General features: G+C 34.4%; 1 protein-coding gene across 1 annotated transcript; it reads right to left on the reverse strand.

Moving 5' to 3' along the window:
* Positions 1–14,227: 14,227 nt before the first annotated feature.
* LOC123257904 (uncharacterized ABC transporter ATP-binding protein HI_1051-like) lies at positions 14,228–35,837 on the reverse strand. The gene is made up of 4 exons (XM_044717870.1): positions 35,821–35,837; positions 35,717–35,751; positions 18,679–19,314; positions 14,228–14,232 (listed from the first exon to the last, which is right to left on the reverse strand). The coding sequence occupies exons 1-4, from the start codon at positions 35,835–35,837 to the stop codon at positions 14,228–14,230; spliced, it is 693 nt and encodes a 230-aa protein (XP_044573805.1).
* Positions 35,838–72,089: the final 36,252 nt, after the last annotated feature.

The following is a 72,089-nucleotide window of genomic DNA, read 5'->3' on the forward strand; positions in this document are numbered from 1 at the left end:
TGTGTCGGCTACGATAGCAGAATAGATTCACCAGGTATAGAAAGAGAATTAATTAGGGGCTTAACTTTATCCGGTGCAAATGTTATACGCGTTGGACTATGCTCTTCACCTATGCTTTACGCTGCAACACAAATCACACAGGCGGATCTTGGTATCATAATAACTGCCTCTCATAACCCCAGCGAATATAATGGCTTTAAATTTTTTAGTAATAAAAAAGTCTTCTCAGATCAAGAAATGAAGGAAATTATAAGCAGTCCAATTAAAAACAGCACAAGAATTGGAAGCTTAATTAACATAAATATATATAGTGAGTACATTAGCATATTGAAAAGTGCAGTGAAGAATAATACTACACAGAAATTAAAAATAGCCTGGGATTGTGGAAATAGTCCAGCAAGTGGAATTATAAGGTATATTGAAAAGATCTTGCCTGGTCATACGCACATCGTAACCAATAACTCTATAGATGGGGCATTTCCACTGCATGATCCAGATCCCATAGAGGAAAAAAATCTTGCTCAATTAATTGACATTGTGAAGGAATATGGATGTGATCTTGGCATTGCGCTAGATGGCGATAGCGATAGGGTGCGCTTAATTGATAATAAAGGCAACGTTGTTTCCAATGACCATTTATTTATAATTTTTGCACGTGAAGTGTTGGAGGAATATCCAGAAAGCAAAGTTATTGCTAACGTAAAAATGAGTATGAAAGTGCATGATTTTGTTAGCAAGTTAGGAGGGCAAGTTATCACCTGTGCTACTGGACATTCACTAGTTAAGAAGAAGATGGTAGAGGAAGAGGCAAAGTTTGCTGGTGAATTAAGCGGGCACTTCTTCTTTTCTGAGCTAAGTTTTGATGATGGGCTATATTCTGCTGTTAAAGCAGTTGACATTTTGCTTAAGAAAAACCAAAGCCTATCTCAGGTGATTGAGGATTTACCGAAGTTATATATCACTCATGAAGTGAAGATTGTAGTGAAAGATGAGAAAAAGTTTCAAATAATTGAGTCAATAAAGAAAACACTGGAGCAGCAAAATATTGTATTTTCAGATCTTGATGGTGTTAAGGTAACCGATAATAAAGGTTGGTGGCTTCTTAGGGTATCAAATACGCAAAACTGCATTACAGCAAGATGCGAAGGAGAGACTTTAGAGGGTTTTGAACTTACTAAAAAGGTTTTGTTCCATTACATTGATGAAGCAAGGTCTTTAAATTGTAGCTACTCACAGAAATAAATTTGATTTATAAAATTGACATGAAAGTATAAAGATAAATAGGCTAAATGTACGTATCCGTTCAGGAGAGTGGTTTAAGAAACAATAGATAGGAGATTTTGGAAAGGATTGAGACCCCTTTGTTTCCAAGTTAAGTATAATGAAATTATCCGCTCAAGGAATGTATTTCCCCGCTTTGATTGTGTAAAATATGAGTTTTTGCGATAAACGACATAATGCCGAATTTGCCGTTCAGCGTGGTTATTTGTCAGCGGAATATTTTCTGGGTCATCTAAAAATTTCCACATCATTCTTTCAGATCTCAGAACATTTTTTGCAACTCGAGAGGCTCCAATTGCTTCAGGTAAACGAGATATCTCCTTCAAGTAATACTTTGTACGTTTTCTTAATTTTCTGGCACGTCTGACAAACCTCAAAACATCTATCTCACTTTTTAGTAAAGCTTTTTTTAGTGCAAATAATTCAGTGGCCACGTTTCTCAAGTAACAACCCAGAACTTTAACTTCAATATTCCAACTATGTGCTAATCTTTCAAAATCTCTTGATAAATGTGCCCAACAGATTTGCCTGTTTTTATCGGCAAAATAATTGTATGCTGCATACCTGTCAGTTATTACCAAGCTATTGCGATTGCAGAATTTACTATTTTGTAAAACTTTCATTCCTCTTGACTCTGTAAATTTTACAAAACTTGCCGTATTGCTTGCAAACATCCAACACCAAGCGAGTTTACCTTTGTTATAATGGCTCGTTTCATCAATATGTAGAACTTTACTCCTACTTATCTCTTGTTCGATCTGCTCATACATTTTTTTGCATTTTGAAGCAACTCTATGTTCACTATTTGATATGCTACCGACGCTTATGTTCAAATTGAAGATATCATTTACGACACTCGCTATTTCGCGTTTTGAATTTTTGTAGAATCCGCTGAACGCTGCAATTATTGACTTAACCCTTGGACCAAATGTATCTGGCGTAACACCTTCCGGTAACTTGCTACTTCTTCTCTTTCCGCATCTCCGACAACGGCCATGTTCTAACTGATATTCCACTACATAAGGCTTGATTTCTGGAAGATCAACTTTCTGATGAATATATGGTTTTTCACATATTGCAATTTCTCCTCCGCATTCGCAAGTATTAGGCAACTCTATCTTTACTACTTTATCTGCATCCATGTTGGCGCGAAAACTTCCTTTATGACCAACCTGGCCGCCAATATTCCTTTCGCTTTTCGGCTTATTCTTTTTTATTTTATACAACTCTTTGGAACTTGGTATTGATGAATTTTTTGAGCTTAAACCGAGTCTTTCTCTTAACTCAGCATTTTCTATCTTTAAAGCCTTATTTTCTGCTTTTAAACTTTCATTCTCTTTTTCCAATCTTTCTATTTTTGCTTCTAACCTTTCTATTTTTTGCTGTAAATTTTTGCAAAGTTCTAAAAGGTTTACCATATTATTTCACTTTTGCTCTATGATTATCTTTTTAGATCACCTTGTCTACCTTATTCTGCCACTCCGCTGAACGGATACAAATGTACTTATCATCTGGTCAGGCTGCAGCATTATTTCGTGTAACCGTTTGCGGGTCCACTTAATTCTGCAATTCTTTGATCTCACTCATGGAGAGGCCAGTAAACTTAACAATAGTGGTGACATCAACATTATTAGCTAGCATTGTTTTTGCAACTTCAATTTTTCCTTCCTTTTTAGCATCATCAAGTTTTTGTTCAAGAACAGCCCGTTCATCACGAATACGTTTTATTTCCTGTTCGTAGGCAATAAATTCTTTCTCTGACCAGTTGAATCTATTTAGTTCTTCATATGCCTTTTTAATTATTACATCACTACCTATTATCTTTTCCAATTCTTCTTCGCTAGTTTCATCTGCATATTTAAAATAATAGATCCATTTTTCAACTATACTCTCCAATTGGTCTTCTTTAGTTTTAGGAAATTTTGGTAACTCAATAAATGTAAAATAAAAATCTTTTAAATCATGTTCATAGCTATCTTTGTCTAACATTACATGATCTGACTTATACTCAGATTTATTAGGAAAGAGAATACAATCAGCAATAGCTATAAAAATGATTTCTTTAAGACCCTGATATTGATCACCTTTATCAGCTTGCCTTGAATAAGCTTTAGCAGCGTAATATTGAGCGCGTTTTTCAAAGCCTTTAGTTTTGGCAACTTGGTTAGGTAAGGAAGTAGTATTGCTACTACTCCCTCCCTTAGAAACGCAGCATGCAGGTTTCCCCACACTACGCTTGAGCCCCTTATCTAAGTCCTTCTTTTCTCGAACCGGCTTGTCCTTCATGATTCCTCAGAAAACATCATTCTTAATGGTGACACCAACAGTAGAGAACCTTCTCTTGAGAAAGAGCTTGCTAACATTTTTGTTTGTTTCACTCTTTCATCAAAATACTTTTTCCATTTTAAGTCAAGTGGATTTGCATCCGCCCTGATTTTAACATGTCGTCTGATAGGTATATCAATCAACCTAAGCAGTCTTAAATACCTTATCTCTTTCGGTTTGTTCTTGCATATGGGTGCAGCAAAGACCCATTGGCGTTGTTTCATTACCTTGAAGTAACGATTCTTTATCCAACGTAATCCTTTACGAGGATGTCTTGTATCTTGAAAAAAGCATCTAGTGTTTTTAAGCTTAAGCATTAGGTGGAGAAGGGAAGAACTCTGGAAGATTCCTTAGATATAAAATCTGTAGAAAAGAAAAGAGTTCCCTTCTCAAAAGTAGAGGCTGGACGGTATCGTAGAAAGGCCTAAATGGTTCTAATTCTGTATTCACAAGGTAAGCCTTACTTTTCATTTTTAATAGTAGTATATGGAGTTATATATGATCAACAACTTTTTAGGTATAGATGTTTCAAAAGAACGCTTTGATGTTTCTCTCTCATTCATAAGTAAAAAAGGAAAGCGTGAAACTAGGAAAAGGAAATTTAAAAATGATGATACTGGGTTTCAAGGTCTACTGAACTTTCTACAAAAACATAACGTAGAAGAAGTAAAAGCTTGCATGGAATCCACTGGTTGTTATAGCGAAGCTTTGGCTGAGTTCCTCCACAACGCTGGATATTTCGTTAGTGTTGTAAACCCAGCTTGCATAAGATTTTATGCAAAAAGTAAGCTTACACGACAAAAGAATGACCAGACTGATGCAGAGATTATTGCAGATTATTGTCAAAGACAGGAACCTTCTCGTTGGACACCACCTTCTCCTGAAAAGAAAAAATTAAAACATCTTTATCGTTGCTCAAATGCGTTAAAGGATGAGTTAACATTAGCAAATAATCATTTAGAAAAGAAAGAGAGACTGCCTAAAGAAGTTGCAAATGCTTGGGAAGACCTTGCAATGAACATAGAGCAAAAAATAGAAACAATAAAAAACTCCATACGCGAACTATTAAAACAACACAAAGAATTGTTGGAAGATTTTCAACTCCTATTAACTATTCCAGGAATAGGAGAGGAAACAGCAATAGCTATTTTAGCTGAAATTCCTGGTATAAAAGCCTTTATAAATGCTAGGCAATTGGCAGCATATGCTGGAACTATACCACAAAATATAACATCAGGCTCATCCGTACATGCCAAGCCCAGATTAAGTAAAACCGGTTCACGAACATTACGTAAAGCAATGTACTTTCCTGCTATAGCAGCTAAAAAGCATAATCCTATCATTATGGCTTCTTGCGAAAGATTAAAAGAGAAAGGCAAGCATGCTATGGCCATAGTTGGTGCTGCAATGCGTAAGTTACTTCATATAGTTTTTGGTGTTTTAAGTTCAAAAAAGGCCTTTGATCCAGATCATATCAAGAACTATAGGGCTAAAAGGTTAACTGAAGGTTTAGTACTTTAAAATCAAAAAATGCTTCTAATTCATCTTATGTAAAATGGCATCTTACACAAATTTATTGAATGTTGTTGGTTAGTGGATATGTTGATAAGTAAATTTCTGCTGTTTTATATGTAACTAATTTACTTATCAACATATCCACTAACTATAATCTGTATACTGCTACACAGTTGGAAGTATTTTTTGATTTTATTATGCAATTTGGAGAATTTTTATGACTTTTTTGTTGACTAACAAGACGGTATCTTTTCTTTGCCCATTTCCATAGAGCACACATAATTTCATGGTCTATTTTGTTAAAAGCTCTTTTCGCACACACATGGCTGTAGTAATTTCCCCATCCCCTTAATAGGGAATTGAGCAACTTGATTAGTACGGCCTGAGTGTTCGCTATGTTTGCCTTTATCAATGTACGTGCTTTATTAAGAAGTTTCTTAATACTTTCTTTTGAAGGTTTTATAATTAACTTCTTATTATACCTGCGTACATTACAACCAAGAAAGTCAAACCCTGTTGTAATAGATGTAATTTTTGTTTTCTCTTCGGAAAGGATAAGACCTCTCTCCTGAAGAAAGGACGATACTAGAGGTTTTACTTCATTTTCCAGTACTTCACGTGTGATTCCTGAAATGATAAAGTCATCTGCGTACCTGATTACATTTACTCCACTTCTGATTTTGCTTCTTCTTTTACTGCCAAGTTTACCAAATTGACTTTCCAATGATTTTTCAAGTCCATTTAGGGCTAGATTTGCTAGTATTGGAGAGATGATACTACCTTGTGGGGTACCTGCAGTTGTGGAATACAGAGTTTTTGATTCTAGGAAGCCAGCTTTTAACCAGCTATGAAGAATTTTCTTCTCCATAGGAATATGCTTCATGAGCCATTCATGGTTAATGTTATCAAAACACCCTTTAATATCACCTTCGAGTATCCATTGTAGTTGGTTACGGCTTGCCAGTAACAAGTGACAAGCCACAGTAGCGTCTGCGCAGGATCTTTTTGGTCTAAAACCATAAGAGTGACGATCACTGATCGTTTCAGCTATCGGTTCCAAAGCAAACAAGTATAATGCTTGCATGGCTCTATCTTTTATCGTAGGGATTCCAAGAGGTCTTCTTTTGCCATTAGACTTACTGATGTATATCCGTTTTAGCGGAGAAGGTTTGTATCCTCTTTGTTTTAATAGCTTTATTCCTTGAAATTTTGTGTTGCAAGTTGACCATATTTGACGATCTACACCTGCTGTGTTTTTTCCTTGGTTTTCAGTTACTCTCTTAACCGCCAAAGCTTTGCCGCTAAAAGAGCGTGTGAGAAGGTGTTGTAAAGTTTTCACCTTACCCCATCTGCCTTGTTGGACAGCCTTAACAATACGCCTCTGTAGCCTCATAACAACTTTTTGGCATTTCTTCCAGGGTAACTGGTTCCATGCTTCGGAGTTATTGGTAGGTGCACTTACAGTTGTACTTGTAATCATCTGCTTTCCTACCTTAAGTGGTTAACAAAGTTTCTTGTCATGAGGGACCAAATGGAAGTCTGCTCGTTTTCACGCGAATTAATGTTACAAATTCTATCCATTTCGTTACAAAATGGCATTCGCTTTCTCCATTATCCTTTACCTGCACATCCATCAGCATTCCTTGCGGGTTGCCTGCCATATAGGCGAAAATACAGGCTTATCCTGTTCCTTTTGTCATACAATAGTGGGTTAGGTGGCTTCTCTATACCGGTGGAATTATTATTTGCGTACATCCAGAAATGAAAAATGTAACTCATCCACATTACCTTTTGGTCGGAGCTTATCAGCATCTTTAGCTCTTTAATCGTTACGATACTTATGAAGCTTCACTTACGTTCACCATACCACTAAGCCTAGCCCTCCAACCACATGATGCTTGTAGTTTATGCTTTCTCTCACGATTGAGCATCTTCTTTATCAAGAGGAGGTTCATTGTCCGCGTCGCTCGGCACCAACTGGTTACCCAATTCGCACTGATGCGTAGACTCAGATGGCAAAACATCTGGTTCAATAAGCTTTAGAATCCTTTCAGTTTCTTTCTGAATGAATTCCTCTCCTTTTAAACAATATGACCGAAGGCTTTCAGGTCGCACCATTTCGACTATCACTTGCAGCCCATTTTTATCTCTACAAAGAACATCAACAATGCTTTGTTTTTTAGAAGCAATATCAGGATCTTGAATAGTACTTAAAAACTCTATATCCTGTATTGCATTTGTTCCAGCAAAGCCGAGAATATCATTAAGAAAGTGAATAAGGATATCTTTATTTTTTTCAGTACCAAAGATGCGCTTGAACGATATATCATTCTTGGGATCGAGAAACTTCGAAAGAGCCATAGGAAATCCACTTAAAAAGCATTAATAATTATACACAATTGTGAAGAAATATTCAACTAAAATTCAAACATAGAAAGAAGCATCCCTTTTGTATATCTTTATTTGGTAGTATTAACCTGTATAATATTTATGGCAAATATCTCGATAAGGTACAAAATAGCACAAAAAGTAAGGAGCTGGAGGTTAAAGCGAGGTTATACTCAAAAAGATTTAGCGGGAAAAATTGGCGTAACGTATCAAGTAGTACTACAATATGAAAAAGGAACACGTAAAATTTCGATTGAGAAATTGTATGCTATAGCAGAAGTGTTATCGGTTGGCATCATAGATCTTATTCCTGTATCAAGTGAAAAAATTTGCCTTAAAAACGAAGAAGAGGAAATATTAAATCTAGTAAGAAAATATAAAACGATTAATGATCAAGAGTTGCGCAAGGTGTTTTACTTGCTAACAAAATTTACCCGAGTTGGTGAGAAAAGTAGTAAAAAAGCAGAGAAGGTAAAAATTGCAAAGGGTATGGTTAAAGCAGGAATTTCTGTTGATATTGTTTCACAAGCAATTGGCCTCTCTGCTAATGAGTGTGTTGAAGAAAAAACAGGTTCTATCTACTACCAAATAGGAAAAAAGATAAAAGAATGGAGGCTAGTGAGAGAGTATACTCAAAAGGATTTGGCTGAGAAAATGGATACAACACGTGATGAAATAAGCAACTATGAGCAAGGACGTGTGGCCATTCCACTGGAAAAATTATATGCAATAGCAGAAACATTATCAATTAGCATTACAGATCTGCTCATAGAGGAAGATGAGATAGTAGAAAGTGAGCTACCTGATTTAATAAAAGAATACAAAAAAATTGAGAGTCAAGAATTACGCTATGCGCTAATAAAATCTCTGTTTGAAAGCATACAAATTTGCGAAGAAAAAGTGAAAAGAGCAGAAAAGATGAAAATTGCAAAGGATTTAGTGAAAGGAGGAATTTCTACCGATATTATTTTGCAAATAACAGGCCTCTCTTTAGGCGAAATTCAACAGATTTAAAATAAAAAATCAGTATATATTAATATCTTTACTCTTAGATGAAAAAATAAGTAAAAAAGATTGAGAAATTGATTTGACTTCACTCGAAAGCTATGGCTTTATGCCAATGCTGATAAAAAACAGCAGTAAATATCTAAAAAAAGTTTGTTGTTAGTGAAAGGTAAATTATATGAATAAAAGTAAAGAAGAAATCGAATTCAGAATATTAGAAAGCAAAGGCAAAGCACTACTTGATCGTGAAATAATGGAAACGTTTCTAAGTGCAGTACATGAAAGCCCACAGGCTCAAGAAATTGCTAAAAATTTGGTGAATACTTATACAGGAGTAGGAAGGATTTTAGGTAGAGAAATGGATGACCTGAAAGTTATAGAAGGAGTAACTGATTCTGCAGTAGCAATGATTATGTGTGTTAAGGAAACACTAGAAAGGGTACTGAAAGAAAAGCTTAAGAGTGAGCCAATCATGGACTTACAAGGGATAGTAGAGTACTTAAACGTAAGTATAGGCCACTCAGAAAGGGAATGTGTAAAAATACTGTACTTGAATAAAAGGCGTCAACTAATTGGAGAAGAATCCTATATTGGTGAAATGGAAAAAGCACCAGTATACATAAAGGAAATTACAAGAAAGGCATTAATGAAAAATGCAACATCAATAATAATGTCACATAACCATCCTGGAGGGAGCTTAGAGCCATCAGAAGAAGATCAAGCAGTAACGAAGAGCTTAGCAGCAGCATGTAGTACTGTAAGCGTAAAATTGTTTGACCATATTATCATCACAAGTGGAGGCTATTTCAGCTTTCGAGAAAATGGATTGTTATAGTAGAAAGTATTTGCAAATCTACTCATTATAATTTATAATGAGTAGTAAGATGTATAAAGTTTATTGTACGCTTAAAAAGTATTTTTAATATGAGGTTTATATGACTAGTAAAGATCGGAATAAAAAGACTAATGTTAATCACAAGAAAATATTTGGTGCTCTTGAAGGCGTTGATATAAAGCAGTCTAAATTTGTGAGTAAAATTAATAACCAGAAGGAGATAAACCGGGAGGCCTCCCCTAGCAGAAACATTCGCGAAAACAAAATCAACTACGGGAAAAGCCTTGACTATGTTTATGGCACAAAACCTTTAAATGATCAAGCAGAAGATTTAAATCCATTTGCTTCAAATTTGCAAAAAATAAAACCAAGTGCAAGCGAAAGTGAAAAGTTGAGCTGGTTTAAGAGTGCTGTAGTAGAGACAAAAAACGTAAATGCATTGCATAAAGTTATAGAGCAAGTATTAGCCTCTGGAGCAAGAGTAAATGCATGTAATGATGGGGAGTGGAGCTTCGCAGAATACATGATATTGGGCACACACTTTCACAGATTAGAAAAAAGTGATCGAAAAAAGATAATGCGTAAGCTAATGCTAAGTGGTGCAGAGTTTCATGATACTCTACTACAGAATAAACTGATAGGTGAAATCTATAATGAGCTACAACCAGAAGTTCAGCCACAGATAGATGAGAGACTAGAAGAACTAGAGAAAGCTGGCGAAAGTGCTGTGCAAGAAGGAGAATTAATAGATGTTGAGATAGATAATACAACATCGTACATAGAGTTTTCTGGGAATAGCAAGGTAGAGGTAGCCAAAATACTGAGAGAGTTAGGGAGTAACATTTTAAAAATGGGTAATAATGCAGTTGAGATCAGAAGGGAGGAAGGAGGTGCAAGAAATTACGTTGATGTATCAGATGGTAGCTCCGTTGTGTTAGAATTTCCTACAAGCCTTGGTAAGCTAAATATTGTATTGTACCAGGACGTAAAAAACTGCAGTCAGGTACAAGTAAAAGTAGCGGATAAGGAAATGTGGGCTGAATTACAAAAAAGAGGAGAAGAAATTGGAAAAAATTGCCTTTTTGGGGGAGTGAAACTTAAGAAAGTGGTAGAAAGAGGTAATTTCACTAGGTGCGGCATATGGAGTGAAAAGCAGAAGGAAGTAAGTGAAAAATTGTTTTCATGGGCAGACAAAGTACGTGAAAATAGTAAAGAAACTTGTAGGGCACTTTAATTCATCAATTTAAAGGTTCCAGAGTCTGGCTATTATATCTGGAGCCTTTGAGCTATAGTATAAAATATTATATGTATGGTTCTTTTTGTGGAAAAAAGTCTAGATTATAAAGTGGGAGAAAAATTAAAAAGTTGGAGGTTAGAGAGAGGGTATACTCAGAAAGATTTAGCAGAGAAACTTGGTGTAAAGTACTGGGTAATACTTCAATATGAAAAAGGGAATCGTAGAATTTCAATTGAAAGGTTATATGCTATAACTGAGGCACTATCAATCAGTATTACGGATCTAATTCCTATATCAAAAAGCTGTCTTGAAGATGAGGGAGAAGAAATCTTAAATCTAGTAAGAGAATATAAAAAGATTAATGACCAGGAGTTACGTAAGATGTTTTGTTTACTAACCAATTTTGTCCAAGTTAGTGAAAAAAGTAGTAAAAAAGCAGAGAAAATAAAGATTGCAAAAGGTTTGGTTAAAGCAGGAGTTTCTGTTGATATTGTTGCAAAAACAATTGGCCTCTCTGCTGATGAATGCGTTGAAGAAAAAGGAGGTTCTATTTACTGCCAAATAGGAAAGAAGATAAAAGAATGGAGGCTAGTGAGAGAGTATACTCAAAAAGATTTAGTAGAAAAAATGAGTACAACACGTGACGAAATAAGCAACTATGAGCAAGGAAGGACTGCTGTTCCACTTGATAAATTATATGAAATGGCAGAAGCATTATCGATTAATATTACGGATCTACTAATAGAGGAAGGGAGTAAAGTGAAAAATGAGCTACCTGATTTGATTAAAGAATACAAAGAAATTGAGAGCCAAGAACTACGGCATGCACTAATAAAGTCTTTGTTTGAAGGGATACGGATTTGTGAGGAGAAAGTGAGAGAGATAGAAAGGATTAAAGTTGCAAAGGATTTAGTAAAAGGGGGAATTTCTATTGATATTATTTTGCAAATAATCGGTTTATCCGTTGATCAAATTGCATGAAAATTTATTTCTAAGTAAGGTATATATGTTTGTTTCTGTAAGCGATATTAGTTCTATAAGCTACAAAATAGGACAAAAAATAGAAGATAGCAGGTTAATGCGAGGGCATACTCAAGTAGAATTGGCAAGTGAAATAGGTTTAACATACCAAGAAGTAAACAGCTATGAAAATGGGTATATTCCTATTCCAATTGAAGTACTATATGTAATAGCAAGAGTATTGTCAGTTAATGCTATAGATTTATTACCCGAACCAGTAATAGTAAGGGAAGACAGCTATGAAGACGAGGAAATACTCTATCTAACGAAAATATATGAGAATCAAAAGTTAGGCAAAATAGTACCTTCATTAGTCAGGTTTGTTCATATTAGCGAAAAAATTAATCAAGAAGAGGCAAGGTTGGAAATAGCAAAAAATCTAGTGAAAGAAGGAGTTTCAGTTGACATAATTTCCCAGGCAACCGGCTTATCTATTTACGAGTATGATAATACAGAGAGAGAAATCTGCACTGATTCTATATATTACAGAATAGGGCAAAGAATAAGAGAATGGAGGTTAATAAGAAGGTATACTCAAAAAGATTTAGCGGATAAAGTTGGCGTAACACTCAAGGAAATACATGAATATGAAAGAGGTTATACTACCATACTATTTGATAAATTATATGAAATAGCAGGAGCATTATCAGTAAATATTAAAGTCTTGCTACCTGAAACGAGAGAAAGTAAAAAGCTATTGAGTTTAATAAACGAGTACAGAGAACCGGAATCATTAGATGCGTTAGTCAAATCTCTATCTGAAGATATGAAAAGCGGCAAGGAAAAAGTTAAAAAAGCAGAGAAAATCAGGGTTGCGAAAAATCTAGCAAAGGCAGGTGTTGCAATTGATATTATTGTGCGAGCAAGTGGCCTAACTGCTGATGAGTGTGAAAATTGAATTGTGTTAAAGACGGTACTGAGAAACATTATATTAAGATATAAGTAAAGATGGTTACGTATTTAATACATCTATTCTGAAAATTTGTTTAGCTGACTCAACTGAAGCATTTTCGTAAAGTTTTGCTGCTAATTTGCTTGTTTGATAACTTTCTTTAACGTCTTCACAGCTAACACTGAAAACACATATTGCTAATGCTAGCAGAGAAGCTAGTTGGTAAAATTGCCACAGCCGTCAGTACTCCCGATTACTTTTCCTGATAATGTGATAGTATTCGCAAGTATTATCATATATTACAAAAAAATCAGTTAGCATTTCTGTTTATTAAAATTATACAATAAAGCTGCACTTTATATAATACTTCTCAAATCATTTCTACTAAATATTTATGAATATGGTTAAACAGTAGATAGAGGAAAACTTGTCTAGTATTGATCTTTTTTATAGTAAAGTTATCTCATAAAATATTAAATTGGGAGTTTTATGGATCACAGATTAAGAGCTTATTGGCTTGGAGTTACCTGGTTTATACTCAGTTTACTTAGTAGTGTAGCTAATGATACTATATCAAAATATCTAAGTTTACATCTCCAAAGTTTTGAAGTAATCTTTTTCCGCTTTTTATTTAGCACTATTACCCTTGTACCTTTTATGCTTTACTATGGAAGAGAAGCTTTTAAAACAAGTCAAATATCTATTCAGATAACTAGAGGAGTATTGTTATTTGTTGGAATAACCTTGTGGACCTATGGGTTAGCTATTTTTCCCATAGTAACTGCAACAATTATAAGTTTTTCTATACCATTATTTGTTATACTTCTTGCAATCCCTTTACTAAATGAAAATATAATTTGGCAAAGATGGTCAGTAACTGTTATTGGCTTTGTTGGTATTGCTATTACTACCAAAGCTTATAGTGAAGACTTTAATCCTAAAATTCTTATTTTTATTGTATCTACATTAATCTTTGCTATATTAGACATACTTAATAAGAAACTCGCAATAAAAGAGTCCGTAATAAGTATGTTATTTTATTCAGCTCTAACAACAACTATTTTTTCCACTGTGCCTTTGCTGTTTTATTGGCATTTGCCTTCCTTGTTAGAATTAGTATTACTACTGATTTTGGGAATTAATTCAAATCTAATTCTGTTCTTCACATTAAAAGCTTTTACTCTTGCAGATGCTACTGCACTTGCACCATATAGATACATAGAGCTAATAATTTCTGCAATAGTAACATATGTTATGTTTAATGAGTTGCCTGATAAAAGTGCTTTGTATGGTATTTTAATATTAATACCATCGACTTTGTTTATAGTTTATTCAGAAAGTAAAGTAATTAAGAAAAATAATGTATGCAACGCTAGAGTAAAAATTTATGACTCTAATTGTTAATGATGTTCTTTTTAAATGTTTAAGCAGTTGAGCTACATTAGGATATTTTTAAGGTGATGACAAGATGTATATAACCATTATAGGAATAGGGTATGTAGGTTTAGTATCTTGTGCAATGTTATCAGAGCAGGGTCATAACGTTGATTGCATTGACATAAATACTAAGAAGATTGAGTTATTGAAATTAGGAAAAATTCCTATATATGAGCCTGGATTAGCAGACTATTTAGAGAATAATATAAAGTTACAAAGGATAAGATTCTTCGATTCGTATTCTCAAATAAATCCCAACACAGAAGTAGTGTTTGTAACTGTAGATACTCCATCAGACTCCCTAGGAAATGCAAATTTACAGAATGTATATAATGCAGTAAGTGAAGTTTCTGAGAGAGTTAATCAAGATTGCTTAATAGTGATAAAGTCAACTGTTCCTCCTGGTACTGCAGAAAATATATATAATTATTTATCTAATAAGGGCTATAACTTTGATTTGGGGGTTAATCCAGAGTTTCTCAAGCAAGGCTCTGCAGTATCAGATTTTTTATACCCAGATAGGATAATAATAGGAGTAAAAACTAAGCTAGCTAGAGCAAAACTAGAAGTTATATATAGATCATTTATAGATAAGAATATTCCGTTAATAGTCACTGATACAGTTACTGCTGAAATGATTAAATATGCTTCTAATGCTTTTCTAGCAACAAAGGTTGCTTTTATCAATGAGATGGCAGGTTTATGTGAGCTATTAGGAGCAGACATTGACCTTTTAGCTAACAGTATGGGAATGGACCATAGAATAGGTAAGGAATTTCTCAAAGCTGGTCCAGGATTTGGAGGATCATGTTTTCCTAAAGATTTGTCAGCTTTAATAAGGCTTGCTGAAGATCACAATGTCAAGCTACAAATTTTAAATTCAGTTAAGGAATCTAACTATAATCATATAACAAACATTGCTAAAAAGGTAGAATATGTATTAAATGGAGTCCAAAATAAAAAAATAGCAATATGGGGGCTAACTTTTAAGTCTGGTACTGATGATGTAAGAAATAGCCCAGCTATAGATATTGCACAATTGTTAGTGAATAACAAGGCTAAAATTACTGCATATGACCCAATGGGGATGGATAATGCTAGGCAAGTTCTAAAGGATATAGAATACGCGGACAATGCTATAGGGGCTGCAAGGGACGCGGAAGCCTTGTTATTGTTAACGGAGTGGAAAGAATTTAAAAATCAAGATTTTGCAAGTTTAAAGAGTATTATGGCTGCACCTAATGTTTTTGATTTCCGTAATTTATTAGATAGCGAGCTATTAGTAAGATATGGTTACCATGTTTATTCCTTGGGTAAAAAATCTATCTACAAAGTTTAACTGTTGAGAAATTTTTTTTACACCGCTTTACTTAGTTTTTTTAGATCTTTGCTTGATAGTATGGAAAAGCAAACGAGTGCAACAACAGAGCAAATGGAAAAAAATGAAAACATAATACTGTTACCACAGTGCTTAACAAGTACTCCTAAGAGCACGCATGAAAATATTGAACTTGCAATATACCCAAATAATCCTGTTAAGCTTACAATTGCACATACATTATTTTGTGGAGCAATTTCTACAGCTATAACACCTGTCAGTACTTGCACTCCAAATATAAAGAATCCTGATAAGATTGCACAAAGGTTCATAAGAATTATGTTTTGACCAAAGTTCATTGCAATAAAAGTGAGTGCTATACCCAACATATAAAGTGATGCCAGCAAGCTTCTATTTTGAAAGAAGTACATATCACTAATTCTTCCTGTTATTAAAGTTCCAAGGATTCCACCTAAATCATATACGCCTGTTATTAGTGAGGATTGTACAAGAGAAATTTGTAATTTATTCTTTAAAATTATAGGAAACCAAAAGAAGATTCCCATTTTTATAATATAAGCACAAAAAGTAGCACAACATAGAAACCATATGGAACTTGTTACCTTGATACCTATTTGAGATTTCTGCACCTTATAATAGGTAGTAAAGTTGGCACTTTCTTTGTAATATGCCTTTAATATTATATAAATTCCAAAAAGTAAGCATAAGAAACCAGAGTACAAAAATGCACTTTTTGCATTATATATTTTAATTATACTTGGTAATACAATTAAAGTAATACAAGAACCAAGTTGCTGAGATGCGCTCATAACTCCCCATGATGATGCAATTGAAGAGATGCTAGAGTTTGTAACCATAAACTTGGTAATAGCTGGCCAACCTAACCCTTGTGTCCAAGCTAATAATATTAATGTTAACAGTAATAAAGTTAGATTATTATATGATAAAGTTATACCAATGGTTAATAATCCAGTTGCAATATTGCATAGCCCAAACATAAATAATGGATTATTTTTGGAGTCCATGATTATTCCATTAACAAATTTTGATACTCCATAAAAAAAAGAAAAGCAGGCAAAAAAATAGCTTAATTTTACATGGTCAGTATCTATTAACAGTGGTAGAGCAATTGGTATACTTTGTCTTGATAAATAAAGCAGCATATATCCACAGAAGAATAGTAAATATTGAAAGAAGACAAAGTTCACACCTATTCCCAAATAGCTCTATGCAGATGCTAGCATAATACTATATTGGTATAATATTGTGTGACAAGAAGTTTGCAAACAATTAGTGCAGAAAATTACTTAGTATCTTTCTTATAGCAGATACAGTAGTATTAATATCTTCATAGCTTATATCTCTATGTGTTATAGCTCTGATTTTACCTTTGATGTTAGCCATTCTAATTCCATAATTTGTCATTAGTACGTTTATTAATTCTTGAGTAGATATACAATTAGTACGTAATGAAAAATACGCTATATTAGTTTTATACAGGTCGATATCAATTATAACTTGATCTATGGAGTCTAGGCCTTCTATAAGGTGCTGCATTTTTTTATGATCTTCTTCTAAAGAATTTACATTATTACGTAGAGCATATAAACATGCAGCTGAAATAATGCCAGCTTGGTGCATACCTCCGCCAATTTGAAACTTATAGTACCAAGCTTTTTCAATAAAATCTTCACTTCCAAGCAATATTGCACCCATTGGAGCACCTAATCCTTTACTAAAATCAATGAATACCGAATCAAAATAACTTGCATACTCCTTTGGAGATATTTTAGTATGAGCACAAGCGTTGAACAGTCTTGCTCCATCTAAATGAGTGAATACGTCATTCTCTTTGCAGAGACTTGAGATCTCTTGAATATATTCTAAAGGCCACACAGCTCCACCACCAAAATTTGTCGTTTGTTCGATAGAAACAAGCCCAACTCTCGGAATATTTCTTAAACTAGGACGAGTAATAAACTCAACAATTTGTTCTCCAGTAAATATTCCTCTTGTACCTTTGATGGGCAAAGGAGTAGCATGTGCCTGGGCTGCGATCAAGCCAGATTGTACTATGAGTGGATGTGAAGTTTCATCAAGCAGCAAGTAATCACCAGGTCTTTGAATGTGTACTTTATAAGCAATTACATTGGACATCGTTCCTGAAATCAAAAAGATTCCTGCAGGTTTACCTAATATTTTACATGCGGTTGCCACTAATTCGTTCACAGTTGGATCTTCACATGCAGCTTCGTTTCCAACTTTTGCTTTAGCCATCGCTTCCCTCATTTTAGCTGAAGGGTCAGTGTTTGAATCGCTAAAGAAATCTATTTTTACTCTCATATTAAATTTAACACAACCTCCTTTATAATTTCAGCAGCTTTCATGATGTCTGTTTCCTTTGTGCCAAGATGGGTAACTGCTCTTATATGAGACTCGAGCCAAGGAAAAAGCAATAAACCATAAGCTTGGCACTTACTCAAGAAAACCTCATTAGTTACATTTAGTGCTTTTATACTAAAGCTTACTATATTAGTTTCTGGATAAGGTAGTACCAGTTTTATGTGTGGAATTTCCTTAATCTTGTCTGCAAACAGTTTGGCGAGTTTATTGTCTTCTTTAAGCCTAGAAATATTGTTCTGTAGTACATACTTTGCTGCATTAGCACAATACCCTATCTGATGATAACCACTACCTAGCCAAACCTGTAGCTTTTTAGCCCTTTCAATTATCTCTCTTTTACCCATAAGCATTGAACCAAAAGGAGCTCCAAGTCCTTTGGTAAAAGAAAAGCTCATTGTATCCACATATTTAGCATAATCTGCTAAAGCAATATTTGTTTCGACATGAGCATTAAATATTCTTGCACCGTCTAAATGAAGATTTACATTGTGAGCTTTTAAAAAGTGATATAACTCGACTTGTTTTTCAAAAGGATAAATTTTACCATTAAACCCGTTTATACTATTTTCTATAGAAACAAGACTCACCTGAGCAAAAATTTTGTACCTTGGCTTAGAATTAATAGCATATTCTACTTCAGCAACATCTAAGATTCCGCTATTATTTCTAATACAATTAAATACGATATTATTTACTTTTGCATTGCCTGCGCTATCGAAAAAATTAACGTGATAATTATAATGAGTTATTAGTTCATCACCAGGACTTGTTTGACTGGCAATGGCTAATCTATTTGCAAGCATACCGCTGGTTGCAAATAATGCTTCTTCTACTTTGAATAATTGTTTGCAATATTCTGATAAGTCATTACAGCTTTTGTCTTCACCATAAGCAAAATCTCCAACAGTTGCATTACTTATTGCATGTATAACGTTGGAGCTCTGCAGAGTTGTAGTGTCACTTCTCAGATCAATAATTTTTTCCATCTTATTTTTTGCCATTCAAACAACCAATTTGAGCATTCCAAAGTTCCTTGTAAAGACCTTGCTTAGAAACTAATTCAGCGTGTTTACCATCTTGGACAATTTTTCCTTTGTTAAATACTAGAATTCGGTCCATATGTAAAAGTGTAGAAATACGGTGTGCTATAGTAATGGTGGTTTTATTTTCCATCAACTTAAATAAACTCATTTGAATTGTTTTCTCTGTTATAGAATCTAACTGACTAGTTGGCTCATCGAAAAATAATATCGGAGCGTTTTTTAGAAATGCTCTCGCTATGATTATTCTTTGTCTTTCCCCTCCAGATAGCTTTATGCCTTTTTCTCCGACTACAGTTTCATATTGATCGGGTAGAGTCATAATGAAATCGTGAATACCAGCCAGCTTTGCAGCTCTTATTATTTCTTCGATAGTAGATTGAAGTTTACCATATATAATATTTGCTAAAATAGTATCATGAAACAACAATGGTTCTTGAGGTATTACAGATATTTGTTGCCTCAAAGAACTCTGTGTAACTTCCGATACTACTTGATTATCAATCTGTATATTACCTTTTTTAACATCAAATAGCCTTATGATTAAGTTTATAAAAGTAGATTTACCACCTCCAGAATAACCAACTAGACCTACCTTTTCGCAAGGATTAATGGTAACTGAAAAATCTTGAAATAATGACTTCTGACCCTCATAAGAAAAAGAAACATTATTAAACGTTATTCTTCCACTTAATAAATTTAATTTTTTAGCATTTTCCTTATCTTGAATTTCTGGTACGGTAGTCAAGATTGGCAATGCATCTGAAACTTTGCCGAAATGAGTAGAAAATTGGGTAAGATTCCTAGTTAGATGGTTAAGAAACTCTATAATCGATATATTAATTCCAAGTACAAGAGCAATATCTCCTATTGCAATCTTGTTCAATTGATAATCATGAATTAAAAAATACAAGTTTACTGCTTGGAGTATATCAAATGAATAGCCATATATAAACCAAAGCCAAAAGTATGCCCATTGTAATTTTCTTTCTGCAATAGTTTTTTTCTTGCATACTTGAAAAAATTTATGCCTCTCATGCGCTTGCCGAGAAAATAACCTTACTGATATAACATTTAAAATACTGTCGGCTATACCCGCTATTACTTGTGAACTTTGTTTAGAATGATCATCGGCTAATCCGGTAAGCACCCGAAAACTGAAAACCGAAATCAAAATAAAAATGTTCACCCAAATGAATGTAGCTATTGCAAACTTTATATTTACTAGTGATAAAGTATAAATAGCCAAGATTAATGCTATACTATAACTAAAGAAACAGTCTATAAGCAGTCTTATTAGCTCTATCACACTATCCATTAAGTTACTGACCTTATATACTAAACTTCCGGATAGGTTGTTTTGATAATAGGAATGGTCTTGCTGAAGCAGCCTGTAAAAAGACATATCAGCTATTTTTTGACGCATTGAGGTAAACATTCGAATGTCAACAAAATAGCCATAGAATCTAAAAGCAGTAGTAATAAGTAATGCCATACAAACATAAGCGCTTACAGGTAATAAAAGATTTTCAATTACATTACCTTCTTGATATTTTACAGCTGTATCTAAGATATTTTTTACTAAATACTTTCTAAAAGATAAATCAACAGCCACTACTAGGGCAACCAGGAACATTACAAGCACATTAAGCTTAAACTTGGATAAGATATTCAAAATGAACACCAATATATACTTGAAACTACCAACTCTACTTTTGTTCATTTATAATGCTAGCTCCACCACATTGACTTTTTTATTGAGAAATACAAGCAGTGAAAACCATAAATTTTTGTATATTTTTCCTGAAATGTCTCCAGCATCATGTAGTGCTGACGCTTGATTCAGAATAAGTAGCTTATATAAATCTCGCTTAGCTTCAGCAGTGTTGACCTCAGAAATATTTGTAGTTGTGTCTGTAATAAAGGCTAACCAGCTCTTAATAAGTTCTTCCATATTTTTTGTTTTTATACTTTCCTGGCGACGAAATAATGATAAGTATTCTCTCAGTATAAATTCTGTTAATGCACCACAGTTTAATATACCAAAAACTGAAGGCTGAGGTTTTGGCACACAAGGAAGACTTTTATCTTTTACAACCCATCTCGTAACATAAGCAAACCTATCTTTAGCATCTATATTCTTATCACTACCATGCCATAACCGTGAATCAAAAACTATCGCATCTCCTGCTGAAATAGGTAGTGACTTAATTTTATAATTTTCCCGGTTATCCGAGTATTGATCCAAAAAGTATGGATGCCAAAAATCAACTAGAGGCTGTATTTTCCAGTTGTGACTATCTTCTATAACTTGTAGTGCACCTGAAGTTTTATTGACATTATTCAAAGCTAGCCAAACAGAAAAATGATAAGGGTCATTAAAGCTATAAGAGATGTCCTGATGGAAGGGAACTGCATCTATTAAATCAGCAGTTTTACATATAACATTTGATTTTTTCTGCAGTATCTGGCATTGAAGTGACTTTTCAAGATAATTTTTAATAATTTTATCTAATACTTGAGATACAATTCTAGTTACCTGAGATGATGTACCCCATCTTCCAGTGCAGTTTAAATAGTCAGAAGTTGAAACACCTAATTCTTGAGATAACTTTGATATCTTGCTTATTATATCATTTAAAGACTGAGTTATTAACTCTAAAGGAACTAGATTTTTGATAATAAAAAAACCATTTTTTTGCAATGCTTTCATATATTAACACCTAATGTCAATAACTGATAAATAATCTGTTAAAGGTACAATACTAAAAATTTTAAGCCCTTTTACTTGTTTTAGTATTCTTTTCCAATCGCTCAATGTCCTTAGTTTACCCCCTGTTTCAACCATTACATTAATATCTACAGAACCTCCCACTGGGGAGTAGTAATCTAGGATAGTTTCTATCACTAAAACGCGTGGTATTCCTTTATTTTTTACCAATTTTAAATAAGACAATACCTTATTATCATCATAATGCTGCAGAAAGCGGCAAAAGACACCTAATTCATAATTTGTAGCTGATAATTCTTCTTGAGTTATGAGTTTAATTTTTAAATCTTCTACTGCCTGCCTAGGCACTTTATGTTCGTTGTAATAATATAAGCCTATAGAACCTTTATTGTGTATATCAGAATAAGCAAGAAATAAAGAGTGTACGCCAAATAGCAATATATTTTTAGCACCATCTATATTAACCCTAGAATTAAACTCTTTAGTGTCAAACCTGGAATATCCTAGCAATGCTTGGTAAAACGCTATTTTCCTGTCTTCTGATGTTTCTTTCTCCTTAAAAGATTCAAATGAAGATATTGACTCCTGCCTTAATATATCGGCAATTTTTAACCAATTCTTTTCAGCGGCAACCCTTGCCCACATTGCTGCTGCTTTAGGCAAAAATGGTATTTCCTTAAAACACTTACCTTTTGATGATAGTTGCCATAAGTCCTTGTTCTTATCGTAATCAATAAACCCTATTTCCCACAACGCCCTTAACAGCCTTTCTAGATTTGGAACGATAATATTTAACTTTTGAGATAAAACTGGCATAGTTGCAGGTAAGATATTTAACAAATCAAGTTCAATAGCAACATTTGCGAGGTAAGTTTTCCAAAAGGCTGAAAGTTCTGCAGAAATCTTATGCACTTGAGATTCTTTATCTAAATCAAAAATACTAAACTTTACGTTTCCGGTAATATCGATCTGTCCTAATACACCTTCAAAAGTTTCAACTTTTGCCATGCCATTATAGAATGCTTCTACCATTTTAAATCTTTGCCGGTAAACAGGATTGCCATTAATATCTATATGAAACCAGCCATGCTTATCTTCTGCAATAGCAAATCCTTTATGAAAAACATTAAGCTTTTTATACCATTTATTATGTACTAACTTTCCATGATTATTAATATGTGTAGCTTTACCATCTTTATGGACTACAGCGATACCATCCTTAAAATCCCCAACATAATTGTATTCTTGCTCATAAACTCTATTGCCGTTCAAATCAATATGAAAAAACTTATCATGCTTTCTAATCACACAAATATCTTCTTGGTAATTTCCAATCCATTGATACGAATGTTTGTATACTCTACATCCAGATGGATCAATATGGTAATACCCTGTGTCATCTTCTACGGCTGCTCTATTGCAGTAAAATCCAAAAGTTTTTAAAAATCTGTCGCGATAAATTGCTTCTCCCATTGCATCGATGTGATAAGCGCCTGTCTCATCATAAACTGGTGCAAGGCCAGGCTCGTGAAATTTATCAACTCTAATAAATCTATTTTTGTACAAAGGATTTTCTGACAATTGGTGAAACCTTTCACAGGGGGAAACCCTAATAGATTTAAGGTACTCACTATCTTTCATTAATTGACTAATGGTTTTCTCATGTTGCATGTTTTGCATAATTCATAGTTTAAATAATTCTTTTGTAAGTTTAGGTACTCGCTACTTTGCCATATTTCCTCCAGTTTAACTTCATTAACATTGCCAAAATCTCCTAATGTTTTGCGTAGTTCATCTGGAGCACAGCAGGGACTAAACTTGCCTTCATTGTTTATCCATGCTTCTTTACCTAAAAATGGGCACTGACCACCTGGAGCCAAATCCTTGATACCCTCTTGAGAAAGGATCGTAAAATTTTCTAATTTTATCTTTTTACCATTTGGCAATAGCATATTATCCCTAAGTTCATATAACCTTCCCACCTCCGTATTCCATCTACTAATTGCTAATTCATCTCTCCTCATAGATAGATCCTTAATTTCCTTAAAATGTGCCCAAAGATGATGTCCTTTAACTCTATCTATGCCATTTTTTATAGCCATCTCAACTATGTCGTAAAGTTCATGTAAATTACTTTCTAAAAATGTTAATTGTAAAGTAACGGTACACCTTTCACCTGTATCGCTAAAGTATTTATCTCTAACTTCAAGGAAAGTTTTTAAATTTTCTGTCACTACTTCCCATTTTGAACCTTTCATGATTCTTTGATGAGTTTCTTTAGTTGCCCCATTCCAGGAAATCTTAACATCAGATAAAATTGGTACCAATAGTTCAGCCCATTTTCTAGCTCCTTTAATAGGAAAAGAACCATTGGTCGTGAGGTTAAGCTTCAGGCCGAACTCATGGCACAAATTGATTATTTCATCAAAGCTTTTATACATTAAAGGCTCACCCATAGTAGAAGGAATGATTTCCCTTAAAGGTGTTCCATCTGCTTCCTTAATTACCTTCCTGATAGTTTCTATTGACATTATCTTGGGTTTTATCCCTTTAGCTTTCTTCTCCTCTTTAACTTTACTATATGGTGAAAAGCATTCACACATTACACAAGCAAAGTTGCAGTAATCTGGATTAGTATCAAAAGTAATTCTCCAAGGACCAGGTTTTGTAGCCACTGATTTGCCTTTATTTTCAATAACATTACGGTAAATTTTGTTAAGTTTCTCAGTATGCTCACTTATAGAAGGTACATTACCATTTTTAGTATAAAGATAGCCTCTTTGGGTCAGTTCACTGTATAATTCCTGGTCTGTAGATAGGACTTGCATTTTTTCTGACAAACTATTTGTATCTCTATGCTTAAATAATAGTCCGTTTATTCCATCTCTTACATATTCTGCCATGCCACCATAATCAGCCGTTATTACTGGTACACTCAGTTGCTGTGCTTCATGTATTACTAATGGTGAATTTTCACCCCAAATTGAAGGAACAACTATCGCATCAACTTTATTAAATACATCAGTAACTATATTTTTATTGTTATAACTTCCCATCCATTCTATCCTTTCTTTAACAGCATGTGGAAACTGATCGGCAATCGCTTTTAAAGTTTTAGTTTCTTCCCTTGCCGCTCCCCAAATTCTAAGTTTTGCTTTAGATGATAAGCGAGAAAAAGCCTTCAATAATAGGTCAACACCTTTCTCGGGAGTATGAGTACCTATATAACCGAAAATAAACCCTTTTTCTTGCACCCTATTTCTATTCTTAAGACGATTTAGATCAAAACCATAATCAAGATAAGAAATTTTGTTTATCGGAACATTAAAGTCTTGAGTAAATTTATCCATTAAGAATTTTGACGGAGCAATGAAGTAATCTATATAGTCCACTACTTTCTTTGTTTGCTTCATTCTAGTTGCAACCCATTGTTCCCAATAATTTAAGTCTGAATTCAAGAATTCTTCATCTCCTGTAAAATGCCCCTTGTAACATTGGGTTGCACATTTTTGATCCTTCTGTCCATCACAAAGCCGTAACAAATCTTCAGAATTACGTTGAATAAATCTTCCTCTTGGACACATTAACCAAAAATCATGTAGCGTAAAAATTGTAGGTATATTTTCTTTAAAAGCAACTTCTGGTAAAGTAATTGATAGATGATTAAGATGACCAAAATGTATAAGATCTGGTTGAAAGTTATCTATTATTCTTTTAAATTTTATATTTACTTCTTCATTGATAAATTTGTAACGATATTTAGTTGTAGGTATATTAATTAAATTCAGTAAGATCCGGGAATCACTACAGTCCAGAGCTATAGTATAATGGAAATCAGGTAAGAAGCTGTTTTCATGCCTAGTAAATATTTGTACCTCATTATTATTGGCTAGTTCATGGGCAAGAGTTTGGCTGTAAACCTCCGAACCAGCGCTATAATAAGGAGGGTAACCATGAATAACTTTTAATATTTTCATATATTACCATATCTATATTGTTAGGATATTCTTGTGTATTGTTTTGTAGACTTTTTATAAATTTACCTAATCCTACTTTTAATGAATGCTTTGGAGACCAACCAAGTAGCTCTTTAGCTCTAGTAAAATCACCATGGAACTTAGTTACGTCAAAATTTCTTGGAGGATAAAAATCAATTCTAGAATCACTTTCCGTGACTTTTAATATTGTTTTTGCTAAGTTTTCTAAAGTACATGGGCTATTAGTAGTAAGATGAATAGCAGGAAGAGAAGATTTCTCGTTTTGTAAATATTTAACAGTTAAGTATATACCCTCTATAACATCATCCAAATAGGTAAAATCAAAAACACATTCTTTACCTTCTATCCTAATTGGATCGCCTTTCAATGCATTGATACAGAGTGCAGGAATTACTCTACTACTATGATCTAGTAAACCACCATATACATTTGAGAAGCGTAATATTGCTACATTAAAGTTAGAACCTTTTAAATTTATTACTTGTTCTTCAATAAATGCTTTACCTTTGGCGTAATTATTTATTGGGTTGATACTAGCAGACTCTGCAACTGGTAGTTCCTTTTGTTCTCCATATACTTCTCTACTGCTTGCATATATAAACCATGGTTTATTCGGAAGCGACTTGCAGAATTCTAAGAATTGGATTGTACCATCGACATTAACTTTTTGGCACAATTCAGGATAAAGCTCACCATGTATAACTCTAGAAATTGCAGCCAGATGAATAACCCCCGTACACTTAGCGAGTAGCGGCATTATATCTTCTGAAAAAAAACTGAGTGGGTTGTCGCGAAACCTAATATCGCAGCTTATTACTTCATAACCCTGCTTTTCTAACTTTTCTACTAAAGCCGATCCTATCAAACCTGCAGCACCTGTTATTAATATTCCCATGTGTCCCTCTCACTACAACCAGGAAAATCTTTCACACCTATCATCTTACAAGTAAGACTTAAAAAGCATTATAAAACTAGTATAAAACAAATGTCAACTTAAATTAAGGATCAATGAATAAAAAAATATAGTTATGAAAGAAGGGTTGGTTGTCTTCTTCTATTTGCCTGAAAATAACGTTCTGCTTTGACCAAATCCTCTTTGTTATTTACCCCCATTGCTTCCTTTTCGTCAGCGACTACATAACCTGCACGTAAGTTATTGCTTGCTGCAATGGGTATTATATCATTAAGACAACATTCGTTGGTCGAATCATTAAATTTTACTTCTTTTATTAGGGTATAAAGATCTTTAGCGTATGAAACCATTATTCCAGAGTTTGCAAGAAGAATTTCATCTTCACTTTTCAAGACTTTTTGAACATTGTCATTATCATCAATTACTAATCTTCCATATTGCTTATCTTGACTATTAAATCCAAGAAGAACTAAATTTTTATTATTACACTTTAAACAATCAGTCATTCTCATAACTGTATCACTAGATATAAACGGGGTGTCTCCGTACTGTATTAAAACTATGTCTTGGTCAGATAACCGCTCCAGGCTTTCTAGGGCAATTTTAACTGCAGTGCCAGTACCTGTAATATTTTCTTGAATTATCAATTTTATATTATATTTATCAATTATATCTTTTAAGGTACTAAATCTTTCTAACTCCTTTAGAAAAGGCTTGCTAATGACAATTGATAGACTTTTTAAACTCAGCGGTTTTGCATTGTGAATTATATGCTCTAAAAGAGTAAAATTTCCTACTAGGTGTAGTGTTTTTGAGTACTGTGAATTCATTCTACTGCTTTTTCCTGCTGCTAATATTATCAACGTGTTATCCATACATAACTCAAGAACTTACTAGGAGGTAAGTTAAGTGATAATTAATGAGTTGTAAAGTCTACTATAGTTTCCTAAATGATCCAGAAAAAATAATTAACATGCTTGAAATATATAAATCCTCTATGACGCTAATATAGATTAGCCGATAAAGTAAGCTTCCCAGAACTACTCATTTATATTGACCCATCAGTACTTATACAAAAGCTAGTTGATCGAGAAAATAGGCAAATCCTTATCAACGGCCTACTACTTTTCCTAACTTATGCTTCCTTGTTATATTGTTGAGTATACTTTTTAAATAGTTTTTTTCTGTTTTCTATCAACCAATAGAAGTTTCTTTTAGCCCATAAGGATATTTATATAGGAACTGATATTTTCTATGCTGGCAAGAGTCTTGACGCCGTAAAAAAAACTACTCAATAATTGGGTAACTTCTGATGACATTTTCACTGTACATTTATCGCACAACATTAGTGCTACAATCACAGGTGTAAAGGTATTAAACAACCTTTAAAAAGTTTCACTTTTCCCTTAATCAATTTTTCCTTTGATATAAGTGTTTATTGCTTTTGCCCTCTCTGTTGTTATAATTAACATTTTGTAGTAGTTCAAGATGAGTTTTGCATATTCAGAGAAAATCGTCCATAGAATCAGCATCTAGCTTATCTAGGTTAAAATATATAGTTTTACAAGATGACTATTTATGGAAGAACATGGTGGGGTAAGAAGTGGCTCCAGTCTTTTGACGGAATAGATTATGATAACCGTCTTCCACGTGGCAGAACTTGTGCTAATACTGGTCGAGCTTTTGGTATTAAAATTAATGGTCACATAGTTACAGCTAAAGTTCATAGCTCAGGATCTTACCCATATCGTGGTTCAAAACCTCAACCATATAAAGTCAAAATTATACTCAATGAATTAAGCTCATCAGAACAACAGACCATTCGTCAAATTATTGAAACTTCACCAGCTATATTAGCTAAATTGATAAATAGACAATTATCAGCCAGCTTGTTTGATAAGCTTAATGATCTTGGGATTAAATTATTTCCTTCAAATTGGCAGGAGATGAATGCAAGTTGTAGTTGTCCTGATTGGGCTATGCCTTGTAAACACATTGCTGCTGTAATTTATCTTATTGCTGCAGAAATTGATAAAAACCCCTTCATGATTTTTAATATTCATAATTGTAATTTGTCAGCACTTATCGATGATTTTGGGAATGGAAAATTAGAAAATGCTCAAAACATTTTAAAGATAGATGATATATTTAAGGCATGTTCTAAAATTAGAATACATAACCAAGCAATTTTAAATGATATTGATTTATCAACTATTCCTAACCTTTTTGATTGTATCAGTAGTATTTTAACAGATAATCCACTTTTTTTTGAAAAAAACTTTCATAATATCTTACAGATAGCTTATAAGCATTGGCAAAAGTATCCTGCAGGAAGATTAGTGTACTATCCAGCTTCTAAGAAGGAACTATCAGAAGAGGAGCTATTTATTAAAAGATGGGGAAATATTGAGAATTGGCAAACATTTCAACTATTCATTGATGATCAGCATTACCTTACTCAAGTGAGCAATGGTACAACTAATTTATTTAGGCTCAGTGGAAATGTATTGAGGGATGTAGCACGATTTTTAAATGATATTCCTAGTTCGTTACTCCACAAACTTAACCCTGAACTTCGCTTCATGCATATGATTTCACAGTTTGCACATATGCTAATGGAAAAGTCAGCGCTAATACCACAAGTATTACAAAACAAAAGAGGAGAAGTAATAATTAGGTGGATTCCGGCGTTGTTTAATGAGTCAGTTAAGGAAATTCATAGCAAGATATCATCTATTTGTCCGCCTCTATTGATTAAATATCAAGAAATCGTTATGGAACCAGAGGAACAAGTAAATGTTGCTATCTCTCTCATCCTTTTAGGGTATATAGAAGATAACTTTCCTGCATCACTGGATAAGCATAGAGATAAATCCATCTTTGAATTATTCTTTACTGGAAGATCATACAAGTTTACTGAGTTTAGCAACAAGGAAATACCGCAAGCAATTAATCTCTGGCTTTCACGTCTTTATTTAGCAGATAAACCTTACAAACTCTATTTAATGATAAAAGATCACCATGAAAAATTTGAACTTGAGGTACAGTTATCACTGGATGATGAGAAGTCATTCATCAAGCTGGAAAAAGCACTCTCTAATCAAAACGTAAAGCTTAGTATTTTATCTGATCTTGCACTTTTGTCTGAATATATACCTGAACTAGAAAAGTCGATTGACGATAATAGCACATTATCATTTAATTTAGATAATTTTGCACCATTATTTTTGCATATCTTGCCTGTACTAAGAGCAATAGGCATCAAAGTTTTTTTTGCCGAAATCTTTACAAAAAATCTTAAAACCACAATTAAGTCTTAATTTGTCTACTAAAGATAAAATAAAAGAAGATCGCGAAAGCTTTTTAACGCTGGAAAATTTATTGAAATTTGATTGGAAAGTAGCAATAGGAGATAAAAAACTAAGCGTTACAGAATTTAAAAAATTGCTAAAAGATTCCCGAAGGCTTGTGCGAATAGTCGATCAGTACGTCCTTTTGGATGACAAAGAGGTAGAAGCTTTATTAAAAAAACTTGATAAATTGCCTGATTATTTAAGTCAAGCAGAGCTTATGCAAGCTGCTCTAACAGGAAAAGTAAATGAAACTAAAGTAGCATTTGACCAGCAGCTTACAAGCTTATTTAATAAACTTAATACTTACACACCTGTTACTACACCAAATAATCTAATAGCACAACTACGCCCATATCAAGAACGTGGATTTAGTTGGCTTGTACAGAACATAGAAAACGGGTTTGGTAGCATAATTGCTGATGATATGGGTCTTGGTAAAACATTACAGGTTATAGCAGCTATTCTGTGTTGCAAAAATACAGGGTTTTTGGATCGGGACAGAGTCTTGGTAGTAGCTCCCACAAGCATATTAAGTAATTGGCAACGAGAGATGGAACGTTTTGCACCAGAATTAAAGCTTTTCGTCTATCACGGACAAAATCGAGAATTGGCAAGTGATTATGATGTAGCTCTAACATCCTATGGTCTTGCACGTCGTGATAAAAAAGAACTTAATAAAATTCGCTGGTTTTTGCTCGTGATTGATGAAGCACATAATATATAAAATATCCTAATACCGAACAAACCAAGGCAATTAAAACTATTGCAGCAAAACATAAGATAGCTATGAGTGGTACGCCTGTTGAGAATAGGTTGCTTGAGTATTGGAGCATTTTTGACTTTATCAACAAATCTTATCTTGGTACTCCTAAGCAGTTTAAAAGCAGCTTTGCAACACCGATTGAAAAAGCAAGAGATAAAACTTGTCTAGAAAGGTTTATGAAAATCACTAGCCCTTTTATGTTACGTAGGCTTAAGAGTGATAAAAGCATTATTCAGGATTTACCAGATAAAATTGAGAACAATCGTTATTGTTCCCTCACTTCAGAGCAAACAGCGCTTTATCAAAAGGTTGTTGATACAACTATGGAGAAGATAGAAAAAAGTGAAGGGATTGAACGTAAGGGACTAATCTTTAAACTTATCAATGCTTTAAAGCAAATTTGTAACCATCCATCACAGTTTGGCAAGAAAAAGCGTGCGAGTATTGAACAATCCGGTAAAATGCAGATGCTTGAGGAAATATTGATTAGTATTGGTGAAGTTGCAGAAAAATCATTGATATTTACTCAATACACTGAAATGGGTGAGATTATAGCTAGGCTACTTGAAGAAAGGTTTGAATCAGAAGTGCCATTTTTACATGGAGGACTTTCTAGAAAAGCACGTGATACAATGATTAATGACTTTCAAAACTTATTCCAGTCCAACATTCTTATAGTGTCTTTAAAAGCTGGTGGAACAGGGCTTAATTTAACAGCGGCAAACCATGTAATACATTACGATTTATGGTGGAATCCAGCAGTGGAAGCACAAGCAACAGATCGGGCCTATCGTATCGGGCAAGAACGTAATGTCATGGTGTACAGGCTACTTTCAACAGGTACATTTGAAGAGCGTATTGATGAGATGATTCAAAGCAAGAAGGAATTAGCAAACCTAACTATAAGTAGTGGCGAGAGTTGGATTACAGAATTTAACAACGATCAATTAAGAGATTTAGTTAATATAAAAAATGCACTATAATATAGCTGAGTTATTTAATGTAAAGAACCAGCTAACTACCGCTAATAGTTCAAAATAGAGACAAAGATTTATATTTCGTACTTTATGTCTCATTGGTAGGCAAAAAGCCTGTAATTACGTTTTAAAGTGATTCCACTTTAAACTGTACCCTTTAGCACCTGTAATGCCCTTTAAAATTTGAATAAAAAGCATCTTTAATAATTCTATTCATGAACCAAAAAGTAATTGCCGTTTTCAGAAACTTTTCATTTTTACAGATGGCTTGAAAAGATTATCATTAATAGGTAGGCCAAACTCCTCCAAAGAAAAAAGTTTTTAATTTTTTCAGAAAAAGTCATAAGAAACCCGGTATATATATAGTAGAGGGTTTTCTATCAAAGACACCATTATGAATTATATAGCAGAAAGAAAACATTAGTTTTTTTAATTTATTTTAAATATATCAACAGAATAAAAACTAAGTGGTTGACATGGTGAGTAAAATGTAGTAGAATTATAATAGAGTATTTTTCCTTAAAAGAAAGAAGATACTAAAACCTCACTTTTCACCTGAACTGACTTCCTTTACTTGTTAATATATTTTTCAAGCTTTGCCAAGAGAACCCCCACCGTAGTTTTTACTTACATAATGAAAGAGTAAGACCCCAATCAAAACAGCCTTACTCAAAAACCTTTCAAACGCTTAATCTTAAAAGGAGTTTCAACTTATGGTACAAGATTTTTTAACTGATGTCAAACAAAAAAATACTTTAAATGATGAATATTATGATTTTAATAATACTGTAGAACCATTAGAGCAATTTGATGTAGAAGAAATAAAAAGACAACTATTATTAAACATAAGATCATGCCTTTCTTATTTATTCCCAAGGGGAACTTTTCATGGAGATGAATTCCGAATAGGTGATGTGCATGGTAACAAAGGACAAAGCCTCAGAGTAGCATTAACTGGTGGAAAAGCCGGACTCTGGCAGGATTTTGCAACTGGGCAGAAAGGTGATGTTCTTGATATTTGGGCAGGTGCACAGGGAAAAGATACAAAGAGAGACTTTTGTGAAGTGATGGCCTCTATAAGTGAATGTCTTGGATATAACAAGAAATGCGCAAAGGCTGACGAAGACTTCGAGAAATTTATTACCCACAGTTGGAATTATTATGATGAAAATGGTCAGGTCATTGTAAAAATTTATCGTTCTGATCCTCCTAAAGGAAAAAAGCAATATAAGCCTTTTGATGTTAAACAATCTCGGTATGGTGCGCCAAAAGTAAGACCTCTCTATAACATACCAAGTATTTTAAAGTCTGATAAAGTTGTTCTGGTTGAAGGGGAAAAATGTGCAGAAGCGCTGATAGAACAAGGTATCACAGCAACAACAGCAATGTCTGGAGCAAACGCACCAATTGATAAAACAGACTGGTCACCACTTAAAGGTAAGCATATTATCATTTGGCCAGATAATGATGAAGCAGGTAATAAATACGCAAAAAATGCTGAAAAAAAGCTTTTAGAGATCGGAGTTGCATCACTTGCTGTGCTTGAAATTCCTCGAGGTAAGCCTGAGAAATGGGATGCTGCTGATTGTGTAGAGGAAGGTATAGATGTCAAAGAGTTTTTAGCTTCAACTCCGTTGCTTACTATTGATACTCCAGCTACTGATACTTCAAATATGAAAAGTTTAGAAAGATCCACAAAACAGCCACTTAACATTTTAGATTGGAGTGCAGAGCGCTTTGTAGGTCCGGTACCAGAGCAAAAGTTTCTTGTTGAAGGTCTATTTCCTTTAGGTGTTACTTCAATAATAGCAGCAATGGGAGATACAGGCAAAGGTATGCTTCTTCTTGACCTAGCGCTTAAGGTTGCAAGTGATAAGGATCAGATGTGTGGCTTTGGTTCACTTGTTACTGAACATGGATCAGTAGTGATTTTTTCAGCAGAAGATGATGCAAGTGAGATACACCGCCGCTTAGAACGACTCGACCCTAAGTGTGAAAGGTTGAAACATAAAGATAAATTATTTATTGTACCACTGCCAAACGTCAGAGGATCACTTACAATACTCAGAAATGTTCGTGGTAAAATCGTCGAAGTTTCTCCTGAATTCGAATCCGTAATGAAACAGCTCGAGGAAATTAAAGATCTGAAATTGATAGTATTTGATCCACTTGCTTCATTTATCCATGCAGATATAAATGCTGATCCTGCTGTAGGGGATTATCTAATGTGCTTATTATCTGATTTAGCATGTAGTACTGGAGCTTCGATAATTACTGCTCATCACATGAGAAAGCCAAAAGGAGAAAAACCAATATTAACTGCTGAACAAGCACGCGATGCAATTAGAGGTACCTCTGCTCTTGTTAATGGTGTTAGATGCTCATACGCTTTTTGGCCAATAGAAAATACAGCTAGGCTAGAAATCTTTAAGGCAGTAGGAGAAACACCAAGACAGAATGCTTTGTTTCATGGGGCAGTTGTGAAGGCCAATGGTTTAGCTGATCGCACTGTAAGAACTTACCTAAGAAATCAGGAAACAGGGCTACTAGAAGATATAACAATACAACTAACAGTTAAAAATGCTAGTGAAAAAGACCTTAAAATATGTCTTACTGATGCAATTACACGATCTGCTGTTGCAGGACACCCATTTACTCACACAGGAAGCACAGGAGTATATAAACAACGGCATAGGCTACCTGAGATTTTCCACAGTATGGGAAGAGATCGACTAGAGCGTATAGTTCAGGAACTTTTACAAGCAAAGCAGTTAGTTAAAGGAATGTCTACAGGTGCAAAAGAGGATAAGTGGCTTGACATTCCAACTGGACCATTTGCTTGTGGTATAGGAAAGTTCACTCTTGGAGCTGAAGATTTTAGCTATAGGCAAAATTTAATGTTAGGATAAGTCTTTCTTTATGGGTGGCTCTTTAAATATTTTAGAGTTGCCCTATTTTCTCTATTCAATCTACCATCTACTCAATCTAACTTCGGAGCCACAACCCTATTATAAGTTATGATTTCAATTAAAAAGGGATAAGACATCAAATGGTTGAATTATATTCCTGATTCCTTGGTTACTAAATAAGTAATGAGAAACTAGGAAGCTAAAGATCGCTTGAATCCTAACCTTTTGCCCTCTATTCCTAAAAGTGTTCCTAGTTATTATGTGTCTGAAGTCAGCCAGTATAGCGGATTCTGCGTTCCTAAAACCCTTATATATTATATATATATAATAGTAATAAATAATAATAGATAATATAAAATAATAGTAAAATACAAATAAAGTACAATAACTTAAACAGCAAAAAGAAAGAAGTCCAGAAAGGCTGCCACAAAATATTATTAAGATATTTACATTTAATGAAAAATACAATTAGTGCGTTTTTAAAAGGCTCTTACTCTCATCTTTTTTTTATGCTGATAAAACTCAAATAAACGTTGGTCTGCTAATGCGGTTTTAAAACGATTCTACGACTTCAGGGTACAATTATACCACCAAGACCTAAGTTGCTCATGTAAGGTAGCTTAAAAATCGATTATGAGGCATTTCTAAATTATTTTTTATCTCAAATTTTTATTTATTACAAAAAACCCTAAAGCTAGTCTATCATGTTTTTTTGTTGGTTGCAAAGAAAATTTTTCAAAAAAGATTGAACAACTTGTGGTGAGTATAAGGGGTTAATGGAGACTATATGAGAATACAACAACTTTTATTGCAAACCTCTGAGCAATTGATTGCAAAACTCTCAGTGATGAAACAATCTTTATCAGCAAATTGTAGATGAAGCTAAAGGAAAAAAGTTTGAAGTTACTGCCATAGAAGAAGAGACAGAAGCTCGTAAAATTTGATTGCTGCTTAAAATGGAGACAAAGAGCAAAGTTTATTTACGTCTCCAACAGAAAAGCTTCTTTTGTAGTAGTCAAAAAAAGCAGAGATATAGGGCTTTCTGAAGGGAGGGGGTCTGGTAGAGACTCATGACCTTGAAACCAGCGATTTGGTCTCATAACCATAGTCTCCCCAAAAGAACCGTGCTTGCGGATTTCCCGCACACGGCTCCACAATACAGCGTTCACACTAGTGCTCCTGTGTATAAAGAAACATATACAGTGCCGCTCAACTGAATAGGTTTGAAAATTATTTCTTCTATTTTTATTTCTCTCTTTGTTCCTATGGCATTTGTGCATTCTTTCTTTTTTGTTTTGAACATTCATTTGTTTTCTCATAATATGAAAACAAAAATTTAACGGGTTGTATGCAACGGTAAATCAGAATTTTGCTTTCATCGTGAAATTCGCTAAATGTGTGTTCTATTTTTGGCTCATCTGATTAGGTTGGACAACTTTGACTTCACTTTGTGACTGACTGCGTGATTGAAAACATATAATTTCTTTTGTTTACTTAAATCTAAAGTAATTGCTACAATTTTTTTTTAATATGGGTCGCGGAAAATCTTTAACCGATTTTGAAAAAGGTCAAATTAAAGGCTATATTGAATCTGGCCTAAAACATAATGAAATAGCAAAGAAGATTGGTCGAAGTCAAAACGTGGTAAGCAATTTTCTTCGTAATGAAGCCGATTACGGGAAAAAAATGATAGGAGGAAAAAAATATGCTACGACGGCATCAGAGAGGCGATTAATCCTTCGAACTGCTTCGAATTCCCACCTGTCTGCCAGTAAAATCAGGGATGAATGCGGTGTAAATGCTAGTTTGGCAACGGTAAAACGAGTTATTCGGAGTGCTAAACACTTAAAGAGATTAAAAATAAAAAAAAAACCTCCTCTCAATGATGCACGGAAGGAAGCGCGACTTCGATTTGCGCGGGATCACATGACATGGAACAAGGAGTGGAAGGCTGTGGTCTTCTCCGATGAAAAAAAGTTCAATCTCGACGGACCGGATGGCTACAACTATTATTTTCACGATATGCGAAAAGAGGAATGCTTTTTGAGTCGTCATCACTCCTGTACAGGAGGCGTAATGGTTTGGGGAGCCATATCGTTTTATGGAACTTGCGAGCTGCAGTTTGTTTCATCAAAGATGAATGCAAATGTCTACAAGACTGTGCTCCAAAAGGCTTTTCCCCAGTTTTCCGAAATTTTTGGACCTATTCAATGGACGTACCAACAAGACAACGCCCCCATCCATACAGCCCGGGTTACAAAACAGTGGATTAAGGACCAGAATGTGAACTTGCTCGAGTGGCCGCCATACTCCCCAGACATAAATATTATCGAGAACATTTGGGGACTTTTATCCAGGAGAGTGTATGAAGGGGGAAGACAATTTCAAGACTCGGCAACCCTGGTTGAAGCGATTAAAAAAGCCTGGGCAACTATTTCACTGAGTGAAATTGAAAAATATTACGATTCCTTATCAAATCGAATGTTTGGAATAATTAAGAATAGGGGGGGTCATACCAAATATTAAATAATTCAGAAATAATGTCTTTTATTCTTTAAGTTACCAAGTACCATGAAATATTGCTGTGAATAATTTTTTTTAATAGTTTTGTTGGTCAAACCTATTCACTTGAGCCAAAAATAATGTAGGTTTTCAGCTATGTTTTTGAAAAAAAAATAAAAAAAATATAAAAACCAAACCAAAAAAAAAAAAAACTTTTGTATTTTATAAAGAATTGATCGTTTTACTTAAAAAAAATTATTTGGTTTAAATCCGAGTGCTCGTTATGAAGATATTATGTTCTAAGTCTAAAAAAGAAGTCAAACCTATTCAGTTGAGCGGCAGTGTACCTTTGGTTTTGGTAATGGATTTACTTTTAAATAGTGTATAAATTGTTCCCAATCCATACTTTTCTTTTGACTACGTCGGTTTATCCACTTAAATGCTAACTTTGTTACCGGTCGATAGAATTGAATCAAACACCGATAATTTCCGCTAACTCCGAAGTAGCTATAGTGTCCTGTTAGTTTGGCTTTAAGTTTCTGCCACCAATCTTTGAGACAGATACGACTTCGTACCATCTTCAACCATTCTTTGATTTCTTTAATCTTTCTGGCTAGGCTTATTTTTGAAGTTTTCTGCTTCATCATAAGTTTACCATTACGACTTTTTCCACAATAATGTGTAAATCCTAGAAAGTTGAAGCTAGCCGTCCTACGTTTCTCTCTTTCTGCTTGATACCATTCTTTCTTACCAAACTTTACTATTTTTGTTTTATTTTCAGCTATTTCCAACCCAAATTTACTTAGTCTTTGTTTCAGTAATTCTAGAAATTCTTTTGCGTCTTCTTCCCTCTCGCAGCCAACTACAAAATCGTCGCAAAACCTTATTAGCTGTAAATATCCTCTGGCTTTTGGCTTAAATTTCTTTTCAAACCATAAGTCCAGCACATAGTGTAAGTATATATTAGCTAATACAGGGCTTACTATACCACCTTGTGGTGTGCCTTGATCGGTTGCTTTATAACATCCAACTTCGACTATTCCTGCCTTTAGAAATCGTTTTATTAACCACAATAAATTTGGGTCAGCTATTCGTTCCCTTAGACAATTCATTAGCCATTTATGTTGAACATTATCAAAGAACTTCTTGATATCCACTTCTACAATATAGTTAATTGGTTTGTGCATAACTGCTTTATCTAGAGCGTTTATCGCCTGATGACAATTTCTTCCTGGTCGAAATCCATACGAGCTGTCCATAAAGTTTGCTTCATAAATATTTTCTAATATCTTCTTTAGCATTACCTGTACCAACTTATCTTCCGTTGATGGTATTCCGAGACCGCGCTTCTCTTTGCTCCCGGCTTTGGGTATGTATACCCTTTTCACTGGTAGCGGTTGATATTGTTTTCTCTTCATACTATCCACTAGTGTTTTAAGTTTCTCTTCTAGATTTTCTCCATAAGCTTCCACTGTCACACGATCTATACCACAAGCCTTGTTGCGTTTTAGTTCCTTATAACACTCTGCAAGATTCTCTTCATTAATCAAATGAACTAATGATGTAAATTTTACTCGCTTATCTTGCTTAGCCCTTACTGCTATCTGGTTTAGTTTTCCTTGCATACTCCTCCAATCTCTGTTGTATTGGTATAGCAATCCCTATACCAGTCACTATATTGCTAACCGCTTCCCCTTGTATGTGGCTTTCCCACACTCCGAGTACTATCAGTTAGTCCGACTTCCTTTGCATCTTCCTCCAGTCCTCGCCTTTATTGACTTGTTCCAGAGTACCCTTACAGGAATACAAAGGATCTCCCAAGTTCACGTAAGGTCCATCTCAACACATGACGCGGCCTTCGATCCCGATGAGGTGAGTAATATCTTGCCTTAGCGTTATTACCCATGTTGCCTTCCACCAAATGTAAAGTGTCAGCCCCCATGACGCGTGAATTACGGGACTCAATACCTTCACTTTCGTTGCACCCTATGTTGTCCATTCCATTAGCTTTACTACGCTCGTTACCTTACGCAGCATAATGGTTTGTTCCAGGTTGCCGGCTAAGCTTTACCCGTGTTGGATTTTCACCAACTGTTCCTTACGCACTTCTTGGCGCACACAATTTTTCACCCCCCTTAAAATTAAAACAAAAGGTGGTAAACAAGATGTCAAACACAGATAACTCAACTACAAGCTGGTTTTTGTTGTAGTTAGATAGTTATTTTCTCACTTTCTTTACTTGCTTTAATTAATTCATCAAAATCAGATTCATGTAATTTGTCCTGTATAACTCTGTACTTTTCGTATTCTCCTTCAGCCAGGGCTTTTGCAACTTCAGCACTAACTTTACCGGCATCTTTAAGTACTTCATAATCATTGAATAATAGAAATGCATCCAATTTTTCAGCCCAGTCTTGCATTTTCATCAGCCGATTCTTTTTTGCTTGAAGTTCTGCATAATCTAGATACATCGAAACAATGTGGTTTAGTTCACTTAGTTCTTCTTCAGTTAAGTAATTTTTCGCAATACTTACATCACTCTTGTGAATTTTTTTACCTGGACCATCTTTCCATGTAGTTAGCCCCATATGTGGTTTTTTGTGATCAACCCGAGAACATATCAACTCTGCTGCAGTTAAACCATAAATTGCCCAATATAATTTGTTTTGTACTTTTGCGTAAAATTGTTTTGTTATTTCTGAATTTGGATCGTAATCTGCAGAACATTCGGCATAAATGTCGGTAATCTTCTGGTAAAATCTACGTTCGGATGCTCGTATTTCCCTGATTTTTTCAAGTAATTCATTGAAGTAGTCTTTGCCAAACTTTTTCCCGTTTTTTAGTCGTTTACTATCTAAAGCAAATCCTTTGATAATAAAATCCTTCAAAACTTTTGTAGCCCATACTCTGAATAATGTTGCTTTTTTAGAATTAACTCGATAACCAACAGCTATAATTGTATCTAAATTGTAAAGTTGTGTTGGGTAATTTTTACCGTCTGCAGCGGTTACCTCAAAAGTGGAAACAACTTCTTTTTCCTGTAATTCACCAGATTCAAATATGTTCTTGATATGCTTACTAATAGCTGGCAGTTGTACATCAAATAATTCAGCCATCCTTTTTTGCGTAAGCCAAAGATTTTCATCTCTGCATAAAACTTCAATTTCTATATTTCCACCTGGAGTAGTATAAAATACAATCTTATTCTCATCCATTATCTATCTCCTATAACTTACAAACAAACCATTGATCATCAATAGGAATTTAACCAATTAATTGTCTCTACTGCAACTAAATTCTTTAAAACGTCTTTAGAGGGCTATTATAACTTATTAATGAGCTGGATAGAGGGGAATATCTGTTTTATCAAAAATTCATGTGACCTCTTCTCAGCTCCAGTAAACAGTTATTTCCAAAATGGAAACAACTCAAATAGTAAGGTGTCTAGGAGGTCGGACTTAAGTTTAGCAATCCACTACTATCCTGTTGAAAACCTCGTCGAATATAAGCGTAATCCTCGTAAAAATGATGATGTAGTAAATAGAATGTGTGCTTCAATCAGGGAATTTGGCTTTCGTATACCAATAGTTGCAAAAAGCGATGGAACTGTGGTTGATGGTCATTTAAGACTTAAAGCAGCAAGAAAACTTGGTATGGAGAGTATTCCAGTGGTCTTAAGTGATAATTTAAATGAACCACAAACTAAAGCTTTTCGGTTACTGGCAAATCAATCAGCTAACTGGGCAAAGTGGGACGATGAGCTTTTGAAAGTGGAAATTCAAGAGTTAGAAGATTTGCAGTTTGATCTTAAAATGACTGGATTTGAATTGGAAAAAGTTCAACGTTTTCTCGATGATTTTGATGGAAAAGAAGAAGTAGAAAGAGGAGTTTTGGAGTTAATTGATAAAAAGGTAGAAATAGCAAAACCAGGGGATTTATGGATTTTAGGTGATCATAGAATCTATTGCGGTGATAGCTGCGTAGTTGAATCATTTAAAGCAGTATTAGATGATAAAATGGCAGATATTACTGTTTGTGATCCTCCATATAACGTTGATTATGGTAGTAGCCAGGAGAGAGAAGATAAAAAAATATTGAATGATAATCAAGGTGAAAAGTATGAGCTTTTTCTCTACGACATCTGTTCCAATATTTTAGCATATACGAAAGGAGCAATTTACATCTGCATATCATCATCAGAGTTTTCAACGCTGCAAAAAGCATTTGAGGAAGCAGGAGGAAAATGGTCAACATTTATCATTTGGGCAAAGAATCATTTTACGCTAGGCAGGTCTGATTATCAAAGACAATACGAAGCAATGCTCTATGGATGGAAAAGCGGCAATAAACGTGAGTGGCATGGAGGTAGAAATCAAAGTGATCTATGGTTTTATGATAAGCCAATACATAACTCACTGCACCCAACAATGAAGCCAGTAGAGCTAATGGAGAAAGCAATAGTTAATAGCAGCAGACCTGGGGATACTGTACTTGATCCATTTAGCGGTTCTGGCAGCACACTGATTGCATGTGAGAGAACAGGAAGAATTTGCAGAACAATAGAGCTAGATTCAAAATTTGTAGATGTAGCGATAAAACGTTGGCAAGTATACACAGGTAGGGAAGCAATTCTTTCTGGTACTGGCAAAACTTTTGCACAAATTCAAGAAGAAAAACAGCAATAAAGGGGCAAAAGAAGTGGAAAAGATCACACAAACGGAATGGGCAAGAGAGATAGGAGTTTCAAAGCAATATGTCTGTTATTTAGTAAAAAAAGGAATAATTGAGTTGGAGAATGGTTTGGTAAATAGAGAACAAGCAAATGAAGCAGTAGCGGCAATAAGAGATCCAAGTCAGCCACTTAGGAGGAAAAATCCAGAAAACGAAAATACAAGTAACCTTTCCACGATGTTGCTAAAAACTCGAATAAAAAATGAAATGGAACGAGGTAAACTTCTTGAGGCGAAAGCTAAGGCTGAGATTGGTGAACTTGTAGCAGTAGAGGAAGTAAAGCGCGATGCATTTAATGTAGCAAGAGTTGTACGTAATAATTTGCTTAATATTCCAAATAGAGTTTCAGCACTGCTTGCATCACTGAGTGACACTGAAAAGATTCATATGGCGCTAACCGAAGAGATTACAAACTCATTACAAGAATTATCTAATATTAAGTTTTAAATAATGTCTGCTAACTTAAGTTTAGAATTAATAAAGTGTCTTATTAATCAACCAGGAGTGGATGTAAATGTTAGAGGATTAAATGGGAAAACCCCACTACATTATGCAGTAGAAATTAACGAGCTTAGTATGGTTGCTCTCTTACTAAATAGGAAAAATATTAATCCACTGATCACTGATGATAATGGTAAAAGTGCGCTGGATTGTGCAAGAGAAGAGATATTACAAGCACTAATCAATCACAAATATGGATTGGAGAAAGATAGCTTACTTCACTTAGCTGCGATGTTGAATGAAGCAAATGCTGTAAGGTTTTTACTCGACAAAGGGACTAATGTTAATGAGCAGAATGCTTTACTACATACACCGTTACACTTAGCGGCAGGAGCTGGGCATGAACAAATAGTAGAAATTTTAATTAGAGAAGGAAATGCGGACAAAGATGTTCTTGATGCGAGAAATCATGCAGCAATTCATTATGCAGTAAACAACAAGAAGCTAGGAGTAGTAAAATTACTTTCAAATCTTGGTGCGAATGTTAATGTAGTTGGCAGCGGCAGAAATGCAATGAAATTATCTTCTTTGCACGTAGCTATAAGTAGTAGTAATTACGACGAAAGGGACTTATGTTTAGATATTGTAAGATGCTTAATAAATGTTCCTAATGCTGGGGTTAACTTACAAGATTATGAAAATAAAACGCCACTACATTATGCTGAAAGGCTGAAAACAATAGAAGTTTTACTAACGCGAGAAGATATAGATCCTTTAATTAAGGATGATAATGGCAAGACACCATTTTGTTATGCAAAAGAAGCAAATAGATTAGATATAGTAAAGATTTTAGCAAGTAATAGATACGGAGCTGATAAAAACAGTTTGCTTCATTTAGCTGCCAGAAAAGGATATGAAGACCTAATAGACGGTATTCTTGGTGAAGGAGTTGAAATAGATGCTGTAGATGAGAGTGGAAAAACGGGAATTTATGTTGCTGTAAAGCATGGTCACTTTAACGTAGTAAAGTTGTTGCTAAAGAGAGGAGCAGATGCCACGGATGTTTTTCAGTATGCAATAATAACGAACAACGCAAAATTAATAAAATTACTGAGCAAAGAGAAGGAAATAGTGTTATTTGGAAGACAGAAGAACTTTCCAACATTTCATTTATTGAGCAATAAATATTTTGAAGAAAGGAAAATAGCAGACAAAAAAATAAAGAAATATATCAATATCGTCTGTGTTTCTATAACAGTATGTGCAATAGTGATAGTGGGAATTTACCCTAACATTATAGCTGCGGTAATGGTGGGAATAGTTGCGCTCATAGCTGCAATAGCAATGAGTAATTTAACTCAGAAGTACATAGAAGAAGCACTTGAAAAGAAAATGTTTATTGAACTCGAAAGTGAGAAAACAAGTGAGTGCAGTTCTATTTTAAGTGATGTTGAGGTATCATCTAATGATGGTGAAGAGCTAGCGATATGATATATGCTACATCTTTTTCTGAAGGTTTAAAGCCAGATCCACTACTTAAAGTGCCGTTTTTACCAAAAAACCCTAGGCTCTTAAACATTCCAACCATAGCCAAAAACTCACCTGCGAACCCAGATGTTCCAGGTAGCCCTATTGAAGCTATTGAAAATAAAATGAACATAAAACCAAATTTTGGCATTGTGTTTACTATGCCAAAATATTTTGCAATCTCCAAAGTTCCAGTTCGAGTATATAGCATTCCAACACATAAAAATAAAGCAGCAGAGATAAGGCCATGACTGATCATTTGAAATATGCTACCCAGTACTCCTTCCTCACAAAATGAAAAGAGGCCAGCAGTAACGATCCCCATATGTGCTATTGAAGAATAAGCTATTAACTTCTTTATATCATCTTGAGCAAACGCAACTAGAGAAGCATATATCACCGCAATAATGCTCAGCACAACAACGAAATTTGAAAAATATAAACTTGCCTGAGGAAGCATTGGAATAGAAAACCTTAAAAATCCATATCCCCCCATTTTAATAAGCAAGCCAGCTAAAATCACAGATCCAGAAGTTGGTGATTGCACATGCGCATCAGGAAGCCAAGTGTGAAATGGAAACATCGGTACTTTTATTGCAAAAGAAATAAAAAATGCAATCCACAGCAATGACTGCACTTCAAGATCAAGGTTTGGCACTAATGTAGCTAATTTTTGTATATTAAACGTCCCAAAAGTGCTATAGATGTACACCAATCCAAGTAAAAATAATAATGAGCCAGTTAATGTATAAAGAAACAACTTAAACGTTGCATATACCCTGTGTTTTCCTCCCCAAATGCCAATAATAAAGAACATTGGTATTAAAACAGCTTCAAAAAACACATAAAAGCTTATAGCATTCAGTGAAACGAAAAAACCGACTACAAAACTCTCAAGCAGTAGAAATAATGCCATATATGGCCTAAGGGTTGTATAACTCATTTTGCAGTTGTAGAGTATACAAATTACAAACAAGAAAGTTGTAAGCAGAAGGAAAAGCAACGATATACCATCTATCCCTATTCCAACATTTCTAATTGGGTAGCTGACAAACTGAAAGTCCGCATCGTTATAATCAAATTCTATACAAGCTACAATGCTAAGCAAAAATGGAAGTACAGCAAAAAATAGAGCAAGGAATCTTAAGTGTATAGATTGATGATTAATCCTGATTAAGGATAAAATCAACGCTCCTATCAGTGGAAGCAAGAATATACTAAGTAACAACACCTTCTATTTAATTCCAATAATATATAAAGCACCGATTATTAAAGTAACAAACATAATAAATGCATAATCAAATATATAACCAGTTTGTAACTTTATAGAACTTTTTGAACATTCATTAACCAACCTTACAATACCATTTGGCCCAAATGAATCAATAGCCTTAACATCAAACTTCCATAGAAGCCTAGATATAAACCTTATCGGTGCAATGATAACAAACTCATACACCTCATCAAAGTACCATTTATTCTGCAAAAACTTAAGTAAAAATTTACTCTTAATTTGCCTAATTACTTGATATTGGTAAATTAGGTACGCAAGTGCTATTCCACTTAGGCTTGCTAAGGTTGGCAGTAGTTTTATAAAGAAATTATGAACTCCATGCTCATCAATAACTACTAAACTTGATTTCCAAAACGCATTACTAGTTATGTTCAAAATATTTGCTCCCCACACTCCAGAAAATACCGAACCAAAAGCAAGTATCAGTAATGGTATAAGCATAATCTTTGGTGCCTCATGTATATTAATTTTACTTTGTTTTTGGCTGTGGAACACAAGAAGCAATAACCTCCAAGAGTAAAACGCTGTGAAGAATGCAACAACTAAGCTTATTACAAAAGCAAAGCTATCCGTGCTATAAGCATGTTCAATTATCAAATCCTTTGAGTAAAAACCTGCAAATGGAAATATTCCAGAAAGCGCAAGAGACCCAATCCACATGAGAGTGTAAGTGCAAGGGATTTTCTTCCAGCAATTTCCCATTTTCTGAATGTTTTGCTCATGATGCATTGCATGAATTACATTGCCAGCACCAAGAAATAGTAGAGCTTTAAAAAAAGCGTGGGTCATTAAATGAAAAATAGCAACATTGTAAGCAGAAAGCCCACATGCCATGAACATATAACCAAGTTGACTGCAGGTTGAATAAGCAATTATTTTCTTTATATCGTTCTGAGTAATTGCAACGGTGGCTGCAAAAAAAGCAGTGAGTGCTCCAACGATAACTATTAATTCTCGTGCCACATTTGATAACTCAAACAATGGAGAACACTTTGCTACTAAAAATATACCTGCTGTTACCATCGTTGCTGCGTGAATAAGTGCAGAAACAGGAGTTGGCCCTTCCATTGCATCTGGCAACCAAACATGTAAACCAAGCTGTGCAGATTTACCCATACAGCCAATAAAAAGTAATATGCATATTATATGAGTTACTTTGAATTCACAGCAGAATGCTCTAATGTTCTGCGTGCCAAGAAGATCAGCTGTGTCAAAAACTTCAGTAAATTTCAAAGAGTGAAATGTATAATAAATAAGAAAGATCCCAATCAATAGTGCAAAGTCTCCTACCCTATTCACAACAAATGCTTTAATTGCTGCATTATTTGCAGAATATTTTTGGAACCAAAATCCTATGAGTAAATAAGAACACAGGCCAACTCCTTCCCAGCCAAAAAAAAGCTGCACGAAATTATCGCTTACAACCAGCACAATCATGCAAAACGTAAATAGCGATAGGTAAGAAAAAAACCTCGACTTCCCCTTATCATGCTCCATATAACCGATAGAGTAGAGATGTACTACCAGTGAAACGGTGGTAATAACAATCAGCATTAAGGATGAGAGAGCATCCACACTAATTGCCCAATTTACTTTTAAGATGCTCAATGAAAACAAAGGAAATAAACTCAAGTGATAATTTTCAGAGAAGGTGAGAAAAACATACCAAGATAAAACTGCAGATATTCCAATCCCTGCCGTTGTAACTAACTGACTAAAAACATCTCTTCTAAAAAGTGCTGCAAATAGCGAACCAAAAAGTGGCAAAAATACTATTAATTTCAGTATATACGTCATACTTTCATTCTTTCATTAAATTTGCTTGTTCAACGTCTATATTGCCACGGCTTCTATAATATACAACCAATATCGCAAGCCCAACTCCTGACTCTGCTGCTGCAACAGTCAACACAAACATCACAAAAATTTGCCCAACTATATCATTCATAAAGGCAGAAAAAGCAACTAGATTGATGTTGATTGCCAGCAATAATATTTCTATTGATAACAGTATGTTGATTATGCTCTTACGGTTAATGAAAATACCGCACACCCCAATAGTGAACAAAACAGCAGCAACTATCAGAAAATGATTTAATCCTATTTCCATTCTACTCCTTTTCCAAATTTAGCCTTAACCAATTTTACAGATGAAGATTGCGTCAATTGCTTTAAAACATTCTGTCTTTTAATTCCTTTTTTCTTGTCTTGCAAAGTAAGAGCAATTGCACCGACAATTGCAACAAGCAGCAGAATACCAGAAAGATGAAAAGCGTACATGTAGTCAGTATACAGCAAATTACCAATAGCTTTCACGTTATTAGTATTATAGTTTATAACATTACTTATATTCAGCGTTGAGCTGCGGATTACAAAGCTGATGACTAGAAAAAACACAACACATAATATAGCACCAAGAGTGAAATGCTTTGCAAAACCCTGGCGCAACCTTATGTAGTCAATATCGAGCATCATAACTACAAAGAGGAATAACACTGCAACCGCGCCGATGTATACTATCAGCACCATCATAGCAATGAATTCAGCTCCAAGGAGAATAAAAAGCACTGCAGAGTTAACGAAGGTGAAAATTAAAAATAATACTGCATGCACAGGATTTCTTACGCTAATCACACAAACAGCAGATAAAATGCTCAAAATCGAAAAAAAATAAAAGAAAAAAGGCATTGATACTTTAATTGCAACAATAGTTACTAATTTAAAGTGACTATTGTTGTAAAGTCAATATTATATTAAACGTTTGAAAACATTGTACTACAAAGCTCCAGCTCCATTTTAAATTATTATACAGAGCGCTTTCTAAGTGCTTAATCAATACACTAAACCCTTAATTTATCCTTGATTATTTTAATTTATCAATATATAATATGTGTATGTTAGTAATTAATGGCGGCTCAAAATGTACAACATATTTGGTTATTTTCAAAGTAATAACACTTGTAATACACAAAGTGGTAAATTAAATAGAGAAAGTTATCAGTACACTACAAGAGATTATGTGACAATTTACTTTAATAACATACCAGCCAGTTTAGGTAGATCATTGAGAGAATTTAAAGAAAAAGCGTATGGATTTGTGTATGATATCGGAGCTTGGTTGAAAGAAACATATGAAAATCTCACTGAACGACCTGCAACGCATAATCACTATACCCCAAAAGAAAAACCCCTTGTTGAAGAAATAGAAATGAAGGAACTAAATTGTACATATAAGCCATTCCAAACTCCACCTATTCACCCAACAACTGGTGCCAATACCTCAAATCAAGTTGTTGTTACTCGACATACACCTGAAACTACTAAAACAAAATAGATGTAAAACCTACGTTTAAATATATAGTACTTGAGTGAAGCATTCTTTAACTGTTCTATTCAATAAAACCTTTACAATATTTCAATCATAGGTTTAACTTTACGAAGTTATAATCTATAGGGCTACGATGAACGATTATCTCTCACTGCTAAATCCAGAACAACAATCAGCTGTAACTAACATAGATGGACCGGTTTTAATATTGGCAGGAGCCGGAACCGGAAAAACAAGAACGATTACTTCAAGAATAGCACACATAATTAGAAATGGTCACGCTTATTCTGATGAAATATTAGCTGTTACATTCACAAATAAAGCAGCAAATGAGATGGTATCAAGGGTACTTGAGCTAACGGGCACAAACATACCATGGCTTGGCACTTTCCATGCAATTGCAGCAAAAATTTTGCGCCTGCACGCAGAAATTGTGGGCTTAAACCCCAATTTTACAATCATTGGTGTGGATGACCAATTACAGGTAATAAAAAATATTATCAATGAAATAAATCCTGATTACCTATCAGAAAAATGTAAGACCATTATGAATATTATTCAGCAATGGAAAGAGAAGTGCTTATTGCCATCTGAAGTGGAAGATATTCAATCATTTAGGCCAGTATATGTAACTGCACTCAAGGTCTATCACCAGTATCAGGAAAGGTTGAGATTCCTTAACTCTGTCGATTTTGGTGACTTATTGCTATATAACATACAACTCTTTAATCAAAAGACCGAAGTTCTGTCCTACTACCAAAACAAGTTTAAATATGTCATGGTAGATGAATATCAAGATACAAATGCGATACAATATCTTTGGCTAAAATACCTTGCAAAAGAGCACTCAAATATTTGCTGTGTAGGAGATGATGACCAGTCGATATATAGTTGGCGTGGTGCAGAAGTTGAAAATATTTTGAAGTTTTCTGATGATTTTAAAAATGCAAAAACCGTTAAACTAGAGTGTAACTACAGGTCAACATCCCACATACTTGCAACTGCGTCATATGTTATCAATCACAATAAGACTCGCTTAGAAAAAAAATTGTGGACAACAAACATTGAAGGGGAAAAGGTAAATCTAATAAAATTATGGGACGGAAAAGCTGAAGCAAGGTTCATAAGCGAACAGATATTAAAGCTCAATAAATACAGATTTAGTGACATTGCAGTGCTGGTAAGGGCCACTTTTCAAACTAGAGTTCTCGAAGAGTATTTTATAAAATATTCAATTCCCTACAAGATTATAAGTGGCGTAAAATTCTACGAACGTCAGGAAGTCAGGGATATAATTGCATATTTAAGACTCGTTACAAACAATAACGATGACTTAGCTTTCGAAAGGATCGTAAACCGGCCAAAAAGAAGCATAGGAGCTACAACTCTAAAGAAAATATACACGACTGCTCAGGATAACAAAATTTCTTTTTTTGAGGCAGCAAAAATATTAGTTAATAGTAATCAAGTAACCGAAAGAATTAAACTCTCACTAAATGATTTTTTAAATAAAATTAAAGCTTGGGAAGAAATAGTAAGCGTAAAACCACTGCATGAATTCGTTAAAATCGTAGCAAACCAATCAGGGTATATTGAAATGCTTGAAAATGAGGAGGTAACAGGCTTAGCACGAATAGAAAATGTCAAGGAGCTCATCTCATCTTTAAAAAATTTCGATAATGCCACAACTTTCTTGGAGCACATAAGTTTGGTGATGGAAGTGGATAATATGAATAACGATGACACCGTATATGTTATGACTCTTCATGCAGCCAAAGGACTTGAATTCCCGTGCGTGTTTCTACCTGGTTGGGAAGAGGGATTATTTCCTCATCAAAGATCTTTTGATGACAAAAGTGGTAAAGCTTTAGAAGAAGAAAGGAGACTCGCATATGTTGGCATAACCAGAGCCAAAGAAAGGTTAATCATTTCATGTGCAGATAGGAGGGAAATTAACAACCAGTGGCAACCGATGCGCACTTCTCGGTTCATTAAAGAATTGCCAAGAGAAAATGTTGAGGTAATTAAAAGCAACATTGCCTACTGTTGAAGCTATAATTGCAGATAAACATATCTTACAAATCTGAATTACTTTAACTATATGTTTCTCCTGGCAAAAATTCTGTAACCGTTCACACTTAATTCTTCAATCTCATACCAATTTCTATTACATAACAAACAAATAGACAATAGGAGTGAGAAGGTTATACTAAGGCAGTATAATGATGGAGTTTTGGAATGGCATTGGTATCAGGTTGCAATTTTAGCTTACATTGTGCCAATCTTTCTTCAATTGCTGCTCGCATAAATTCTGCCTGTCTTTTAGTTGTATTAAATAAGACTTGACCTGACACTTTAAAAAAGTAAGTTAAAAATAAAGGAGTGTTAGATATGAGTACAATACAGACAAAAATATTAAAACCAAAGCTAGAGAACTAGCAAAACAACTAGGAAATGTGTCTCAAGCATGCAAAGTGATGGGATACTCAAGAGATACATTTTATCGCTTTAAGGAGTTATATGAAAATGGAGGAGAGGAAGCATTACATGAAATAAGTAAGAAAAAACCGCTATTAGCAAACAGAGTTTCCGACGATATAGAAAGAGCAGTGATTGGTATAGCAACAGAATTTCCAGCATATGGGCAAGAAAGAGCTGCAAATGAACTGAGAAAAAGAGGTATAATAATTTCTCAGGGAGGAGTAAGGTCTGTATGGCTAAGAAATGACCTTGAAACTCTCAAAAAGAGACTTAAAGCACTAGAGACAAAAGTAGCTCAAGACGGAATCATTTTAACTGAAGAACAACTTGCAGCTTTAGAAAAAGTGAAAGAACAAAGGGAAGCTCATGGTGAAATTGAGACGCAACATCCAGGTTATTTGGGTTCTCAAGATACCTATTATGTGGGCAATATCAAAGGTATAGGGCGCATTTATCAGCAAACTTTTGTTGATACTTATTCCAGAGTTGCAATGGTTAAACTTTACACGGACAGAACAGCTATTACAGCTGCAGATCTTCTCAACGATAGAGTTATTCCATTTTTTGATGAGCAGAAAATTCCATTATTACGCATTTTAACTGATAGGGGTACGGAGTACTGTGGCAAGCCCGAAAATCACGCTTATCAGCTTTATTTGGGCATAGAAAACATCGATCATTCTAGAACTAAAGCCAACTCTCCACAGACTAATGGCATATGTGAAAGGTTTCATAGAACCATGCAAGATGAGTGTTAGAGGTTGTCCGGAAACAAGTAAAAGGCTATAATATCTGAAATTTTAGTACGGGGTAAAGATGAGAAAAAAGTATCCAACAGATCTAAGCGAAAGGGAATGGGCAAGAATAGAAAAACACTTCAGAGTATCATACAAGAAAGGAGGAAGGCCGCCAAAGTATAGCAAAAGAGAAATATTAGAAGCAATTTTCTATGTATTGCGTACAGGGTGTCAATGGCGGTATTTACCAAATGATTTTCCGCTATGGAAGACTGTGTATGAGCAGTTCAGGCAATGGAAGAAGCAGGGAATTTTTGAGAAAATGAATTATGAAATTACAAAATATAGTAGAAGAAAAATAGGAAGGAATGAGCAGCCGAGTGCCTGTATAGTAGATAGTCAATCTGTAAAGACTACAGAAAAGGGGGGATCAAAGGCTATGATGGAAGTAAAAAAGTAAAGGGTAGAAAAAGGCATATAATTACAGACACTCAGGGTTTTATACTAGGTTGTTACGTAGGCGCTGCTAACGAAAATGATAGAGATGGTATTAAAATAGCATTAAACAATATGAGAACAAAATATACTAAAGTTAAAAAAATGTGGGCTGACATGGGATACCAAGGAAGAAATTTAAAGAATCACATAAAGGAAGAATATGACATAGATATTGAAATTGTTAAAAGGCCTCCATGTAGATTTTGGGTGCACAAAGATACGCCACCTGAGCTACTACCAACAAGAGAACAAGGGTTTAAAGTACAGCCAAGAAGATGGGTTGTAGAAAGGACTTTTGCTTGGGTTAATAGGAATAGAAGGCTATCGAAGGAGTATGATTTACTCACAACATCCACTGAGAATTTCATATACCTAGCTATGAGTAGGGTTATGTTAAAGAGGGAATATGCTTGAATTTACTAGTTTCCGGACAACCTCTTATACCAATTCCCATTACACGGCAAACAGATGGACAAAGATGGAAGAAAAGCCATAATGAAGTAAGTAAAATAGTTGAGGTTTAAATGGCATTAAGATCAAAATTATTGGATGAAAAAGTAGTAGAATCAGCAAAAGAAATGCTGAAGAAAGTAAGGAATAATGCATATGTTTCAAAAAAACTAAATGCTGTAATTGCAGCAAAAAAGTACAGTATAACGGCTGTAGCAAAAATATATTGCATTTCAAGAAGCGCACTAACTTCGTGGGTAAAACTCTTGAAATTTGGCAGAGAAGAAAAACTGTTTGCTCCTCCACAACGCCGTAGAAAAACTAAATTAAATCAGGTTCAACTACAGCAAATTGAAGAGTGGATAGAAGAAAATCCTAATATTACCATTAAAGAAATGAGAATAAGAATCCAGGAAAAGTTCAGATTAAATATCAGCAAATCTACAGTACACCGCTATATGCAAAAGATGAAATTCTCATATATTACACCAAGACCAGTTCATAATGGACAAGATAAAAGCAAACAAGAGGAATTCAAAAAAAAATCTCAATGGAGCTATTAGCAAGTATCCAGAAAAAGAGCTATTTTTCTTTGATGAATCACGGTTTGGCACACATTCAAAGGTTGGACATGGGTGGTTTAAAAAGGGGATTAGAACACAGGTTAAAACAAAATTAGGTAGGCAAAATTTCTATCTCTATAGTGCGGTTAATCCTAGAAATGGAGAGAGTTCTAGCTTATTTGCACCAAATGTCAACACTGATTGCATGAACATATTTCTTGAGCAGATGTCGCAATATCTAGAAACACGAGAGGCTTTTCTTGTTATGGATTGTGCTAGTTGGCATAGGTCAAAAAATTTAAAGGTACCTAAAAATATCGATATTATATACCTACCTCCGTACTCACCTGAGCTAAATCCTGTTGAGAGGCTTTGGTTATATATAAAACAGAACATTTTGCGCAATAAAATATACGATACAATTGCTCTGCTTGAGGGTGCTTTGTGCAAATTTATTACTTCTCTTGCCAGCTCCACAATTAAACAACTCTGCAATGTCTCCTATTTGACTGGCCAACAATGAGAGTTGGTATTACAATATCATCTTTAGAAAGAAAATCTACAGTTCTTTGGAAGATCTACAGATTGATGTTGATCATTGGTTGCGTTCTTATAATGAGACAAGACCTCACTCGGGTAAATATTGCTATGGCAAAACGCCTATGCAAACTTTTCTTGATAGCAAATATATTGCTTTTCAGAAAAATATTAGTAGCATTACACAAGAGCCTGATATTAGTTTTGACTACCTCAATTCTTCTGTCAGTTAATTCTTGTCTGTCAGATCAAATCTTGTCTTTTACATTTTAGTTCTGCAGTGCACTATCGCATCATCCACATATCTTTCAAATGGTACTGTTGGGTGATTTTGTTTCATCCATATATCAAATGCATGGTGCATAAATATGTTTGAAATGATTGGGCTTATTGAACCTCCTTGCGGAACTCCTTTTTTCCCTAACTACCTTACTGCCATCTGCTTGCTGAATAGGGGATTTCATCCACCTTTCAACATACAGTATGACCCATTTGCAGTCTGTGTGCTTCTTGATAGCCTGCAGTGCTAAATTGTGGTCCAGATTGTCGAAAAATCCTGTAACATCAACAGCTTTCTTGGTAATCGTATCCTGTCTTGGCACTATTTTATAATTTTTATTTATTGCCGCTAGCCCCTGTTTATAGCACCTTTTAGCTTTTCAATAACATCTGGCACCCTACTAATGTTCATAGTTACAGTTTTTATTGGCAATCTGGATTTTGGTTTTTCTTTCAAAATTGAACATTCAACATCACCATACATAGCTTGCTGCAAGGTTCTTGGAATGGGAGTTGCAGTAACGAAAAGTATATCGGCATTTTCTCCTTTTCCTACCAAGCGATTTCTCTGCATCACTCCAAATCGCTGTTGCTCGTCTATGACTGCAAGCCCTAAATTTTTAAATGTAACGTTAGCTTGAAATAGTGCATGAGTGCCAATCACTATATTTAAAACACCACTTGCAAGTTCGTTCATGATAATCTTTCTTTCCTTGCGCGAAGTTTTACCAGTAAGCAGCGCAACTTTTATATCGGTACAGGATAAAACTTCCTCAATCCAATTATAATGTTGCTCCGCCAAGATAGTAGTCGGTGCCATTAGAGCTGCCTGCATGTTGTTTTCTACCACATTTATCATCGCAAAAAGTGCAACTACGGTTTTGCCACTACCAACATCACCTTGCAGCAAGCTTATCATGCGATACTTGGATTTTTGTCTCTCTGAGATCTCATCTATTGCACGAGTTTGATCATTTGTTAATTGAAACGACAATTCATTTAAAACTTGCTCTTTGTATTTACTCAATATTATAAATTCTCTTCCCCTTTCTTTCACATGATTTTTTCTTGCAAGTTTCAGCGCTAGCTGATACGCAAACAATTCATCATAAGCAAGCCTTTTTCTACAAACCTCAGCTTCCGCCAATGAGCTTGGTCTGTGCAACTTTATGATGCTTTCCCTCCAACTTAACCATTTTTTTTGCTTGATTAATGTATCATCTATCCACTCTGGTAAATCAGGCAATTCCTTTAGATTAGAGCTTATTATGTTCCCAATGCGCTTATTGGTAATGCCACGGCATAATTGGTAAACTGGCTCTATGCAAGCTATTTTTTTAAATTGGTTGATGTCAAGCGACACGTAATCTGGATGAGTAATTTGCCAATGTTCAGCAAATTTTTCGAGTTTACCACTGATGATTACAGAAGCTCCAATTGGAAATAACTTATATAAATACTTAACTGAGTAATTAAAAAAGACTATGAATATATACTGACTCTCACTTTCAACAACTATTTTATATGGTCTACCTCTAAAAGTGGGCGACTGATGCTCATAAACTTTTGCAATAAAAGTTATAAATTCTCCAACTTGAGCATCAGGCAGTGACTTACTTCTATCCACATAACTAAGTGGCCTATAAAATAGCAAGTCCATTACTCTATCTCCACCACAAAGTTTAGGTAATATTGTGGAATGAAATTTAGGTATATTCTCCAGCCTGCTATTTAGAAAAATCTGATTGCTCATTGAGATTCATACATGTGTAAACTGTTATAGAGCCTTTTTAAAATCTTGTCACCTTATGGTCAGGTATGCACTATAGCTAGCACAGCTCTCTAACGTCATACCGCGATTCATTCGCGGTATCTCAGCATAGATTCCGCTAACACGTAGGGGAATGACGATTTGTCGTTTTTAAAATCGTCGGTAAGCCTAAGTTACCCCTAACTATATTTGCTGTCATAGAACTTGCGTTTATATAAAGTATTTTATTGACTTATTAATCATTTTCATGTATTATTATACAGTAGTCTATATTGAGGTACTAATAATGAGTAGCCCTATATCAGAAGAAAAGGAAAATCCAATAGTTACACTAAGAGCTCAAGCAGAAAAGTTTGATTTTAGTAAGTTAAGAGCTGATGAAAAGGATATCTCAGCGAACTCTGGTAAACAGATGTATGAGGATTTTGACAGAATGAATTTTGTTATTAACAAGAAAAATATAGACACAATTTTGATTAAAGCACTAATAAATAGAGATAAAGAAGAATTTGACAAATTTTGGGAAAAGTATTGCGAAGGTCTGAAGGTTTCTAATGATAAAGAAACTGATCGGTATAAAGAGGAAGTTGAAAAATTCTACAATATAGGTAAAGGATATACTAACCTATTAACGAAAGAAGAAGATGAAAATAAGAGTTATCGTGCGTTTGCAAAAGAAGTTTTTAAGGAAATATTTAAATATGCTGAAGCTCAAGTTCCAAGTGATTCTATTTTGGAAGAACTGGTTATCAATTGTAATCAAGCAGGGTACGTAGGTGCATTATACGCTGAAGATAAACCTCTTTTTCATGTAGCTATGGCATATGAGTTAGTTTTCGGTTCTAGTCATACAACACATATTAATTGTAGTGATCCAAGTCATGCAACAATCAGAATTGAAGAAAAAATTGCAGTTTGCACTTTAGCAAAATCAGAAGAAGAATTATGTAAATTGGATAGCTCGCTAGAATTCACACTTAAGTCTCAAGGTGATAAAAATGTAACATATGAAGATGGTAAATTGTCACTTACTGTTCCTAAGAGACTGAAGGACTATAATATAGGTGATAAAAACTTGTTTGACGTTATAAAAGAGTGTTTTCAGAAATTTTGCGAGAGGCTTGGATTTTTTAAAATAAAAATAGAGCATGGTTTAGGCGATCCACTAGAAGTAAGCGACCATCTGGAAAATATGGAACCCCCTATTCGTAGTAATGAGCACGGCCTGAATTAAAATATCTTGAGCTTGTTTGCACAATCAATCACTTCAGCATTTAGAAATTGTTTTTTAAACCAGGTATACTGACGTTTCGCGTAGTGTCTTGTGTTTGTTTGAGCAATTTGTATCGCTTCGTCTAAAGTAATCTCACCTTTCAAGTACTTTATAATTTCTGGCACTCCGTGTGCTTTCATAGCTGGCAAATGTGGGGCTAGGTTCATGCTAAGTAGCTTTTTTACTTCATCAATTGCTCCATTTTCAATCATTGTAATGAAACGAGAATTTATTTTTCGGTATACATCTTCACGTTTAGGCAGAATTGTATATATCTTAAAATTATTGAATAAAGGAGGCTGTCTATTCTCTTGCCATACAAAAATTGACTTGCCAGTTTCAGTGATAACTTCAAGTGCCCTTGAAAGGCGGTGCGAGTCATTCATGAACACTTTACCTTGAATCCTTGGATCTTTGCTTAGCGCTAATTTGTAAAACTCCTCTTTACTTAAATTTTTCCTGAGCTCACTTACGTTTTTTCTCACTTTCTGACTTATTTGTGGCATTGATGATAAGCCTTTGATTAAACTGCTGATGTAAAGCCCGCTTCCTCCAGTGATGATAGGTATTTGAGCATTTTCTAATGCGTGATTAACTTCTTTTTCTAAATCTTCTAACCATAGACCCACGGAATAATTTTCTTTTGCTGAAACATAACCATATAGTTTATAAAATACTTCTTGCTTTGGTGGTTGAGCAGTAATTATGGGAATTTCTTCATATACCTGCTTTGAATCACAATTTATTATACTAATATTTCCATATTTTTCTATCAGGTTATCGCATAATTCTGATTTACCTGAGGCCGTAATTCCTGTAATAATTACTATATTATTTTTCATTTATATTAATTTAATTAACATATGATAAAGTGTAGTAAAAGTTTGGATTCTACAATCTAAAGTTTGGAGATTTTTATGGCAGAAAACAACGACAATAATTCATTTACTAAGCGTTTCACAAACAGGACTCCTGGCGGTACAGGGGAAGGTTTTTCCAGTAAGTATTCGTCTCAAAACACCAAAGAACGGGCATTAGGGGAAAAAGGAAAAATTTCTGAATTAGCAGGCAAAAAAACCGAATCCAAGGAAGCTTTTTCTGAAAGTGGCGGCATAAAAAGTAAAAGCAGAACTGTCAATGAAAGATCTTTTGCTGATGCAACAAAAAGAAGTAGGTCAGATCTTATATACTTAGTCCGTGGTAAAGATCGTGGAAAATCAGCGTGGCATTATGTATTAGTTGATAAAGAGAAAAGAGAAATGTTTCTAGCAAAAAGCAGAACTGGCTCTATAGATGTTGCAGACTATGGAGAGATTTTGTATTCAGGATGGGGAGAGGATCCACCACAGGCAATAATTGATAAAGTCAATGAAGAGTTTGGGTTGTAGCAAATCTGCATAACAAATGGTAAGCTGCGTTGCATTACGTTTACAAAAACTAGCAGTTACTATATAAGATACAGTGCAACAAAACTGATCTAGTTGTTATGAATAAGTTTTTAGCTATATGGTATCTAAAATAATAAATGCAATACAGAACAATTTATTAGTGTGTTTTCCAACAGAAACAGTGTATGCTCTTGCTTGTAATGCACTAGATAATGAATCTATAGGAAAAATATATCAGATAAAGAAACGCTCTCAAAATAAACCACTGTCTATATTTGTTAGTGATATTTACAATTTGACAAAAATAGCAAAGGTAAAGGAAAGATATATTGATTTAATAAACCACTTTTCTCCTGGACCAATTACCTATATTTTACCACTTAAAAACAACAACATATTGCCAAACGAATTCTTTAAAGATAGTATAGGTATCAGAATTCCTGAGCATCCTATTGCAATTTCAATACTAAACAAACTGAAAGTTCCAATAGTTGCAACTAGTACAAATATTTCAGGAAAAGAAAGTGTATGTAAGGCAAACGATATACCACAATCCATTAAGCAACATTTATCTGTAGTGATTGAAGATGACGAACTAGTTTCTGGTATAGAATCTACTATTATTGACTTAACCGAAGATAAGATTAAGGTTTTAAGGGAAGGTGCAATTTCATTACAAACAGTAAACAACGCATTTTCAAACTAAAATCTATAGGAGAAAGAATGAAAAAAGTAATAGGCCACAACCAAGCCAAAAAAAAAATAATGAACAACTTATCTGTTCAGTCTTGGCTGATCTGTGGTAAAAAAGGTATAGGAAAAGCAACACTTGCAAAATCCTTCTCCAATTGGTTACTCATAAAAAACTATAATGAAGTAGCATTGGACTTACACATTGTTGAAGGTGATACTATCGGAATAGAAAAAGTCAGAGAAATGAAAAACTTTCTACACTTAAGTCCCATTCAATCAGAACACAAAATAGCTATAATAGATAGCTTAGAGGCAATGACTAATAACGCTAAAAACGCAATATTGAAAATATTAGAAGAGCCGCCAAAAAATTCTAAGATATTTATAATTAGCCATAAGCCATATGATATACAAACCACTATCTTGTGTAGGTGCTTTCAGCTGAATTTACTTCCATTAACTTATGATGAAACAAAGCAAGTTGTTTCATCTCAATGTAAATTTGATAATCAAACGTTTGACGAAATGATTACTTTATTTCCTGGAATGCCAGGAATGATAATAAATACAATAAGTAGTGATGCTTATGAAGCATACAAATGCTTTTATAAATTTCTTCATGATTTAAAGAATCCCAATATGATTAATAAAGTAATTAATAGCGAAATCGAACTAGAACTAGCATCATATATAATTCAGGCCTTCATTTTAGAAAGCATAAAGAGAGAGGTAAATGGTGTTGAAATTCTGCTAAGTCAGTGGAAAAAAATAGATGAACTTTTCGTTGCCGCAAAGCAACTCCACTTAGATAAAAAGCATGTTTTAGCTAATGTAGTTAATATCATGACATAAGTTTACAAAGTATAATACTTTTAACATAAATTCATGATAAAATTCTGTTAATTTAATACTCGAAGTATATAATTTGACTGATAATAAATTAACTGTATGGCAATCAATAGAAGTTTTGACGAAAGCCATATTGAACATGCAGAAAAAATTAAGCTTAATTAAGAATATAGCTTCAGATCAAGACATAACCCTAGAAAAAGGAAAGGAGTTGTTAAGTGGCATTTATGAAGCAAATTTTAAGCTAAACAAGACAATCAATATAGCTACTTTGCCAAAAATTGGCTATCATATGCTAAATGGTGAGCTTGTTGTACGTAATCATATTACGGAAGAGGAAGTAAAGATTCCTGGAGATTTTCATTACCTTAAAGTCGTTAAATCCGATCATGATAATTATAAATTAACGTTTTGTAATTTTTTAGGTAATGAGTTTTTTGAATATAAAAAGTATGATCCACAATATTCTGGTATTTCAGATGAATATAAATTTGTGGATTTTGGTAGTGTAAAAAAGACTCATAATCTAAAATTTAAGGAATACATTGGTCATGCACCTAAATTTTTTGCTGCAGAAGGGCCTATTGAGCCTGGATCCCAAAACCATGTAATTGATCTATTTGAGCTAGTCAAAAGTGGTAAAGGTAGCAAAGTGGGAACCTTTGCTGATGAATTTGGTTATTTTGATGATCAAAATAAATTACATTATTATAATTATCACAAAAGTGTAGAAAGTAATACTTATGATCCTGAAAATTTCAGTGTAAAAATGATAAATATAGATGTGAGCAAAATCGATAAATTCTACCTTATTGCGGAACAAGGTGATATAATCATTCATCCTATTTTGGAAAATTTAGACATATTTTAAAGTTTTTTAGAGTATCTAATCTTGTTGTTATTATAATTGGATTTGGTAGCATTGTGTTATGGAAGATAAATTGCTTGAATCAGTAAAAAACAAAAGTTATTTCAGTAAAGCAGTCGAATGGTACTGCCATAGGTATCTGTTTTGTGTAGCAGAAAGATCTTGGATGGCATTAATAGTATCGCTTCTCCTAGTATGCTTATGTTTATTAACATTAAACATATACCTGTTATTTCCTGTTAAAAAAGATTTAAATTTTGTGAAGTATATGAACCACACAGAAGATGAGTTCTCTGCAATGCATAAGCTTAGTTTCAGTAAAAAGGAAGATGAATACACTTCCACAGCGAGGTACTTAATAAGTAAATACATTGAAATATACGAGTCCATTAAGACCGTTGAACCGAAGTACCAAGAAAATTTTATAAGAAACAATTCTATACATAAAATCTATCAAGGCTTTCAGGAAAAAACGAATAATGAAGCTGGTAATTTGTCTTTATCTAAAAGAAAAATCGCCAACATAAATGTAATAACATTATCTATTGATCGATCGACCAAGGACTTAGTTACATTTGCTGGAAATGCTACTGTAGTTTTTACAACCGAGCAAAATAAGGAGGATACTGTGGAGATTAGCTTCACTTTGTCGAATATAAAAGCAACTCTGGCTGGTATAATACCATTTAAATTTATTGTTAATGGTTATAAATACAGATTTTAAAATATTACTTGGTAGCTAAAAAAAATAACCAAAGTGCACATAGCAGTAATAACTGGAGGTAAAACTAGAAGAATTGGCGTTTTTTTAATAAAGTAATTCTGAGAAGGTTTTAAGAAAAAGGCGTTGTAGATTATCGGCAAAAAGTACAGAGCGTTGAGTATAGTACTAACAATTAACACTAAAGTTACAAACACAGAAAGTATTACATTGCCAGAGTTGAAAACAGCTTGAAAAATGAGAAATTTACCCCAAAAAGTCGGAGCAGGCGGCACCCCTATCATAGACAATGCACCTATAGCAAATGCTGTCATGCTAATTGGCATACTGCGTCCTATACCGTAAATCTTATCTATATATTTCTCACCTGCTCTCGTTATTATTGCTCCGGCAATGAAAAACAAAGTGATTTTTGCAAATGCGTGGCAAACTAATTGAAAAATTGCAACCCTCATGCTGAGCTCACTAAAAATTGAAGCAAATAATATAATATACGACAATTGAGAGATGGTAGAGTAAGCAAGCAATTTCTTTAATTCTTTTTGCTTTAATGCAATCAATGATGCAGTAATAATAGTAAATCCAGCAACGTATGGAAGCCACCCTCCAGTGAACCAATTTTGCTGCACAAAACGTTGCATGTTATCGACGCCGAAAGTGTATAATATAACTTTTATGATGATGAAAACTCCGGATTTCACAACAGCAACAGCGTGCAGTAGTGCACTCACAGGAGTTGGTGCAACCATTGCTTTTGGTAACCAAAAATGCATTGGCATTAATGCAGCTTTTCCTATTCCGTAAATCAGCATAGCAAAACACACTGCAATGAAAGTGATGAGTGAAGTATCAAATTTGAATATTCCACCGCTTACAAAGTCTAAAGTATGAAATTCATTATATAAAAGGCCTATTGCAGGAAAAAACAATACCAAAGAAGAGAAAAATAGCACGCCAAAGTAATAGCGTCCTGCAATCATTGATTCATTTGTTGAGTTGTAAGTAACCAGAGGGTATGTACTAATAGTTAGAAGCTCATAAAAGACAAATGTAGTGAGCAAGTCTCCAGAAAAAGCAATAAACATTGCACAGCTAATCGATATTGAAAAAAAGCATAGAAAACTTGAGTGATTGCTATCAGCATAGTTATTCTGCATATAACATATTGCATATATACTGGTTAGTATCCATAAAAAAGATATTAATAAACTGAATATTACTCCGGTAGACTCTAGCTTTAAACTAATGTGCAAATTATTACCAAAATCCATGAGAATAAATTGAGAATGATCACCATATACCCAATATAAAGTGCACAGACACGTATACGTAAACAGAAGTACAGAAGAAGTGACAGTAATACTATTGTTCACTCTGGGCCATTTACCAGTAAAAAAAATAACTAACGCACTTAAAAGTGGAATCAACGCAGTAATTAATAAATAATTCTCGGTAATTGAAAATGGTAAGGAAAGAGACGTTAAAACACAGTCCATTAAATAATTCATCTTTTTGTTTAGGTAAAGCTAGAATTATACTAAAATCATAGAAAAACCGCTATGTTTTTTTAGTTGTTGCATATGCTATAGCTATACTGCCGCGGTATCTCTAGATCCCGCTAACACGTAGCGGGATGACGAATTTGTCGTTACGTCATACCGCGATTCATTCGCGGTATCTCATCCGCTAACTAGTAGCGGGATATGAGGTTATCGTCATGCCACCGCGAACCGTCACGGTATCTCTTAGCATAGATCCCGCTAACACGTAGCGGGATGACGAATTTGTCGTTACGTCATACCGCGATTCATTCGCGGTATCTCATCCGCTAACACGTAGCGGGATGACGAGCTTATCGTCATGCCACCTTGTTGGACATTTATTTATGCCACCTTGTTGGGTGTATTTACCATATTCAATAAGAAAAAAATCATATAGATATTTTCCCTGAGGGCTAAGCAATAAAGAGTAAATGGCTTTTTGGCTATCCAACTTATTAATATCATTGGTTATAATACCCTGCAGAAAATCTCTAGTGTCAGGCCCATATAGCACTATCACACCACGACTTAAAAATGGTATATAACTCATGAAATCTCTATAAATAAATCTAAATTTTATTATATAACATTAGGCTCTTTTAGAAACTGCTTTTGGCGTGCATATTTTATAATGGCGTGCATATTTTACAAGCTCCAGCCCTTGAAATCTAACTTACGAGTATATATATATAAACTTATAAGTTAATTTGTTGATGAGGAAAAACAAATGTCAAGTATAAGTTTAAATGTATTAGATGATAGCGTGCTGATCAAGCCTATTAGCGAAGAAAAGCAAGGTGGAATTGTGCTTCCATCAAGTGCTGAAAAGAAACCTACTAAAGGTGAAGTTATAGCAATTGGTGAAGGTTCACGCAATTCAAGTGGCGAACGCGTAACTTTAACTGTGAAAGCTGGTGATAAAGTGTTCTATCGTCAATGGGCTGGTACAGAAATAGAACATAATGATGAAAAGCTTATCGTGATGAAAGAGTCCGATATACTTGCTGTCATTAAATAGCAGTCTTTATTTTACTAAACTTAAACAAAGCGCAACATGACGCATTGTGAATGATTTTATTATAGTTTTCTAAATTTTTTATTAACAAGAGGTGATAAAAATGACTAATGTAGTAGTATCAGGTGAGCAGTTGCAAGAAGCCTTTCGTGAAGTCGCAGCAATAGTAGACTCAACGGTGGCAATAACTGCGGGACCTAGAGGAAAAACAGTAGGGATTAATAAGCCCTATGGAGCACCAGAAATTACAAAAGATGGTTATAAGGTGATGAAGGGTATCAAGCCTGAAAAACCATTAAACGCTGCGATAGCAAGCATCTTTGCACAAAGTTGTTCTCAATGTAACGATAAAGTTGGTGATGGTACAACAACGTGCTCAATACTAACTAGCAACATGATAATGGAAGCTTCAAAATCAATTGCTGCTGGAAACGATCGTGTTGGTATTAAAAACGGAATACAGAAGGCAAAAGATGTAATATTAAAGGAAATTGCGTCAATGTCTCGTACAATTTCTCTAGAGAAAATAGACGAAGTGGCACAAGTTGCAATAATCTCTGCAAATGGTGATAAGGATATAGGTAACAGTATCGCTGATTCCGTGAAAAAAGTTGGAAAAGAGGGTGTAATAACTGTTGAAGAGAGTAAAGGTTCAAAAGAGTTAGAAGTTGAGCTGACTACTGGCATGCAATTTGATCGCGGTTATCTCTCTCCGTATTTTATTACAAATAATGAAAAAATGATCGTGGAGCTTGATAATCCTTATCTATTAATTACAGAGAAAAAATTAAATATTATTCAACCTTTACTTCCTGTTCTTGAAGCTATTGTTAAATCTGGTAAACCTTTGGTTATTATTGCAGAGGATATCGAAGGTGAAGCATTAAGCACTTTAGTTATCAATAAATTGCGTGGTGGTTTAAAAGTTGCTGCAGTAAAAGCTCCAGGTTTTGGTGACAGAAGAAAGGAGATGCTCGAAGACATAGCAACTTTGACTGGTGCTAAGTACGTCATAAAAGATGAACTTGGAATCAAGATGGAAGATCTCACGCTTGATGATCTTGGTACGGCTAAAAATGTTAAAATTACTAAAGATAATACCACAGTTGTCAGCGAAAATAGCGATTCTGACAGTGTGAAAGCTAGAATCGAGCAGATTAAATCTCAAATTGAAACTTCAACTTCTGATTATGATAAAGAAAAGCTAAGAGAACGTTTAGCGAAATTATCAGGTGGCGTTGCTGTGCTCAAAGTTGGTGGAGCAACTGAAGTGGAAGTTAAAGAACGTAGAGATAGAGTCGAAGATGCGCTGCATGCAACAAGAGCTGCAATTGAAGAAGGTATAGTTCCAGGTGGTGGGGTTGCGCTTCTTTATGCTTCATCTGTTCTCGACAAATTAAAAGGTGCAAGTGACGAGGAACAAATAGGCATAAACATTATCAAGAAAGTTCTCAGTGCTCCAATTAGAAGGTTAGTTAAAAATGCTGGTCTTGAATCTGCTGTTATAATTGACTATTTGATTAAGCAGAATGATAAAGAGCTTATATACAACGTTGAGGCTATGAATTACGCTAATGCATTTACAGCTGGTGTGATTGATCCAGCAAAAGTGGTGCGTATTGCTTTTGAAACAGCGGTATCTGTTGCGAGTGTGCTGATAACTACTGAATCTATGATAGTTGATGTACCAAGCAAAGAAAATGCTTCATCTCCTATGGGTGCAGGAGAAATGAGTGGCATGGGTGGATTCTAAGTAGAATGAAACCGTGGAGCAATTGCTCCACGGTAGTTCCAAAAAATCTCACATTTTACTATTCGTTAAAGGTAATACGTTTGGTGCAGAAATGCACTACTGTTTGCATCCGTTTCGCTCCTTTATATTGTGGTTGTCTAATAACAAAAAGGCAGCATAAGAAAACTATAACCCTTGTATATTTATACTATAGCTGACCCAAGCAACACGTCATACCGCGATTCATTCCACAACTGTACGAACATTACAATATGGCACATAGTAAACGATGTCATGAAAGTAGCTGACACTGGAATTCAGAAAAAAGGATGATGTCATTCCAGTGCTTGACACTGGAATCCAGCATTTCCATAATCATCAAAACATTGTATTTTAACAAAAAACAGCTATTTTTATGCTTGCCAACTTAATAAAATTCCTGGATCCCAGTGTCAAGCACTGGGATGACACCCTCCTTATGGGCCAAAATCACAATGTTCGTACAGTTGTGGATTCATTCGCGGTATCTCGGCATAGATTCCGCTAACAAGTAGCGGAATGACGAATTTGTCGTTTTTCAGATTGTCGTAAGTCAGTTTAGCTATAGCATAATGCTATATTAATAAATAATCTATATAATACTATTAAATATAATAATTAAAATCTAAATTACTTTCTCTATAAAAGGAGAAATTTACCTTAATGAAAATACATATATATTTAATATTGTTTTTATTTTTTTCTTGCACTCAACTATATGCTGACGAGGAAATTGCAAAATTTGATTTACTTATTGGCGAGATAAATGAAGCAAGCTTCACTCTTAAAGGTGCAATAAAGGTTACAGTAGAACCAGGCTGGCACATATATTATAAAGATCCTGGAGATTTTGGCCTTCCCACGTCTATTAGTTACGAAGGTAATGCATCAGATATAAATATTCACTGGCCTATTCCAAAGGAACATAAAGATAAAGTAGGGAGAGAGACGTTTGTAAGTAACGTATATGAGGATATGGTATTATTTCCCTTTAAGATGAATATATTTTTAAATCAAGGGTATATTGACCTTAACTTCCATATAAATTATGCGATATGTAAAGATAGGTGCATCCCTAAAAATGTTGAGATAAAAATCAGGCAACCATTAAAGGATTTTATAGATTCTGATATCAATAAACTTATAAATGAGTGGTATGAAAAATAGAGTTCTCATGGGGTAGGTGTCATTCCAGCGCGTGACACTGGAATCTCATTTACTTTTTTGTTCACTATGTGAGGAACTTGGGCCTACAAGTATATAAACATAATGGTTTCACATAAAAAATTTAGATCCCAGATACTGTCTCTGCTGTCAAACAAATTATCCAACAAAATTACAATTAAATGGTTGATTCTTTTTAAGAATACCAAAAAAGACATGCATTAATTTTCGCATTAACGCAAGAACTATGACTTTTGGACATTTGCCTTTACTTGCTAGACGCTGACAAAACTTTTGAAAATGATTATTATGGTTTTTGACTACTATAGCTGGCATATAAAGAGCTTTTCGAATACGCTCAGATCCTATTTTGCATATGCAACTTCTCTTACTTACTGACGATCCCGATTGATAATGTCCTGGCAGCAAAAGCTGTAAATTGTTTAGCATTGTCAAAGTTATCAACTGATGGCATTTCTGCGACAACAGCAACAGCAGTAAGATATCCTATACCTTTTATAGTCTTAAGGTTTTCCACCATATTTTTTAGATGTGGATAGTTATTTATATGCTCATTAATTTCTTTTTCGAGAACAATAATTTGCTCCTCTATTGCCAAAATTACTTTAGATATAGCTTCTTTGCAACTGGAATGCATATTTTTGTTTTCCAAGCGATTTGTCTGTTGCACCTTATCATCTTTTAGCGATTGCATGCAACGCCCTCAAATGCCTCATTTCAGGTGCAATGGGCTTCCAAAGAGCAGGTTTGTTGGCGATACAAAATCTAGCTATCATAACTGCATCTGATTTATCTGTCTTATTTCTGAGCAGCTCACTTTTGCCAAAAGCTTTCTGGGTTTACTATACTGACATTATGTCCTAAATCGTGCATAAAAGTAGCCAAATCTTCTCCATACCAACTAGTTGCTTCAAGACATAAATGAGTAAGATTTGCTCCATGGCCATTGCACCAAACTACAAGTTTTGCAAAACCATCTTGATTATTTTGAAAGACTTTGTGTCGTTTTTTACTGTCCACTAACAAACAAACATCAAATTTCTTTTTTGAAATATCCACACCCAAAATAGCATTTACTTGCATAAAATTGCCTCCAAGACTATAAATAAACTGAGAGTTTAGACTAACCTTGTAATACGGGATATAATTCCAAAAGATACTGTTCAGTCTTTAACTCTATGGGAGGGAAGCAAAATCTGGCTTAATGGCATTAGTGTCGCATCAGCTTCACCCTCCCTGTGAGGTATTTTAGCTCTAATGCCTCACATCATAAAGATACAAGTGTCACGCACTAACTGTACGAACATTGAGATATAAGAGTAATTTGTACCAAGAAAAAAGATGTCATCCCAGTGCCCAGACACTGGGATCCAGATTGGACACTAAGTTGGTGAGTATAAAAGTAGCTAACCTTATGTTAAAACACAATATTTTTGGTGAGGGGTTGCATTAAAAGCTGGATTCCAGTGTCAAGCACTGGAATGACATCGTCTTAACATTGTACCATATTACAATGTTCGTACAGTTATGTGTCACGCTACTTGGATGACAAGAAAAGATACCGTCTTGTTAGTCAACAAAAAAGTCATAAAAATTCTCCAAATTGCATAATAAAATCAAAAAATACTTCCAACTGTGTAGCAGTATACAGATTATAGTTAGTGGATATGTTGATAAGTAAATTAGTTACATATAAAACAGCAGAAATTTACTTATCAACATATCCACTAACCAACAACATTCAATAAATTTGTGTAAGATGCCATTTTACATAAGATGAATTAGAAGCATTTTTTGATTTTAAAGTACTAAACCTTCAGTTAACCTTTTAGCCCTATAGTTCTTGATATGATCTGGATCAAAGGCCTTTTTTGAACTTAAAACACCAAAAACTATATGAAGTAACTTACGCATTGCAGCACCAACTATGGCCATAGCATGCTTGCCTTTCTCTTTTAATCTTTCGCAAGAAGCCATAATGATAGGATTATGCTTTTTAGCTGCTATAGCAGGAAAGTACATTGCTTTATGTAATGTTCGTGAACCGGTTTTACTTAATCTGGGCTTGGCATGTACGGATGAGCCTGATGTTATATTTTGTGGTATAGTTCCAGCATATGCTGCCAATTGCCTAGCATTTATAAAGGCTTTTATACCAGGAATTTCAGCTAAAATAGCTATTGCTGTTTCCTCTCCTATTCCTGGAATAGTTAATAGGAGTTGAAAATCTTCCAACAATTCTTTGTGTTGTTTTAATAGTTCGCGTATGGAGTTTTTTATTGTTTCTATTTTTTGCTCTATGTTCATTGCAAGGTCTTCCCAAGCATTTGCAACTTCTTTAGGCAGTCTCTCTTTCTTTTCTAAATGATTATTTGCTAATGTTAACTCATCCTTTAACGCATTTGAGCAACGATAAAGATGTTTTAATTTTTTCTTTTCAGGAGAAGGTGGTGTCCAACGAGAAGGTTCCTGTCTTTGACAATAATCTGCAATAATCTCTGCATCAGTCTGGTCATTCTTTTGTCGTGTAAGCTTACTTTTTGCATAAAATCTTATGCAAGCTGGGTTTACAACACTAACGAAATATCCAGCGTTGTGGAGGAACTCAGCCAAAGCTTCGCTATAACAACCAGTGGATTCCATGCAAGCTTTTACTTCTTCTACGTTATGTTTTTGTAGAAAGTTCAGTAGACCTTGAAACCCAGTATCATCATTTTTAAATTTCCTTTTCCTAGTTTCACGCTTTCCTTTTTTACTTATGAATGAGAGAGAAACATCAAAGCGTTCTTTTGAAACATCTATACCTAAAAAGTTGTTGATCATATATAACTCCATATACTACTATTAAAAATGAAAAGTAAGGCTTACCTTGTGAATACAGAATTAGAACCATTTAGGCCTTTCTACGATACCGTCCAGCCTCTACTTTTGAGAAGGGAACTCTTTTCTTTTCTACAGATTTTATATCTAAGGAATCTTCCAGAGTTCTTCCCTTCTCCACCTAATGCTTAAGCTTAAAAACACTAGATGCTTTTTTCAAGATACAAGGTTTCTAGAATGACGGAAACGAAGTCATACATAGAAAATAGGTTAGGTATTTTCAATTTTTGTTGTATACTCAAATAAAAATCTCACTTTTACAGATGGATACAGTAAAGTTTGTTTTATTACTGCCAACAATATTACTCATGCTAGTTGCTGGTGTTTACCTATCGATTAAACTAAAATGGCTACAGGTATTTAGATTACCATACGCCCTTTCACTCCTTGGAGCTAAAAAAGGAGAAAATAAATTTTCTTCTATAGCCGCTCTGTTTACAATTTTAGGGGGAAATTTAGGAGTAGGAAATATTTCAGGAACTGCTGTTGCTCTAAAAACCGGAGGACCGGGCTCTATTTTGTGGATGGCGATAATTATTGTTATCACTTCTGTGATAAAATATGTCACTTGTTATCTAAGTATAAAAACCAGAAAGGAAAAGAACGGACGGTTTATAGGTGGCCCTGTAGCCTACATGGCTGATGCATTTAACTCTAGAAAAGCTACAATTGTGTTTCTAGTTGTTATGATAATGGTTTCAATAACAGTTGGTAACCTTGTTCAGGTAAATTCTCTATCAATACCACTTAACATGATAGATGTGCCTGTAGTCATTGGTGGCATTGTAATGGCCATAATATTTTTTGTTGTTGCAGCTCTCAGCTTAAAAAAAATTAAAATTTTTATATCAGCTATGATACCGATAATGACGGTAAGTTACCTCACACTTTGCGGTATCATATTATTTAAATTTAGTGAAAATATTCTTCCTTCTCTAAAACTAATAACAAGCAGTTTTTTTACAACCAGTAGCTTTAACTCTGGTTTATCTCTAGGTTTGATTCTAGAAATGTTGACTATTATTCAAGTAGGAACTTTGCGAGGTATTTTTGCAACAGATATAGGGCTTGGCCTTGAAGGAATCGTACATTCTTCAATTGTTCCTAAGAAAAATAATAATAAATTTATTATTGAGCAGAGTCTAATTACGATAATATCGCCTTTTATAGTTGCGTTTATAGTGTTTATTACAACAATGGTACTGCTTGTCACAGATTCTTGGGTCACTGATTTAGAGAGCACTAACATGTGCATATTTGCTTTTAGAAAGGCAATGAATTGGCCTTATATTGACTATTTAATTATGGCCATAATGTTTTGTTTTGCTTTTACTACTATTTTTACTTGGTTTTTTTTGCTCAAAACAGACAATACGCTATGTGTCTATGGATAATAAATACACTAAAATCTGGGTTGTAATTTTTACCTTGATTATTCCGCTTGGTGCGATAGGTAAAGTTCAATTGCTATGGGATGTTGCTGATATTTCGATCGCCGCTTTGTTGTTTATCAACATACTCGCTATACTCAAGCTAACCTCTCAAGATCCAGAAGTGTTTACTATGAGTAGCAGATATTTGAAGTTGCAAAAACAGAGCTATAGCTAAAGCAATTTAGGCTATGCAGCTGTTGTGATATAAGAGTGATTTCCGCCAAGAAGGATGTCATCCCAGTGCCCAGACACTGGGATCCAGGAATCTTGATTGGCACTAAGTTAGTGAGCATAAAAGTAGCTAATCTTATGTTAAAACACAACATTTTTGATGGGGTTCGTGAAAGGCTGGATTCCAGACTGGAATGACAACTTAAATCGTTTGATGTTACCATAAAATAGCTTGTGTCATCACATTAGTAACACAACCTTCCTTAATAAAAATTCAACCAATGCTTGTGATAATTATATTAGCTAGTATTAGCTAGAACTAAAGGCAGAGGGTTATTAGTGAGGGATATATGGGCACTAACGATACACAACAAGAACACATTTATAATGAGCGCATTCAAGAAATTTTTCCTTTATTTGATAAAATAAAAAAGGAAGACGACCCAATTTATAATGCTAGAGTTGATTTTAACACAGTAAAGTTTTTAACAAAACACGCCAACTGGAATTGGGACGAAGAAGAAAACAAAGATAAAGCATATGGAGTTATTCTTCAGAAATGCGACAAGACAAAGAAAGCTGGACAAGAGCTTGAAAGTGAAGTTAAAGAAAGGTTGAAAGAGTATGTTGATGATGTTGCAGGAGTTTCAATATACGGTAATCACGCAAGTATTACGCTGGGAGATAACAAAAAAGAGTTTAAAATTAGCGAATTTTTAAATAGTGATTTTTGTGAGAAGAATGAAATCTCGGGATTTTCAACATTGCATAGTGATGGAAAGAGCGGAATGCATGGTTTTG

The sequence above is a fragment of the Drosophila ananassae genome (assembly GCF_017639315.1).
Source record: "Drosophila ananassae strain 14024-0371.13 chromosome 4 unlocalized genomic scaffold, ASM1763931v2 tig00000073, whole genome shotgun sequence".
In the NCBI taxonomy this organism is placed as follows: domain Eukaryota; kingdom Metazoa; phylum Arthropoda; class Insecta; order Diptera; family Drosophilidae; genus Drosophila; species Drosophila ananassae.

Coding starts and splice junctions, on each gene's coding strand:
- LOC123257904 (XM_044717870.1), bottom strand. Junction 19,315..35,716: donor AAGCAAAATTCTGATTTACC/GTTGCATACAAC, acceptor ATCCTTGCGAAA/AGGTAGGTCTAGTTGGTTAT.